The sequence below is a fragment of the Medicago truncatula genome, chromosome 3, assembly GCF_003473485.1.
Source record: "Medicago truncatula cultivar Jemalong A17 chromosome 3, MtrunA17r5.0-ANR, whole genome shotgun sequence".
In the NCBI taxonomy this organism is placed as follows: Eukaryota; Viridiplantae; Streptophyta; class Magnoliopsida; order Fabales; family Fabaceae; genus Medicago; species Medicago truncatula.
The window spans coordinates 23,785,627-23,846,574 of record NC_053044.1 but is presented as its reverse complement, the minus strand read 5'-3'; the positions used below and the strand labels follow the sequence as shown (position 1 = coordinate 23,846,574).

The 60,948-nt window shown below is 35.7% G+C and overlaps 3 protein-coding genes and 3 long non-coding RNA genes across 6 annotated transcripts; 3 read left to right on the top strand and 3 right to left on the bottom strand.

The window, feature by feature from the left end:
• Positions 1 to 5,747: 5,747 nt before the first annotated feature.
• LOC112420159 (uncharacterized mitochondrial protein AtMg00810-like) lies at positions 5,748 to 6,128 on the bottom strand. Its single transcript, XM_024778822.1, has one exon. The coding sequence runs from the start codon at positions 6,126 to 6,128 to the stop codon at positions 5,748 to 5,750; it is 381 nt and encodes a 126-aa protein (XP_024634590.1).
• Positions 6,129 to 7,228: 1,100 nt separating this feature from the next.
• On the top strand, positions 7,229 to 11,263 carry LOC11445305 ((3S,6E)-nerolidol synthase 1). The gene is made up of 7 exons (XM_003600056.4): positions 7,229 to 7,370; positions 7,464 to 7,734; positions 8,866 to 9,241; positions 9,344 to 9,562; positions 9,733 to 9,871; positions 10,022 to 10,279; positions 10,816 to 11,263. Exons 1-7 carry the CDS (start codon positions 7,368 to 7,370, stop codon positions 11,095 to 11,097), a joined length of 1,548 nt encoding a protein of 515 aa, XP_003600104.2. The 5' UTR covers positions 7,229 to 7,367; the 3' UTR covers positions 11,098 to 11,263.
• A 6,403-nt stretch (positions 11,264 to 17,666) lies between these two features.
• On the bottom strand, positions 17,667 to 18,261 carry LOC11421723 (uncharacterized). Its single transcript, XR_003009814.2, has 2 exons — positions 18,118 to 18,261; positions 17,667 to 17,984 (listed from the first exon to the last, which is right to left on the bottom strand). It is a non-coding gene; the product is annotated as an uncharacterized lncRNA (long non-coding RNA).
• Positions 18,262 to 19,499: 1,238 nt separating this feature from the next.
• LOC112420350 (uncharacterized) lies at positions 19,500 to 20,172 on the top strand. The gene is made up of 2 exons (XR_003010358.2): positions 19,500 to 19,883; positions 19,955 to 20,172. It is a non-coding gene; the product is annotated as an uncharacterized lncRNA (long non-coding RNA).
• A 7,888-nt stretch (positions 20,173 to 28,060) lies between these two features.
• On the bottom strand, positions 28,061 to 30,825 carry LOC112420507 (uncharacterized). The gene is made up of 3 exons (XM_039831222.1): positions 29,114 to 30,825; positions 28,631 to 29,034; positions 28,061 to 28,505 (listed from the first exon to the last, which is right to left on the bottom strand). The coding sequence occupies exons 1-3, from the start codon at positions 30,011 to 30,013 to the stop codon at positions 28,481 to 28,483; spliced, it is 1,329 nt and encodes a 442-aa protein (XP_039687156.1). The 5' UTR covers positions 30,014 to 30,825; the 3' UTR covers positions 28,061 to 28,480.
• Positions 30,826 to 34,404: 3,579 nt separating this feature from the next.
• LOC11421722 (uncharacterized) lies at positions 34,405 to 34,806 on the top strand. Its single transcript, XR_003010129.2, has 2 exons — positions 34,405 to 34,478; positions 34,578 to 34,806. It is a non-coding gene; the product is annotated as an uncharacterized lncRNA (long non-coding RNA).
• Positions 34,807 to 60,948: the final 26,142 nt, after the last annotated feature.

Here is a 60,948-nt window from a genome sequence, read left to right as displayed (position 1 = left end):
ATCAACCATGATTTATTATCATTTTATTTTTCCTATAGAAATCATGAAATGGACCCGAAATGCATAAGAGCATCATCTCAGAGGATTCAAACTACTACCATACTGCTCATTTAGCACGTTTTTTTAAATAAGTTTCTTCTTAGGATCGAAATAAAAAATATATATAAACATTCGCATTTTCAGAATTGATAACATTAATTAAACATCTATAAACTAAAAATATAATAATTTATAATTGATAACCTTAATTAAACATTTGTTAAAAAAACATTAATTAAACATTTATAGACTAAAAATATAATAAAAAATGTTCATTTATTCTGTAAAAAAATGTTCATTAATTTTAAGAAATTGATCTAGAAGTTCTAGCTTAACTGTCGAAATTGTTAGGTCGGATGCCATGATCAGGGTTCGAATCTCGGTACCTCTATATGTGTGAGTTTACAATGACTTTGTCATTTCGTCTATCTAATTTTTTTTAAAAATTGAATGGATATCAAACACTTCCGCAGTTGTGGGGTCGTTATGCATGCATTGTACCACTCACTGGCCCTCTCGTGTGGACCATCCGGCCATGGTATAATCCATAATAGTACTATGTTCCTTTGAAGGACAATAATAGTTTTGCTTTGATAATGTATACTCTAATAATACCACTTGAAAATAAATTCACACATTCATTTTTCACGTTGTAAATGAACTTCTAAAAAATGGTTTAAATGGGCACCTCCGGTAAGAAATTTATTTATAGATAAAATGACTAAACCTTCTGATCACTGTAATAAACAAAAAAATATGTTTTAGGTTCATTCAATTATAAACCACATACATCATTTAATAAATGAATTTAAAATGTTGATTTTTGTTTATAATAGTGACCGAAGATGTAAGTAACAATTACTACATTGACAAACCTCGATCATGAAAATTACCTTTGTTGAACTATTTTCAACAAAAATACGTTTAAAAACGACATACACTTCAACTTTTAGTTTCACTGGATTATAATTTTACAAAAAAGATAATGGTCCATATTAATGACAATTATTTTTACCAGATTAATATGAACAAATAGTGTGTTGTTAGCAGACGCACATTCAACTTCTATTATATGTTGAATCTTCCTACTTTTTGATAATTTCATTGTTGGCGATGATCATACATTCTATCATAATGACGATATTATGATAGAATATGTGATCATCGACAAATATGCATTAATTCAACTATTTGTCATCATTGACCTAAATCTGCATTAAACATATTTTCAAATTTACCATAACAAATACCACTAAGTTTTGTTCATTTAAATAATGACCAAAATTTGTATGGATTGTGGACTTGACACATCTAAAGTGCCATGTCTTAGAATGATGTGTCTCTTACTACGTATCTCACATGCCACAAGTTTGATCAAAGGTCGCATGTTTTGAAATATGCGTCGGAATAGGGTGATGAATACCTACACATTCAAAATTTTAGGACTACCCAATCATCATTAGTGCCTTTTCAAATGCAACTTTATAAAAGACTTTTCTTTAACCCTAATTTTATTTACAGTTTCACTGCATGTCAAACTCTTTGCATTATCCATACAAAATTCTTGAGTTTTTCTTTGTAATCTTCACCAATGTCTTCACACAAAGCTTCAACTTCTTCCTCAACAATGATTTCCTACAACAACGAGATGCCGATCGACATTGGCTTTTGGAAACATGTACTTACTCTCATCCCTTTTGATCATAATTATTTACTCTTACTTTCCTTGGTCCTAATTTTGTTCTGAGAGATTTTTTTTTTTTTTTTTTGTGGTGGTCAGGATTTGAACTTCGGACCTTACATATATTATATGCATTGTTCCTACCAACTGAGATAAATTCACGATGATAGTTCCTTTAACTACACATTTTATTTTCCTCGCCTTGTTGGTGAGGAAATCCTTATTTATGTGTTCTATCATAGTTCCTTTTTTCACTTCAAAGTTGAGTGTAGTGAGAATGCCTCGTTATACCGTTAAAGATGACTACAAGCATCGGAGCATAAGAGTCGAAAGTGCCAAAGGTCCTTCAACAAATACTAAGGTATTCATGACTTCATCCAACTGTTTCGTTACCCCATCAAAGCCAACATGCTCATAGTGGCAGCGACTTTATATTTTTGGAGTTGTTATACTAACAACCTACATCTCCCACATGATAGTGATACCGTTGATGAGTCATAGTGGTGGAGTAAAAAAAATGCCAAAAGTCCCGTGAGCATAACTCAGTTTGTAGGACAATGCATTATTATATGTAGGGATCAGGGTTCGAACTCAGGACACCCCACTTATTCACCTTATAAGGTGAATTCTAGCCACTAAGCTGCCTGATAAAAAAAAACATGTCAAAATAAATTAGACTTTTTAAAAATTCAAAATATTTATTTTCACATTTTGAGTGACTTGAAATTGTGATAATAAAGCGTATTGAGATTGAGAAAAGAATGGCCGCAAATAATTTTATTTAAAAGTTAAGGATATTTTCATAATATTTCCTATAATTTTTTTGGTGGGGTACGCCATGACCCACCCCGAAATATTAAAGGGGCTCAGCCATTGATTTATTGGTCATTATTGACCTTCATATTGATCTTTCAATTTTTCATGATAGTGTAATTTTTATATGCATCTCATGTGTCTTTGTCTAAAGTTTCTTTGTTTCAACCTACAATAAGAAGAAGCACGGACAAAAAATTAGAAAAAATAGATAAGAGTGGCGAATTTTTTACGTATACTCACATTTTTAAGAATGAGTACAAGAAGAATTTATCTATGATTAAGGAGAGGATATACATTGTGAGTGTGTTAGCCAGTTTTTTTTATATGTTTATTTCGACAGAAAAGACTTATGTCGAAGATGAGTTTTTCACTTGGTGACATTTCTTTTGAAGAGGCAAGATCAAAAGGTCAAAGACACGTGAGAAGTTTATCAAGAAATCTGAAAGCATATCATGTGATAAGATTTTTAGTTTGATCCTACAAACAATTAATTTAAAACTAATGTTTGTTTACCAAAAACAATGGTAAACAGAGTGTAAATTAGTTTTTCATTGACACTCAACAAGAATGGAATATTTGGTAGTTATTTCTTAAAGAAAATTACAAAATAGACTTATATGTATGAAAAGATGATAAGTTCTTATTAGACAAGGGTGTAATTTTTCACCTTCAATTCATAGTCATTCGCCTCATGATTAAATACTTATATATAAATCTCCATGAGTTTAACTCAGTTGGTAAGTACAATATATATTATATGTAGAATTCGAGGTTCGAACCCCGGACATCCCATTTCTCCCATGTAAAATGTGTGAGCTCCAACCGCTAAGCTTTTTTTTAAAAAAAAATACTTATTGTTTTAAACTGTTAGAAGACTAATCACACGTTAACATGTGGCATAACTTACACCGCTTTAAGGCTCCGCGCCTGAGGTAGCACGCCAACTCAAGTGCATCCTGCTACGCATAAGTGCGCCCCTGCGTGAGGATCACCCTACACGTGTCCTTTATCGCTTCTAATCACACGTCACATAACCCAAAGACGGTTATGCCCAACACATGCATATATAAGGGTGAACTTGCTTCACCCTCAAGGTATGATTCACTTTTCACACCACTTTATCTACACACTATTTCTCTATCTCATTACTGACTTGAGCGTCAAAGTGTTAACATGCCTGCAGGAACCTTTCGTTTCACTGCGAAGACTCAACGCGGCCGTACCGGAAATCGTTGCCGTCACACCGAAACATTATCTACCACCGTTGTCACTCATCCGTTCCCACTTGACACATCACTTATATATAATAATAATTAATTTTAAACCTTAGTGCACAAGCACTATCTTCTTCACCAAGCTAGACTTGGGTCAATATGTCATCTGCTTATATTTATTGAACTCGATAATAGGTCACATTCGTGGCAATTTGTTTTTTACGAGACTGATGCTAAATAGTTTAAATAAAGATAAAAGTGAAAGAAAAATTCAGCCAAGATATTCCCTTTATACATTGTTAGAATGTATAGTCTTATAGATTTAGAACTTTTGAAGTAATTAAATTCGTATTTTCTTGATAGAGTTTATTCTTAGTTTTTTATAGACAGTGATGAGTTTAATCTAATTTTTTTTGGTACAAGAATTTAATCTACTCGATTGTGGGTCATTTGTTTTTAGCAAAATTTTCTTTTGTCTGTGTGACTACCAAGACGAGAGAATGAAAAAAACGTTATACACACAAAAGGAATGCTATGAACCCAACTAGGTAGTTGATAAAAATAGACACTACAGGAAAAGTTAAGAAATTGGTTGTTGAGAAAAAATAATTCATGACAAATCAATCTCTATTTGAAACACTATTAAAAAACTTACTACCTCCGTCCCTAATTATAAGACTCTTTTGAAAAAAAAAATTGTCCCTTTTTATAAGACCCCTTTGCTATTTCCAACTACATTAATTATTTCTTTACATACATGCCCCTATTTATTATACATCTTTTTCTTCAATCAACAATAAATAACATGTTGAAAACATAAACCAACTCTCTCTTAAAGGATAAAATTGTAAAAACAATAGTAATTACAAACATATTTAATACAAATATCCACTATCTTAATTCCCGTTATTTTTTCAAAAGGGTCCTATAATTAGGGACGGAGGTAGTATTTTTTATGATTTATATTATTTTAAAAGAGACTAATAGATCTCTAAACGTAATTAAACATTGACAATTGAGTCATTGACAATAATTAAAAAGAGACAAATTGATTCTTACAACATTATCTAATTGTCCTATTTTAATTATGAAAGTCTAAATAATCTCTTTTTAAATATTAGTATATCTAATTATCTTATTATCTATCCTCGAAGTTGTAGTCGTCGGTTCTAAAATTTTTAGTACCCTAAATGAACTAATAAAATAGTGTCCTTGTAATACTCAAATGTATGTTCTACTTCAATCAATGTTCTTTAAAAAATCATTTTCTATAGCAATCAAAACGATACTATTTGATATATTTTGTGACATACACTCTCCGATAGGGGTGTTCAAGTCCCTTAACCAAATCGAATCGAATCAGATCTTATGGTTCGGTTCGGTTCAGAGAACTGCTTTCATAAAAAACTATTTTTAATCTATAAAACTGGTACAACCCAGTTCAAAACCGGTTACTTCATTTTGAATCGATTTTCACTAAAAAGATGCTTTCTTTTCTTCCAAATCTGAATCGTATTTGTGTAAAAAAAATATGAAAAAAGGTCAGAATCAAATGTGAAGATGATTACAAAAAGAACCAACATAATTACTAACATAATTACATAAAGTCAAACATTCTATCATACCTCCGAAGTCGAAGCGGGAGGTTCACGAACGCTTAAACTGGTTCGAAAATTATCAAAAAGAACTCGAGGTTGGCCTTTGGTGAAGATGTCAGCAATCTGATGACGAGAAGGAACATGAAGGACGCGTGCCTTGTCACCCACGGCCTTTTCTCAAACAAATAGAATGTCCATCTCAATATGTTTAGTACGTTGATGTTTCATTGGATTAGCAGAAAGCTAGATGGAAGTAACATTATCGCAGTACTCCAAAGGAGCCTGGGAAAGTGGGTAGTGAAACTCTAAGAGAAGATTGCGAAGCCAACACGACTCAGAAACCACATTGTATTTAGCTTCTGCATTGGAGCAAGAAAGCGTGGGTTGTCGTTTGAAAGATCATGAAATGAGGTTGTCACCAAGAAACACACAATAGCCAGAGGTCGAACAACGAGTGTCAGGACATCCACCCCAATCAGCATCAGTGTAGGAGATAAGTTTCTCAATAGGGGATGGATAGAGATGCAAACCATAGTGTAGGGTGCCCAGAACATAACACATGATGCGTTTGAGGGCAAGCATGTGGTCGGTGCAAGGGGCATGCATGTGAAGACACATCTGTTGGCCAACATAAGAGATGTCAGGTCGGGTGAAAGTAAGATACTTCAAGGATCCTGCAAGACTTCGATATAAAGTGGGATCGTTATATGAAGTGTTGACGGTGGTACTGAGCTTCTGTTTGGTGTCAACTGTAGTAGCAAAAGGTTCACACGAGGCCATAAAATCGATTTGTGAGGGATTGACTCCTCTTTATAAACTCTTCTCAATACACCTCCCTCACGCCCAACACTTTTTGAGCTTGATGCGTGAATAGGTTTAGGCGGTCCTTGAATTTGACGAGCTCTGATACCATAAAGGAAATCAATTTCGTGCATTTCATTGGTAATGATTAATAGTTACAATATGTTGAGTCAAACCTAGGTGAGTAATTACACAATAATGGAGAGTAATTAAAAAATAATAACCAACGTAAATACTAACATAATTACATAAAGTCAAACATTCTATCATTTAGGATACGATACGACTAAAATACATTAACAATTTTTTTTTACTGAAACTTATGTGCAAATAAAATACTTGAAGAAAAGCAGCGTTGATTACTCTTCATTACAAAAGTAATAATTTTATAAAAATAATGCATGTGATCAAAATAAAATAAAAATGTAAAGTTTTCTTCATAAATCCTATTATATTTCACTCATATGTTGAGATATCAACATAATTATCATTAAAAGAACTCAATATCACTAAAAAAAATATCTCAATACAAATTTTGTCTATTAGTGGTTAATTGAATCTCTCTCTCTCTCTCTCTCTTCATCCACAAGAAATATAATTTTAAGTGGTTGATCGAAAAATAATTATACTTATGCATATCTAAAATTGAATCATATACATTTCCACTGAATTTTCACAACATTGTTTGACTTTTTTACCCTATATATTTTCTAGAATACATATATTTGAAGTATCTTATAAATATCCTTGTGTATCTATGGAGTATCCTATACATATTCGATAAGCTATTTTTTTTTTAAAATTAAAACAATTAACTTCATTACTTCGCGGGTGCGTATCCGTGGAGTATCAATATGATATGTATCCGGTATAGGCACGTCTCCGTTTTGAAGTATTCGAGCTTCATAAATAAATAAAGACCATATATATCATTAATTGAATGAATGCAAAATGTAAATTTTTGTTTATAATAATTATCGAAGGATGCAGTAGAACAATTTGAGTTTAGAAAAACTTCTTTCAGCGTCATCATTGTTGGATTGACGCAAATTCTCTGTAGACATTTTAGTAGCATTTCTCTTTTATTAAATATGAACCACGTGCATTATTTAAGATATAAATAGCCTCACATATCATCACTTCCAGTACAAGATACTCATCAACTTCCTTGAGTAAAGTCAGTTTTTCTGATCAAAGAATTAATTTCAGTTTTCAAGCATGGTAATTAAGTGTGTTGATTGAAAAGTACAAATAATAATATATATGTATTTTTTTATTTCAATGTTATGATCAATATCTGTTCTACATTTTCAGGATGCTATTTATGTCAAGCAAGCTTTGATGTGTAAGCAAGTTCACAAGAAACTTGTTACTAGTGAAGATCCAACTGAGAATTTTCATTTGATTGACATCATCCAAAGGCTTGGTATTGAACACTACTTTGTTGAGGAAATCAAAGTGGCTCTTGAGAAACAATTTTTGATATTGAGCAGCAATCCAATTGATTTTGTTAGTAGCCATGAACTCTATGAAGTTGCACTTGCATTCCGTTTGCTCAGACAAGGAGGCTATTATGTCAATGCAGGTTGGTTATGTTCTCTTTGGTCAGTCTCTGTGAGCATAGTTAAGTTGGCAGATATGTTGCCGTATGTAGAGTGTGGAGTTCAAAGTCAGGATTTTCCACTTATTCATTTTAAGGGGTGAATTTCTTGACAAAAAAAAAAATAAAAAAAAATCTCTTTGGGTCTCAAATCTAAACTCAAAAAATATTTGACATCATTTTAAAAATCAGTACATTTAACTTATTTTATTTTTTTGATGCAATTGAAAGATGATTGCATTCTCTAAACTACACTCCATATGCACTTATTTCATAATTCTGAAAACAAAATTATTGGAAAATGAAACTTAAATATATTACCTTGTATTATATCAATTACATCTTTAAATACAGTAGAATCAGTTAAAATTCTCTTATTTTTGTACCACTAAACTTCTAATTTTTGTTGGTTATATTCAAGACCACACAAAGTAAACGTATACTAAAATCAAGAATTAGAACTTATCTGCATAATACATATATATATATATATATGATTGAACTACTAGAACACGACAAGTTAGTGACTGAAATTAGTCGCAAAAAAACTAACAAAACACAATAAGATATATATATATATATATATATATATATATATATATATATATATGAAAATTAAAGACCAAAATATCACTACCAAAAAAACGTGATTTAGTGAAGGAAATTAGCGAGGAAACTATCCCTCACTAGTTGCGACGAAATTACAGAGAAAAGTTATGTCGTAAAACTGAAATAGTTGAACATTAGCGATGAACTATGTGATGATACATCTAGCACAAATTTTTTGTCAGAAACCTAATCAGTGTGAATTTAATGAGGAATTGTGCGACCGAATTTATCCCACTCTAACGGTCCCGTCTCAATTTTCGTCACTAATACATAGGATGCTAGCGGTGATATATTTTAAGATGGAATTTAATTCAGTCTCAAAAAACTTTTAAAAAATTATTAAATTATAAATAGTTTAAAGCTTATTCTTTTTTGAAATTATTTAATTAAAATAGTCTAGATAATTATCTAATTAAATTTTAGTGACTAATATAATTAGATGATTTAGCAACCAAAAAATCACTCAATAAAAAATAAAATGTATTTTGTTTACAATTGGTTATGCAGAGTTATTTGACTGCTTGAAGTGTAGCAAAAAATCATTGAGAGTAAAATATGGTGAGGATGTGAAAGGTCTCATTGCCTTGTATGAAGCATCCCAACTAAGTATTGAAGGAGAAGATGGTCTCAATGATTTAGGGTACCTCAGTTGTGAGCTTCTTCAAGCATGGCTTCCAAGACATCAAGACCATATCCAAGCTATATATGTTTCAAACACTCTTCAATACCCTATTCACTATGGTTTGTCAAGATTTATGGATAAAAGCATATTCATCAATGATTTGAAGGCTAAGAACAAATGGATCTGTTTAGATGAACTTGCTAAAATGAACTCCAGCATAGTTAAGTTCATGAACAAAAACGAGAGCGTTGAAGTTTTCAAGTACGACATCCATTTTTTCTTACACCTGCGATACCTATTTAATCGCGTTTGAAAAATATGGTTAATTCAATTTACTAACGTATTTATTTCCTATATTGATAGATGGTGGGAAGACCTTGGACTGGCCAAGGAGATGAAGTTTGCAGGTTATAACCCTCTGAAATGGTACATGTGGCCCATGGCATGTTTTACAGATCCATGTTTTTCGAACGAAAGGGTTGAGCTCACCAAACCAATCTCTCTAGTTTATATTATTGATGATATTTTCGATGTTCACGGAACATTGGATCAACTTACTCTATTTACAGAAGCTGTTAACAGGTATTAAACTTTTGATAAATATAGACATTTTATTTGCTAATACATGTATATAATTATAGTCCTGCATCAAGATAAGTGAGATTTTATTTCATTTTTTTGCTAAAAAACTTTTATAGCATTTGATATAACTTTTGTAGCATTGTATTAAAATGATGTTTAACTAAATTCAGATGGGAGATGGATGGTGCAGAGAATCTTCCCAACTTCATGAAAGTTTCTCTGAGTTCTCTATACAAAGTTACCAATAATTTTGCTGAAATGGTCTACAAAAAGCATGGATTCAACCCTATAGATACACTTAAAATATCGGTAAACTAATTAATAAACTGTTGTTTTACTTCATAGTATCTTTTTTAGCTTAACTAAAGTTCTGGATTCGAATCCAGTCTTGGACATGCAGCAGCGTTGAAACTCTCGAGGAAACTAACGAGTATATCTAACAAACTTTGTATGAAACAGTGGGTGCGCTTATTAAATGCTTTCTTGAAAGAGGCTCATTGGTTGAATTCTGGTATTTTACCAACAACAGAGGAATACTTGAACAATGGAATTGTGAGCACAGGAGTTCATGTTGTACTTATCCATGCTTTCTTCCTCATGGATCATGCTAAGGGTATAACAAAGGAAACTCTTTCTATCTTAGATGAAGAATTTCCAAATATCATTTATTCAGTGGCAAAAATTCTTCGTCTCTCTGATGATTTAGAAGGAGTTAAGGTAAGAAAAAATTCCACCATTTGAATACTGCATAGAAATTTTGGGAGTAGTATTAAGTAGTATCACAACTTAATACTACTTACAACTTCCATGATTTAAACACTGCATAAAAAATTTTGGAGTCTTTTTTAATACATATAATAATAAGATAAATCGGCAGAAATATATGAATATATTATTAATTATATTTATAAATTGTAAATACAATCAAGTAAATTTCTTTCAAAAAAAAAAAATACAATCAAGTAAATTATAATTTGTCATTAAATAAATTTAAATAGTTGAAATACATTTTTCTCCATTTAAATGAATCTGAAATACATTGTTAAATGTTGTGTTCCACTACTAAAGAAACAAAAATTAGTGAGGGAAATTTAGAGAAGGAAAACGTGAAATTCCTCTCTAATTCTGTCATTAAATTTTACGACCAAAAAATTTGTGAGATATTTTATTTTTTCCGTCTCTAATTTTCCTCCTTAATTTTCTTTTCTAATAGTGTTCTAATGATATCCAATTTTACTCATGCACGAATACAGAGTGGAGATCAAAATGGTCTTGATGGATCATATCTTAATTGCTACATGAGTGAGCACCAAGATATTTCATGTGAAGATGTGCAAAGACATGTTGCTGAGATGATTTTAAATGAATGGAAATGTCTAAATCAAGAAATTTTGAACCCATATGTATTTCCATCATCATTTACCAATTTTTGCCTTAATGCTGCTAGAATGGTTCCTCTCATGTACCATTATAAGAGCAACCCAAGCCTCTCTAGTCTAAAGGAACATGTCAAGTCATTGATTAAATCATGTTAGTGTTTGTTTGAATTTAGTACATTCTCAAATTATGTAATTTGTGTAAAACTAAGTTGTTTCAAGTTTCTTATTATAAATTAAGAAAAATGCTATTTCAAGCGAAATACGACACATGTGGCATGTATTTCACCCATCCACTAGTTTATGATTTCCATCTTTTTCTCCCCACCTCCCATGATTTCCGCTCACATCTGCTTTTTATTGACTTGTTTTTATTCTTGATAGATTCGGGATAATACTTCTCGTTGTCTATAGCAATGCTGATAAATTATACTCCCAAAGTGCTTTCGGTTATTTTATTTGTCGTTTATGTTTTTTTCTTCCTCAAGTATGTCATTTAACTTTCATAACTTTTTATTTTTTTGCTAGAATTTAACTTTCATAACTTGTACATTGTTCCCTTCAAAATATTTTGTACAACTCCTATTATTGGGCGGATACATTGTTGATATTTTGTACAACTCCTATTACAAAATATCCAACATGACTGTTAAGTGTTTAATAATTAATTTTATTGAAAACAAAAAGAAAATCAAATTGATTAAAGTTCACATATGTAAACACAAATTACAATAAATAAACTACTTAGTGGAGTAGCTTAAAAGGTGTTTCAAGAATACTCTAAGATCTAAAACGAAAATACATTGTTCAAGTTAGAATTATAATTCATAAAAATGTTTCCTAAGCGTCTGCTTTTATAGTCTTCATTTGTTGATCTGATGAGTCTCTCTTTGGCGATCACTTAAGCCCATTAAAATATGATTATGAGCCTCTCATTTGTAGTCTAGTATCAGAACAGTTGTGTGTCAACTTGGTTACAAATTGTCTGTATAGGGCGCGTGAAGTCGAGGCACACTAGTGTCAAATACGTTGGTCATTTGTACAAGACACGTGAAGTCATAGCGCACACATATTGCATCACTGCATTGTGTAGCAAGTCATGAAGCACTTGGAAGGGACCACAACATGATGACTTGCACAACACGAGCTTGGCATCTTGAAAAGGTAAACTAGTGATGTGGTATGGCCTAGCTAGACATGGTGAGGTAACATAACTTTAACAATCAAAAAGTGTTAATGTAAGACATGGCTGAATAAGTTGATATGGACTAAATTGAATAGTAAAAAAAGTGTTGAGGTAGTACCTCGCTGGATGAGGTGAGTTGGCATGACTTGAACAATCACACAAGTGTTAAGATAGGAACTAGATAGACGAGGTGAGCTAGCATGACTTGAACAATCAAACTAGTTTAGTTATGAGTGGGGTCTAGCCAGTCAATTGAAATATTAAGAGCCATGTGATATGATCGTCTATTTCAGTCCACAATCTACGAAGCATCAAATTTGTTGAGGTATAAACTTTCTTTCTTACTCACGTCAGCCCATACCAGTCCACATCTTACCATACATCAAGCATGCTAAGGGATCAACATTTCTTCTTCATCAGATCACTCTATACCAATTCACAATTCACCAAGCGTCAATTATGTTAAGATATAGATGTTTATTCTTCATCAGATCAGATCATACTCGTCAACAATCCCATAAGCATTAAGCCTGTTAAGGTGTAAACATTTGTTTTTCTTCAGGTTGATCTATACCGATCCATAATTTTCAGTTGACTTTTTTAAATGCGATAGTGTTTTGACTCAGTAAAAAGTTATAAATGATAGTTGGATTCCACTTTTTCAAACTTCCACTCTCATCATCTTTGAACTTTTGAAGGGATTGAATTGTTGATCTTGTCCCATCAATTGTACCTACATCATTTTTCTCCATGCTCATTATTTTCAAGTGGACCTCCTCTTATGTTGTCTTTTAATCTTTTCTTTTGTCCAAAGTATCCTCCTCAAAAATAGATACTTACGATTTAACACAATTATTTATAGGTGGATAATGAAGTGAAGCATATATATATATATATATATATATATATATATATATATATATATATATATATATATATATCATTCACGTGCAAGTCCTATCTTGTTGCAATAAGTGTGACACACTTTGTTCTGTTCAAAGGACAATAACACAATCTTGTCTTGCTATAACAGAATGTAGAGAGAGAACCAACTCACATTTAACCCGTTCCCTCATCACTTCAAGTCATTATTTTAAGGCTAAAATATGGTTTTAGTCCCTGCAAATATGCCTCGTTTTGGTTTTAGTCCCTGGTAAAAAAAATTTGTTTTTGGTCCTTGCAAATTTTTTTGTTTTTGGAAATAGCCCCTGACCCCACTTTTGTGATGATTTGCATACGTGACACATTATAACTGAACAAATTTTGTAGTTTATAATCCCTGCAAAATATTTTGTTTTTGAAAAAGATCCCTGCAAAATTTTTTATTTTTGAAAATAGTCCCTTGAATCATACATGACCAAATTAATTTTTTTTTCTCATAATTTTTTTCAATCAAAAGTTGCGCTCCTTCAGCATCTTGGTCCTCATCATTCATCAATATAAATAACTTCTTTAAATATTTTATTTTCTTAAACTTTTTTTGATCGTATTTATTTTCTTAAACTATGAATTTATTATTTAATTTATATAAAAATAAATAAATGCCAATCAACAAACTTTTTTAATGCATTATTATGTTTCTATAGTGTTGTATTTTTTGGTAATTTTATTTTATATTTCTAAATAGCATCCTTAAATAGACATTACAAGTGTACTCGTGAGCTTAGCTCATTTGACTTGAACAATGCATAATATATGCAAGGTTTGGGGTTCAAACCCCGGCCACTACCAAAAAAAAAAATTAGACATTACAAGTTTTCTTGTTGGATTCATACATAAATTTTTTGTGAGAATGTATTTATTAAAAGAGTAAATTACACTCCCCTCCCCTCTAAGATGCTTGAATTACACTTCCCTTCCCTCTTATGTTAAAATATACAATCCCCTCCCCTCTTATGTTAAAATATATAATCCCCTCCCCTCTTATTCAAAACATATTAGAAAACAAGCACTGTAAACACAGTATCCACCATCGCCCATCGTCACTACTCACCCACAAAGAACACCCTCAGAATAAAACTCCTAGACCCAACACCCAAGCTGAGTCACATTTCGAAGAGCACCTAACCGAAGGATCATTCAGCTATCACAAACCTCGCGACCTCCGATCCACCGAAAGAGCACAACGCAAAGCCCAAAAACCAACTTAAGTCAAAGAACTGACTCCCGATCTCGAATCAAAAATGATCGGCCCAACAAACTATAGTACGAAATTAGCAGGGCACCCCTCGCCCCCGGTACACCAGAGAAAAACCAAATCAAGTCAAACAAAGATTGCAGCTAGACCCCGACTCCTGATCTCGAAACCAAATGAACCGACCCACCGAAAACCAGCACACAATATGTAAGACGAAAAACATAGCATGCGAAGTTTGAACAATAAACAAATCAAAAGGAAAAGGCTCAACACAACGTGACACGCACCCTCCAAACTTCGTAAACACCTAAACTACCCAAAAAGCACAAACAAGAGCTAGTAACGACAAACATGGACCCGTGTAACAGAGGTTGCTTCTAAAGGAAATCACCCATAACAACCACCTACATCCTCACCTAAGCAACGCCAACCACCACCACACATCATCACCACCACCACAACAACTGAATAACCTCCACCAGCACTGCATCACCACCGCGTATCACCACCACTGCATCACTATGCCGCCAAACATCCTCACCAAGAAACAGGCATCAACACAAATATAGATCTAGATGAAGAGGAAATCCAACAACAAAACACGAGCAGCGACGTCGGTTTGAAGTGAAAGCACAACCAAAATCATAGAAAGGCGGCCGCCGATGACAAGGAGAGGCGTTCGTCGGCGGAGTAAAAGAGAACCAATGGTGGAGCGAAACGGCGGACCAAAAAAAATTCAAAAACAAAAAATTTTGCAGGGACCAAAAACAATTTTTTTTTTACCAGAGACTAAAACCAAAACGAAGCATATTTGCAGGGACTAAAACCATATTTTAGCCTTATTTTAATGCATCCCTCACATCACTTTTTTTTAATGCAAAGAAAAAAGTTTATTATTCCCTCCAATTCTTTTTATGAGACTTTTAAGTTATCAAAAATAAATATATATGGTTCAAAATTTAGACCAAATATACCTTATGAAAATTTTAATTGGATGAAATCTTTTGAAATTCTTAACCTAAAAAAAGTAATCTTGCTTAAAAAAATCGATTGTATAAATCAATTTAAGATGCCTCATCATCTTTAGGAAGTCTAAAAGGGCCACATGATGAACATGTTTAAAGTTAACTGTATGTCGAGCGTTTAAGCAGAACTTGGTACCATTTTATGTTGACTTGAATGTCTATTATAAATAAGATCGAAGGAAGTATAAAAGAACTTGTATAAGATGTGCGAATACAACAAATAAAAGTAACAACATAAAGAGCTATCTCCAAGAAATAGAGAAACAACTTCTAGACCAACCAAGAACCGAAGAAAGATTATCCAACTCCAACCAACACTACCAATTTCAGAATTCATCCAACAACATGCTACCTAGCAGACAAGACATAGTGCCCCAGTTAACAATAAGAGAAAAAGCAAGCATTCACACCTAACATGAAAACACCACCGACAAATAAAGAACTAGCTTTCAAAACCAATAGACTATATACTAACTTGAGCTTGATTGGACAGAACCATTGTCCTATGCATTGCAGACCTGCTCCAATAACTCTGCATGTACAATAACTGAGACCGATAATTGCATCGCTACTACAGCCACTCTACAAAATGACAAAAAATGCCACCGCTAAGAGAGACCGGACCTCGTACAAACAGTGGCAGAGCCAAATAATTAATAGAGCCTGGGCAAAAATTAGAGTCAGGAATTTTTGTGCGCACATATGAAAATATTGAGTTTGCCCAATTTTTATTTATTTTTAAGTGGGTTAATGGGCTATTGGGCTGAACAAAATATAAAGAAAGTATCGATTAAGCTCGGGCGAGTGCCCGGGGTCGTCGGGTGGTGGCTCCGCCCGTGCCTAAAGAGAAGAAAATTCACTATGAGCAATAAAAATGAGGAAAACACAAGAAAGAGGGAGTTTGAATTGTATTTGACGTTTTGTCGATATTTTGTCAAAGATACAAATAATAACAGAAAGTAAAGAGATAAGGAAAAGAGCTAACCCGGGTGTGTTTGGTTTGCAAAACAGTAAGTACTGGACAGAACAGTACAACACAAGGCAGAACAGCACAGGACAAATTTTTTATGACATTGAGTAATTTTTTGTTATATACGATTTTTGAGGGACAAAATGCTATTTTGGTATTTTAGACAACTTGTACGTGGGACAAAAAGTTGTGCTGTGGTTTGGTGAGGGACAAAAATATGAGTTTTTGTCCTGTCCCTTGCCACCAGTTTGTCCTGTACCTGAAACAGTTTTACAAATCAAACATTGGACAACTAGAGTTGTTCTGTCCTGTCCTTCATTATCCTGGTTCACCCTACAACCCGAGATTACTTCCGACTCCCTTACACTTTTAAGGGATTTTACACTATAATCAAATCGTGATTACAACAAAACCACTAAGACAATATTGTCCCAAATTTCCTTGTCTCAACTTAGAGAACTTCCTAATCTCAAACTAAAATAGGGATCATTTACTTAATTAACCTTTTATTTTTTTATTGTGAAGACTAAAAACTGGTTGATTATCAAGTTTGAATAATCTTCGAAACATCTACCATCGAGGAAAATTTTACTAATTATTTACATTGGTTTTAATATTACCTTAATTGTGGATTATTTTGGAAATGATGTTATATTCACTTGATATGCTTTTACGTCATAACCTCAATCTAAGCTTTCTTTCTCCTTCATTCGTCGAGGAGGGGTGATTTTAAGTTATTTTTTGACCTAAAATCAACCCTCTACATCTTTTTTTTTTTTTTCTCTTTTCTTTCAATCTAAATAAGTGGTTTTAACATATATCAAGTTTTTCCTTTTGTGATTTCGTCGTCTAATTGCGGCGTTGTGTTGTTAGTCGTCTTGTGCGGCATTTGATTTTGCGTCTTGTCGCGGTGTTTGTTTAGTTCCTATTGAAATATCAACATTAGTCATTTACAAGTTCAATCAATGATTTGAGCATCAAAGTTGCAGATCCGGAAGCATGAGAATTTCGGTGATTTAGATTTTATTATATTACTTGCAGACATTTTTCCGTTGTATGCTATTAAGGTGTTGTGAGTTTGTTTGCAGATTCATCCTTTACGTTTCTAGCGAATTTTGTATCTGATGTAATGTACTCTCTCAATTTGATTGAATGAATATCGTTTTGTTTTTGTCAAAAAAATGCTTTTACTTCATTATGATTTTAATATTATATACTTTTTTCATTTGTTGTATCTTAAAAGTGAAGGTCGTCACACACATACCCTTAAGTGTGTTTTTGTCAAGTTTCTTTTGAATCATTTGTATTTAGCTAGGTTCAAAGACTGATAAACACATACATATTAATATTTATAAAGTATATATGACTCAACAATTTTATGGTTAATTCAGAAAGAGAATAAATAATTAGTGAACATAATCAAACATTGACTTTATTTATTAAATGAGCTATATAATTCTACAGTGAGTATATATAATAGTACTTTTATTGTATAATAAAGATACTTTTGAGCTTGTCAACAAAAGGGAAATGTCAAAGAAACATAAATATAATTTTGAAAGAAATTATAAAAGTACTACCAATACGGTTTGAAGTAACATAAATTTGTTTTTACTCATAATTGTTACTCTTTTCCGCAATCACATTTAAAATTAAGGCAAGATGGTTTGAACGGACGTCGACATTCTTTGTATATACAATGAATATCAATATGGCAGTTAAGTGGATCTGCATGTCAAAAATAAAATAAAGGATTGTTATCATTAAAAGATGATCAAATAATCTCTCAAAAATAATATGATCAAATAATTTATGTATGATATAAAAGTAAATTTGAAAATGGTTTGTAGAAATTACTTACCAATTAATGGTCTTGGAATACGAACCGCTCCAACAATAAATAAAGAAAGAAATATTGTCAAAGCATAAATCAATTTGTGAAGTTGAGCCATATTTTCTTCCTATGCATGTAATAATTGAAAATTATTTGATGAATTTATAAGGAACAAATTTAGACTGGTGCTAATAAAAAAAAAACAAAACAAGTTACACCCAAATTTATTTAAAATTTTACAATAATATCAAAATTGTCCTCTTCATGTAAATTTTTAAAAACCCATCTTTTATGATCATTCTGAACCCTTACCCCCTTTCATCCACAAATCACCATAGATGTGCAACCAATATCTAAATCAACATCTTTGTTATTGATATGTACTATATTCATAAAGGTTAGTGAATTTCATTTTCGATGAGTTTCTATTTGTTTATTGTTTGTTTTGGTATGAGATATGCCTGTCAATTTGATTTTAAGTGAGAGGTTAGTGTAAATTAAGTTTACGTGTATGTATATAAAAGGGGTTAGTGTAGTTTACGTATGTAGGTTAATGTAAATTCAAGTTTACGTATGTTCAATTTAGGTTAGTGTAAATTCAGTTTACTTACATTCAATCTAGATTAATGTAAATTAAGTTTACTTATGTTCAATTTAGGTTAATGTAAATTTAGTTTACGTATGTATATAAGAGGTCAGTGTAAATTCAGTTTACTTACGTTCAATCTAGGTTAATGTAAATTAAGTTTACTTACGTTCAATCTAGGTTAATGTAAATTAAGTTTACTTATGTTCAATCTAGGTTAATGTAAATTCAGTTTACTTACGTTCAATCTAGGTTAATGTAAATTAAGTTTGTAAATTCAGTTTACTTACGTTTAATCTAGGTTAATGTAAATTAAGTTTACTTATGTTCAATTTACGTTAATGTAAATTTAGTTGATTTGAAATTTTTATTTTAGTTAAAGGGTATATTAGTCATTCTCGGGTGTAACTTATTTTTTTTTTTGGTGTGACTAGCACCAGTCAAAAATTTATTGTTTGTTAATTATAATTAAATAGACCGTAGCACTTTAGAGTTGCAATAAGCCATTAATAAAGTTATATTTTTTTGTTAAATGCCTCTAAGATATATCAAATTTGTTTATTTCTCAAATGCATTGATTTGATCACATAATTAAACCATATCTAACATATCACATAAAAGTCTTGGTGATAATCAACCATCATTATTTATTTTATCATAACTTCATTTTATTTTATTTTTATTTCTCTTTAGCCTTTCACAAAATACAAGGGAAAAAACGAATAATAACCATTATTTTTTTATCATAACTTAATTTTATTTTATATTTATTTCTCTTTTAGCTTTTCATTAAAGACAAGAACACAATTCTTTAAAAAAGATAAACTTTTATAACTTTTACATTGTTGACATTATTTGTATACGATCCTGTTTCGAACCATGCACCCAATTGTGGAAGTTAAAACTCCAAACTTTTTTACAATTAAAGAAATGAAGACCAGACTATGCTTTGGAAATTTCTATCCGGGAGTACAAAATCGATACTTGGAAGCTGATACTGATAGAAGAAAAAATTCATGTCGACATGCGTCAAGGGCATAGCCTCATGCATGAGGCGCATCATGATCACCAGTTCGTGGAAGCCCAAGAACTTGGAGGTGGTAGAAGGAAAACCCGTGTTACCATGCATGAGGTGCATAGCCTCATGCACCAGGCCCATCGTGATCAACAATATTTTATTAAGGCGAAGGAGTCTATCAATTAAGAAGTAAATTATATTCTTCATAGTTGCAATCAAACACGAGCATAATTCCTAAATAGTTGATAAATTCTTTACAGATTTTTGGTGAGTCAAAGATTGAAACCGCCATGGAAATCACCATGGATAAAGCTTGAAGCTCTAGAAAAAGAAGAGAAAGAATGTATTGATTAATTGATGAAAACGGTTACAAGAGTAGCTTATATAGAAGCTGAGATCTGTAACTAACTACATGCAATACAAATGAAATGTAAATGTAAGTGAAATTACAAATGCACTAAGATAACTTGCGCGCTAAGTAACTTCTTTATTTTCCTGATTATGTACATGCCTATCTTTTTCTTCAATGCTTTCGTCTGATACCCCCCCCCCCCCCCCCCCCCCACAAGATGGAGGTTGATATATATCAAGCATGCCTAGCTTGTTGATACACTCATAGAATTGACGAGGTCCTAAAGCTTTGGTAAAACATCTGCAGTTTGATTGTGGGAGGAAATGGGAAGTAATCTCATAACACCAGCTTGCAGTTTCTCATGAACAAGATGACAATCAATATCTAGATGTTTGGTACGCTCATGAAACACAGGATTAGCTGAAATATGCAAAGCACTTTAATTGTCACAATAAAGCATAGGAAAACGAGATGGTGACTGCTGCAAGTCATGAAGAAGAAAGCACATCCATTGCAATTCACGAGTTGGTGAGGCCAAAGCTCTATATTCTGCTTCTGCAGAGGAACATGATACAATGTTTTGCTTCTTTGATTTCCAAGATACTAAAGATTTACCAATGAAGAAGCAATATCCATAAATGGATTTCCTGGTATCTATGCACCCTTCTCAATCAGCATCACTGAATCCTAACAACTGTAAATCAGATGATTGGGGAAAGAACAAACTACGGCCTGGTGATCTCTTGAGGTATCTAAGAGCTCTAAGAGCAACTTGATAATGAATTACAGTGAGTGAAGCCATAAACTGACTTAATTGTTGAGTGGCATAAGCAATATCTGGTCTGGTAGTTGTGAGATATAGTAATCTTCCCACCATCCTTCTATACGCAGAAACATCATGATGAAGAAAACCTCCATCTTGATGTAAACGAGTAGCAGGATCAAGAGGAGTGCTGATAGGTTTGCAATTGGTGAGTTTAGCATCCTCCAAAAGTTCCAGGCATACTTTCTCTGGAACAGAGTAATACCTTTGGAAGAACGTGCCACTTCAAGACCAAGAAAGAATTGAAGCTGTCCAATATTTTTGATTTTAAAGCTGTGATGTAGAGAAAGCTTCAATTCATCAAAAACAATAAGAGAGGTACCAACAAGGATGATGTCATCTACATACACTAAAAGTGCAGTAAAAGAGGAAGCAGTAGATTTTGTGAACAAAGTGTGATTAGAAGTAGCCTGAACAAAACCTTGTGCATAGAGAAATTGAGTGAGGTTCTCAAACCATTGTCTTCTTGCTTGCTTTAGGCCATATAATGATTTAAGAAGCTTACAGACTTGGCCTGATTTAGGAGGAGAAACTCCTTGAGGCACTCTCATGTACACATCTTCATTCAAGTCTCCATGAAGATGCCAACCATGAATAGATGCAAGAGCGAAAAGTACTCTAATAGTTGATAACTTGGAAACAGGTGAAAAAGTCTCAAAGTAATCCAAACCTTCAGTTTGAGTGTAACCATGTGCCACTAGTCTTGCTTTGAACCTTTCAACACTCCCATCATCATGTCTTTTAATTTTATAGACCCATTTACTTTCAATGGCTACAACATTGGGAGGTAAATCCACAAATTTCCAAGTATGGTTAGCATTGAGTGCTTCAATCTTAGTCTGCATAGCAGCTAACCATCTAGAGTCTTGACTAGCTTGATGATAAGTAGTGGGTTCAATATCATGTGAGATATAAAGAGCATAAATTTGATGATGTGGTGCAAACTGAGAGTAACATACATAGTTTGTCATAGGGTAAGCAGTGGAGTGACAAACATAATCTTGTAAGTGTGATGGAGTTTTGCTGACTCTCTGAGACTATCTAACAAGTAAAGGTTGAACATCTTCAACATCATTATTCAGATGTTTAACATCATCATGAACAACATTATCATCATAGACATCCTCAGTGTCTGAAGTGTCTTCAACAGATTCTTTTGTAGCAGCAGGTAGGGATAGGAATAGGCCAAGCCGGTGTCATACCCCAAATTTTGACCCAAGATCCCACTGACACGTGTCACTTGACCCTGATCGGACTTAAACGTTTCAGTGAAAAATTCGGCAGGGAGGTATTTTAAAATACCTCATAAAGTTCCGAATCGGGCCCTCTTCTCTCAGTCTTTAATTATTTATTTCCATCTTTTAAATTTTTTAGTTTAGAATTCTAAATTTTAATTTTAGTCCAAAATTAGATTAAATTTCTTTTATTTTTATTTAAAACCAAAAATGTAGACATTATCCTTTTATTATTAATTTTTCTTTTTTTTTAAGTCCCAAAAAGTCCAAAAAATCCAAAAGGTCCAGGTGCAGAATAACAGCATCACGCGTATGCTGTTCTAATCCAAATCCGGATTCACGCTTCCTCTGAAACAAATCCAGTAAAAAACAGACGCATTTCCCTTTTTCTCCTCCACAAGCTACTGATTTTTTGCTCATCAGTAACAAACCCTAGCCTCAAACTCACTCTATAAATAGAGACCTGCACAACAAAGAAAAACACACAAAAAAACGGAGAACAACAGAGCACAGCAGAACACACGAAAAACGCAGAAGCAAGAGCAACAGAACACGGCATCGCACAAACACCCACACACGGCATCACAACACGGCACGGCAACATAACAAACACACGCACAGGCGCGCAACACAAGCACACACGCGCACAACTCAACGTGCATACAGACGGTAACGCACGCACAAAAGGAAATCACAAACCGGCACCATAACAAAACCGGATCCACAAAAAAACAAAAAAGGTATAAATTTCTTTCTTTTTTTTTAGATCTAGGCGTTTGGGTAAAGGTTTTGGGAATTTGAAGGCTAAAGGTGAACAGAGGGAGGGAAGTAGAAGAGAAAGAGCGAAAAAAAACAAAAAAAGGGAGCTTTTTTAGCTCCGGCGCGGCGGCGCAGCCGCGATGGCTCGCCGGCCACCGCGCCGGAATTCCCCCGGCCACCCCATCTCCAACCGGAGAAGAAGAGAGAGAACAGAGAGTTTAGAGAGAGAAGGGGACGGAAGAGAGAGAAGGAGGGGAAGGAAATGAAGAAATTTAGGGTTTACAACCCTTATATACTCTTCAAACCGGGTCGCCCATGACCCATGACCCGCGACCCGGTTCGTTTACTTAAAGCCCATTTCTTTTTTTTTTTTTTTTGCTTTCTGCACACCCCTGCTTACTACTGCACCCCACCTTGTGTTTGGACCTTTTTTTTTTTATTCTCTTTCATATTTATTTATTTTTCTTAGCCTTTTAATTTTATTGCAGACCTTAGAATGTAAATAGGCTTTTTATGTAATAGTCATAGATTTTATATTTCTAAATTAGCCGCGCTTTTATTCTTTATGCTCCGTTAGTTTATATATTTATTCAAAAATCACAAAAAACATGCAAATAACCAAAAAATCACAAAAAACATTTTTCATAATAAACCTTGATCCTAAATCAAGTGATCGTCCTTTTTTTTCATTTTATTTTCTTAATCAAATATCAATCAATTTAATCATACTTCGAGTTATCCTTTTTTTTTAAATAAAAAACACAAACAAATTCTTATTTGCCACTTGGCTTTTATCTTTAAAACCTTTTTCAAAAACTAATAAAAAACACAAAACCAATCAAACGTCGTTTTCTACCCCGAACTACGAGGTTTTGATCCTTCACGGGTACGTAGGCAGAGGACCATGTCCTTCCAAACAATAAAAAATATAGATAAATTAGGCCTCACTTTATTTTCTTTTTCATCACACTAATTCCTTCTTTTCAAAAGCAAGCAAGTTATAGCACATTGAATTAAATAAAACCAAGAGGTTCCCGTAGAGTACTGCGGACATAAAGGGTGCTAACACCTTCCCTTTATGTAACTAACCCCCGAACCCTAAATCTTTTCAAATAGGGGTAGTTTGAACTTTTTTTTCCCCTTTTCTTAATAAAATTAAATGTTCAGTCGTGAAATAATTAGTGAGTCAAAAGCTAATCAAATAGCCTTGATCTCCAAAAAATGACGCGACAGCCGGCATACAGGGGCCTATGGCCTAGCCTACGATAGGCCAGACTTTTTTCTTAAACAGAGAAGGCCTAGGCTTTTTTAGAAGCCTATTTAGCTTAAAAGGTCAGGCCATAGGCCATTCAAAAAGACTCTTAAGCCTATTAGGTCGGCCTATTTAAGTAAATATGAATAATATTATTTATTATTATATTTTTTACTTTGAATTAAAATAAAAATTTGTTAACTTTTTCAGTAATTAATTAAGTTTATTAGTATACATTAATTTTTTGGTATATTTAAATGTATTATTATAAACTATAATTGAAATATGATACAATATATAGTCAAATTCCCTAAAAACTCATGTTGATTATCAAAAGGGAGTTTAATCTAATTGATATATTAGTTCGTTAGTCTATTTAAACTTATAACGCATTACTTATTTAATTGCTTATTTAAAGATGTTCATATGAAATAGGCATTTAAATAGGCTAGCAGGCCTTAGCAGGCTTTCAGAAGGCAAGACTCAGACCTAAAAAGTAAGTCTATGACAGACCGCAGGCCAGGCTTAGGCCTTCAAAAAATTTGGCAGGCCAGGCTCAGGCCTTGCAAAGCCTAGCTCGGCCTAGCCTACTCCCACCCCTAGCAGCAGGTAACTTAGCAGACAAGTCATAACTGTTGTCTATATAAATGTGATTATTTAGGAGAGGATTCAGTGATAGAGAAGAAAAAAGAAATTCTAAATCAAAGAACTTCACATTTCTAGAAACTAAAATTTCAGAATTATGGACATCAACCAAAATAAAACCTTTCATTCCTGATTTGTAACCTAGAAAAGCACACTTTTTTGCTCTGGGGTCAAACTTGTGTCTATTAACAGGCAAAGTTCAGGCATAATTCAGACAACCAAACACTTTAAGATGACTCAAATCAGGAGTATGTCCATATAAAAGTTCATAAGATGACCTATTTTGTAGTAATTTGGTTGGTATTCTATTCAAGAGATACACAACATGTAGCACAGCATAAGACCAAAACTTCTTTGGTAATTTTGACTGAAACATCAAAGCCCTGCTGATGTTTAATAGATGTTGATGTCTTCTTTCAACTCTTCCATTGTGGTGTATAAACAAAACTTCTTTCATGTAAAATGTCTCTCTCAACATAAAAGTCTTGCAGTAAGAATTCAGATCCATTATCACTCCTAATGGATTTAACTTTCTTTTCAAACTGATTCTCTATCATGTAAACAAAACTTTTAACTCTTGCTGAAGCTTCTGATTCAGATTTCATAACAACCCAAACATGTCTACTATAATCATCCAAAATGGCTAAGAAATATCTAAAACCATGTATACAATCAGTAGAGAAGGGACCCCAAATATCAACATGCACAAGATCAAACATAGCATGTGCATTATTTTGACTGAGAGTAAAAGGTAATTTCTTCTGTCTAGACAGTTAACAGACATCACAAGCAACATGTGGACTAACGGAAATGTATTTGTACAATTTATTCATGCATTGCATTCTATCATGAGATAGATGCCCAAGTCTAAGATGCCATAAAATTCCAGAAGGCACTAAACTACTATATTTATTATGTAAAGCAGAAATACTTGAAATTTTGGCTATTTTATGTGTTTCCTTCTTAGCCTTCAAGTAATAAAGTCCATCCACTTCTTTAGCCAAACCAATCCTCCTCATATTCTTCTTGTCCTGTATAATACACTGATTAGCCTCAAAATTCAGAAGGCAATCTTGTTCTTTGCATAATTTTGAGACAGATATGAGATTCACAGCAAATTGTGGCAAGTATAACACATTGTGAATGTGTAAAGAATCAGATAGTTTCACATTTCATTTGTAACATGCCTCCACAATACTCTTATTAGGTAAAGTTACACTCATAGGTTTAATTTCATAGTAAATAATGAACCAACTCAAATCATGACAAGTGTGATGTGTAGCACCTGTGTCAACTATCCAGCTAGTGTCATCAAATTTGCAACTAGCATTACTGGTAAAGAATTTACCTCCAATATTTGCAGTTGAGCTACTGGCCTTCATCACATTTGCAGAGCCTTTAGCTTCAATGTTGCTTTTCTCCAACAATGCAATCAAATTCTGATACTGATCTTTGGTTAGCATTATTCCATTTTCATCATTTTTCCCAGTGGAAGCATTTCCCTTGAGCTCAGTTTCTTCACTTTCCACAAAATTAGCATTAGCAAAAGAATTTCCTCCTCCTCTTCCCCAATTAGGAGGGTAACCATGTTTCTTATAACAAGTTTTCACAGTGTGATTAGTTCTATTACAGAAACTACACACTCTGAGATTCCCTCTTCCTCTTCCTTGAAAACCATTTCCTCTACCTATACCAAATTGTCTCTGACCATCCATGGCATTCACAAAACCAGAAGCTATATCATCTATAGTAGTAACAGGTGATGATAATACATTGTAGGCTAAATTAACCATTTGGTCCCTTAACTAATTCTTTGTTTTCGTTTTGGTCCCATAACTCCTAAAATCACCAAATTGGTCAGTTAACTCCTATAACTTATGTCAAATACGTCTGTCCGTGAAAACACTAACTGTGCCGTTAGAATCTGATTACGTGGCGCAGCCAGATTGGCAGCCAACGTGGCACGTATATAAAGGCATAAAAACTTCAAAAACCCAAAATTAGGGTTCTTCTCCTTCTCAGATTTACTTCTCTTCTCCTTTGAAAATTGTCATCCTCTTCTTATCCTTCTATCTGTTCGAAATCATCTTCTTTATCAGATCTTCTGTTCAAAATTAGGGTTCTTGAAATCTGTTTCCAAACTTTCCATCTCCTTCGACGTCGCCGTCGCCCTTTGCATTTGAATCTGGAAAATGTCGAAGCAAATGAGTCAGTCTGCTGGTTCCGTCGGTTCGAATCTGAGAAAGAGAGCAATTTTTGAATGCAGGTGTGGTGAAGATATTGTTGTTCGAACTGTTACTGATAGTCAGAATCCAAATTGTGGAAAAAAGTTATGGGGTTGTAGAAACTACAAAAATCAGTACGACAAAGGCTGTAGTTTTTTCAAGTTAGTTGATGAAGAGTTCATTGATGAAAGGGATATTAAGATTGCGAAATTGGAGAAAAAAATTCAGAAGTTGAAGACTGTGCTTGAGAAGACAAGATTTTGGTTGAAAATTTCTCTGATTTTTGGATTATGCTGTTTTGGTGTTTGCCTAGTATTAGGAACAATTCTTAGGTGCAATGTTAGTAGCAGTTGGAGCAATATTTACTTGAAATAGGTTGAATATTAGATTGTAGCATTTTGGCTTTCAAAGTCTTGTTGTATCAATGAATTATGTCTTTGTATTGTTAATTATGAATGAATGAATCAAGGCTCAATTATGAAATGAATGTCTCTGTATTTTGAATCAATTTTCAATTATGCCTAGTCTTGAATGAATGTCTGTGTAATTTGAAATGGTATGGTCCATAAATTCGACCAAAATGAAGATTATACCAAATCAAGTATGACTATAATGATTGAATCCCTAATGATATGCACATAGATAATTTCATAAAGTAATGATTCATTCCAACATTGTCATTACATCAAAATAAGGTACTTGGTCATTAGCATCAAAATATACTTAAGGACCAAAATTGTCACTGACAATAATGAAGTAGTACTTGGTCATTAGCATCAAAATATACTTAAGGACCTAAATTGTCACTGACCATAAACAAGTTCTTGGTCATTAGCATCAAAATATTAATCCAGCACCTAAATTGTCACATAGCATTACATGAAAATATATGCACATAGGCATTACATCAAAATAGGGGCACTTAGAAATAACTGCAAAACATATTGGCCCTAGCAGAATCTTATGAACTTCTAATGTTGACTTGAAGTTGAACCCTTAACCCTAGCAGACACTTTCTTCTTCTTCATGTTTGGTTGTGTTGATGAAACCTTCTCCTTGCCCTTCCTTTTTCTGGTTGCACCTACTGCATTTTATACCCCATCTTGCCCTTTTCATCTGAGTGTTGTCCAACAATTCATTGGCATCCTTGTTTCTTCTCTTTTTTGGTCTACCAGGTTGTTTTTTTTTATGGGTGGTGGCTGAAGATCAGTGTACTCAGTCCTTTGCCATAAACTTTGACCATTAGCTGGATAAATGGAACTACTGTAACATGCTACATATTTGTCCTTCATGAAGATATCTGGAACAAAGTCAAATATGTTCATGTCGAACTTCTTCATACATGAAATAGCATGACAGCAGGGCAATCCTGTTAGTAGCCATTTCCTGCAGTCACAAGACCATCTTTGCAGGTTGACATGAAACTTGTCACCACTTAAAGAAACATGCCTAACTTCATAATCAAACTCATTTGCACGCCTACAAATATAACATTTCATAAAATTAATATCACTACTAATCTATAAACATTGGTAAACATAACATTAATAAATACAATCATTCATACCTGACCAACCAATTGTTAGTAAATGAAGACTCTCTGTCTAACTTTTTCTTAATGTTGGGTAACACACCATCCTCCAACATTGCAGCTTTCTGCCTGTTTGCTTCCCATCTCTCCATCAGGTACACTCTGATGTCCTCACACATGGTCACCACTGGCTTACCTCTAGCTATGATAATAGTTGAGTTAAATGTCTCTGACATGTTATTCACCAGAGTGTCACATTTTTGATCACCAGTGAATTTGTGTTTGCTCCAATGCTTGGCATGAATGTTTTTGAGATACTCATATGCTCCTTCCCTTATATCCTTGATCTCTTTCATGGCATCAATGAATGCATTTTCATAAGTTGCTTTTGCTGCCCTCCACATCAACTCCTTTAACTTTTTCCCAGGATGTTTTTTCCTAAAGTTATTGTACAGATGCCTGACACAAAACCTTTGATCAACATCAGGTAGTAACTCATCCATAGTCGGCAAAAGACCCTGCAATGTAATTGTGATTGTTAAATAAACAGGAAAAAAAAGTCTAACAAGTAAAAAGACAATAATGAAGTAAAACTACCTTTTGTTGGTCACTAATAAAAGTGTAAGTCTTACATAGTCTTGGTCCACCTAAATCAGCAATTAGTAGCTCCAAGAACCAATTCCAAGATTCCTTGGTCTCTCCTTCCACCACAGCATAAGCTATTGGAAGCATCTGATCATTAGGATCCCTTCCAATAGCAGCGAGCAACATCCCACCATAGTAACCCTTCAGGAAACAACCATCAAGCCCAATAACACTCCTACAGTTAAAAAAACTATCCTTGCACCCTTTGAAACAAATATATAGTCTTTCAAAATGTGGACAGAAAACTGCTCCAAGTGCCTCAAGGTCTGCTTCATTGCCTTGGAATGGTTTATTGGTAACACAAACAGTTGACTCTTTGTTTGATCTTAATAACTCATGGGCATAATCATATATTCTGGTGTACTGCTCCCTAAAGGATCCATCCACCAAATCAATAGCCTTACCTCTAGCTCTGTAAGCCTTACTCCAACACACCCCCATGTTCCATTTTTCATGAACTCTAGTCACAATAGTCTTTAACTGCAAGTTTGAATTCTTTTTCACCCTTGAATGCAGCTTATCACCCAACCAATCTGAGTTCATTATCCTTAGCTTGTACTCCCTACTGCAAGTGTGTTTACCCTTTATCCTCCTCAATTGCCATGTTTCCTCACCTGGTATTTTTACACAGTGCATCTGACTCTCACATGAACCCTTCTTCCCACGACAAATTACCTTCACCCTCCTTTTATCATTCTTATCAAACTTTAAATTCCTGCCAGAATGTACAGCAAATGTTCTTACAGCATCTTGAAATTCCTTCTTTGACACAAAATAAGTCCCTACCTCCCACTCAGTCACGCATGTTTTCAGGTTTCTTAAATGTGGCAAACTTAAGCTTACTCCCACCATTTTCCTCTTCCTCTTCACTTTCAGGTCCACTCTCTAACATATCACTGTTATACTCCTCTTCCTCAACTCTGACTATGCTAGATTGACCAATAGTTTGGTTTGTGTTAATTTGCTCATCCACTACCTCATCATCAAACACAGGTTCAATCACAGTATGTTCTACTCTTTTTCCTCTTGGTCTTCCCCTCTTTTTCTTTGGCTTACTACCACTAGCCACTGCAGTCACACTAGGTTCTGTCTGAGTTTCTTCAGATGCAACTTCCTGAGTCACATTCTGATCTGCTTCAACATCTCCCTGTATTGCTTCTTCATTAACAACATTCCCAATATTCCCCTCACCTTCAAAAATGTCACTAACTACCTCTGATTCATAACCTCCTACCACACCATCCCAATCTTCAACCTCTAACTCTTCCTCTGAATCATCAAAGTTATGTTGCAGAGCACTATCTTCACCTTTATCTTCTCCTCCTTCCTCACCTACCCAATATGCACCAATAAAATCTTCCACAGCAGTTTCTACCCCCTCATTAGTTTGTCTTCCCAAACCACTAGATCCAAAATCATTTACAACCACAGATTCCCCCTCTACATTTATTTCATTATTTAACACTCCATCCAACATAGTGGGTCCCTCATCATTTGTTTCTTTCAATTTAGTGGGCCCCACCATCCATTACAATATTCTCTTCATTAACCACACTGTTGTCCCCACCATCCAACTCACATTCCACATCACCATGATTCTCCACATCAAAAGCATTTCCCTCATTTTCAAACACTACATCATTTCCCTCATTTTGGTCTGCCTCTCCCATGCCAATAACATTTCCCTCATTTTGGTCTTCCTCTCCCATGCTAACAACATTGCCTACTGGGTACTCAAGCATGGGAAGGTTCATAACTGGCCCTCCCACATTTCCTGCATCATCTACTATTTCCTCTATCACAACTCTAGGATTTGGTATAGGGAAGGCATTGGCTTCATCTAAAGGGTCCAGATTAGCAAAGGGTTCATCTGCAGAGTGTATTACATACATATGAACCCTATTATTCTCTTCTGCTATGTGTTGCATCCTTCTACAACCTCTGTCACTTCTCAACCTAACTAAATTATCCAGTAGACTAGGGTCATGGTACCAAATGCTTGAAATCATGGGATACCCTAATCTCTTAATAGTTGCTAACAGAGAAAAATAACTCCAGTAATCAGGGTCACATTCTAACACAGTGTGTTTGCCATCATATGCATTGTGGTTCCACTCAACAAAATCCCCCCCATGGTGAAGTACAAGCAGAAAAGTACCCTCTGCCTGTAAAAAATAGCGAATAATCAACTTAAACCCAGAAAATATACACTTACACCCATTTACACCGTAAATCTGTTAAAAATTTGTTTGCAACTTTGTTTTTAAGTGAAACCCTAATCCTAAACCAACATGAATACCAGAAACCACCAAAACAAATACCAGAAACCACATTCAAGACCCACAAACAAAAACCCTAAACCGGGAATACCAACAAACCCTAAAAGAGAGAGAAACATGTACCTGGTGCATCGCAACTTCCCCTTCATCGTCTGATGAATCCATGGTGATGATGATGAATCGTTCCTTGCAAAATCCGGTTTGAATTTCTTCTTCTTCTTGTTGATGATTCGTATTCTCCCTTCTCTCTCTAAAAGTCTCTTGTTTCTAAAACCATATGAATAACTTCTCTCTCTAAACCCAAAGACAAACCCTTTATATACGTGCCACATTGGCTGCCAATCTGGCTGCGCCACGTAATCAGATTCTAACGGCACAGTTAGTGTTTTCACGGACAGACGAATTTGACATAAGTTATAGGAGTTAACTGACCAATTTGGTGATTTTAGGAGTTATGGGACCAAAACGAAAACGAAGAATTAGTTAAGGGACCAAATGGTTAATTTAGCCTACATTGTATTGCATCTTCCTTTCTTGCTGCATTACCATAGAGAAAACTCTATTTATTTGAGGCAAAGGATCCATTAACAAGACTTGTGATGTTACACCTTGATAATCTTCATTTAAACCCATCAAAAATTTGATGATTCTATCTTCTGCTATAAAGCTTTTGTTATTTCTCACAGCCAAACAAGTACATTGAATTGGACATGTGCATTGAGGCATTGGCCTGTACTGATCCAATTCCTCCCATAAACCTCTCAAATTAGTGAAAAATTCAGTAACTTTCTTACTTCCCTGTTTCAAATTAGCTATTTCTTCTTGCAACTCAGCTACACGAATTCTATCTCCTCTCATGAATCTATCTTTAAGATCATTTCACATATCAACAACATTTTCTATGAACACTACACTTTGAGCAATTGAAGGCGAAATAGAATTGATTATCCAAGTATAAACAAGATTATTGCACCTTTCCTAAGCTGCATACAGTAGATCATCTTCTACTGGTATAGGTATGGATCCATCAAAAAACTTGAATTTGTTCTTCATAGCAAGAGCTCTTCGCATCTTCATGGACCACGCATGATAATTCTCACCGGTTAGTTGAGGCGTAACCGTAACTGTTGAAGAATTCTCTGAAGGATTAACATAGTAAGGATCAAGACTTTGATCTTGATTGTTATTGTTGTTTCTCACCATTGTGTAACCAAAAATTCAATCGAAAAATGAAGGAAAAGATCACATTGTTGAAGAAGAACAAGAGAGAAAATCTCTAAAAAAAACAGAGTAAACAAAACGCAATGAAACACGAATTGATAAAATCATAGAAGAGGAAGACGAACAAAACAACGTTCTATCTTCATTGTGCGGAAGCAGAGCAAGATTCACTTGCTCTTATACCATCTAAGATTGACATCACCATGGAAATCACCATGGATAAAGCTTGAAGCTCTAGAAAAAGAAGAGAGAGAATGTATTGATTAATTGATGAAAACAGTTACAAGAGTAGCTTATATAGAAGCTCTGATCTCTAACTAACTACATGCAATCACTAGTACAAAAAACACTTATTAAATCTAGGATTTTAAATGGCTTGCTATCCACATGACTTAAAAAGCTGGGTGTAAGGAAAGTTTTTAACTACTAATGATATTAAATTGTTTCACCCCATTTAAAAACTATTTATCAAAAAAAAATTCACATTTCATTATCCCCCCACTTTTCCCTTTTCCCTTTTCACTTTTCCCTTTTCCCTTTTCCCTTTCCCTTTTTACTTTCCCCCTTTCAATCGAACCACCAAACCACCACCGTAACTCAATCGAACCACCAACCCACCACCGTAACTCAATCAACTCCACCAATCCACCAAATTCTGCTTACCACTCACTTTCCCTTTTCCATTTCATTCGAACTCCACCAAACCACCACCGTGAAAACCCAATCGAACCCAATCGTTCTCCCTTTTCCTCCATTCTCAATCGAAACCCAATCCCCAAACCACCACTGTGAAACCCAAGCTCAGACCCCAAACCACCGTGAAACACCATCGTGAAACACTGCACCATTTCTGTCTCTCTCAATCTCTCTCTCTCTGCACCATCTCTGTCTCTCTCAAATTCCAGCTCAAAAAGGTAACATAACTCAAATCCTTCTTCAACTAACTTCAATCTATGTATTTTTGTTTTGATTTTCGTTTTGAAATTGTTTCTCAGCAGCTATCGCACATTCGCCGAGTCGCCGTGAAACCGTGTTCCGTCTTCGTCGCCGCGAAATCGTAATTTCTAGGTAAATCCTGTAATCTCTGTGTTTTTCAATTGTTTAATTATTTTTTATTTTCGTTTTTGATTTTGAATTGTTCTAGGTAAATTTTAATCGTAACTTTGTCTGACACCGACACCATATTGGCACATATGTTATAATGTTAGATGCTTATTCATTTATTTTGATATCCTTGAGTTCACTAAACTCAGTTACACACATTGTGCTAAACTTTGTACTGATCAAAGTTTTGTAACACACTCTTTCAATAAAAAACAAAAAACGAAAATGTAACACATACATTGATAAACATGTAAAAGAAGAAGCACATCTATAATGCAACTAAAATAGTTTTCATAAGCTTCTGAATCTTCCATGTATGAAAGCATCTCACGTGTCAAACGAAGCATGCGGATGCTTCTCTTCATCTTAAGTTCTATTATACGTTCAACCGTTGCGTCATGACTTACTTGATTTTCATAAGTATCTATGCTTTTATTAAAAATTGGAGACGCTAATATGAATTTGCTTTTATTAATATTTCAATATACAATATCAATTTTAATATATGCAATGATTGTTTCTAAATCATCCACTACACACTAATGTAAGGAAAATGCAAGTGAGACATCAAAAAATGAATATAAATAATTATACAGGGCATGATCACCTCTCATAAAATTAAGTCTGCCTAAAAAAATTATGAGTGTGGCTACTTTATAATGATATATATGTTGAACATTATATCAGCTGGCATTACCGACTCATGGAATATGGTGTGTAACTAAATATTACAACCATTTGTGTTTCTTATTTTTTTTTTAAAGTTAATTTCATATTCTAATATGTTATCTTAACTTCTTCTTTTTTTCCAGATTTTTGGAGACGAAACTCCGTTTACTGATGATGAAATGACAAAAGTTCAAGAACGCTGTGCAAGTTTGATTTTGGAAAGAGTTGATGTAATTTAATTATGTCAATAACTATGTTTTGAAACAATGTTTAGCTTTTGTTTAATTTTATGATATTGTAACTTTGGATTTGTTTGATATTGTAACATTGACAGGTCTGATATGAAATTTGCTCATATGATATTTCATATTAGTTGCTAAGTTTATGAAATTTTTGGTTATTATATTAAATTCTGCACCATAATCGTGTTTAAAAAAAAAAATAGAGAGATTTTAAATGGGTTGAACAGATTTAAAATCTAAATTTTTTATGCCTTGTTAACCCTTTTTTAAGTGGGTTTATCCGATTTAAATTAAAAGGTTTTAGATCGGTTCAACCGATTTAAATTAAACGATTTTAAATCGGGTAAAGGGGGCAGACTTAAAAACAAGACAATTTTTTAAATCGGCTACCTATAAATCGGATGATCACCCGATTTAAAAAGTCAAATTCACCTGATTTAAAAGGTGTTTTCTGCACTAGTGAATACAAATGAAATGTAAATGTAAGTGAAATTACAAAGGCACTAAGATAACTTGCGCGCTAAGTAACTTCATCAATGAATTTCCCAGAGTTGATATCACAACCGTGGGATTATATTTTTTTTCAACAAGAGTTAAAACATTGTCAATATGTTAAAAGCTTTATAACTATCCTTATGAGCCAAAGCACAACTTAGAGGTGACAAATCCATTGCTTTCTCATAAAATTTACTATTTAGCTCTTAAAATTGTTTATCAATGGTAGTAAATAATATTTCATCTAAAGTAGTGTTATATTATTACCTGATTCTCTTCAAGACAAGATCGTCTAAATCTTGTTGATGAATGGAATTCATCAAGATGGGGAATCTCTTATCGTGGTTCACCCTAATGGGCTATTTTAGTCCCTACAACTATGGTATTTTTCAATAATGGTACTTTAGGTACCCTCTAACAAACTACACTCTTTTCTCTTCTTTTATTGATCTACCTGACCTTTCAAGTGTTGGACAACCTCTTCTAACTTTAGCAACCAACCACACAATCCACCTAAACTTTTAAATAGGATTAGTAATGCTTTTAACTGATTACATAATTATTTATGATCTCGATCTAACAATTATCAATTTGATCGCAAAATGATCTTTTCTCTCTAAGTTTAATATGTGGTTGATATAGTTTAGGCATGAGTGTATTTGTGATTGCTATCTAATGTTTGAGAATGAATCTCAAGTTTGAAGTTATGATATTTTTAAGCAATATTGGTTTTCTACTTCTGATCTTTTGGATTTGATTCTGATGGAGATTTGAGGGTTGTTGTGTGAGAGAGATTATCTTCTCATTTGAACGATGTTATGACTTTATATACACTTTTTTGTCCTTTATTGTTTTGCCTTCATTATCAAGTAACTCTTGAAATTAGCTTTTATTCCTTGTGCTTTGCCACTCATCATGTGATCTTTGATTATCATATTCTTGTGCACTTTTGGCCTTGTTACATTATCATTCCTTTTGGTATTTTTTAAATTTCTCTTTCTGAGGTCCTTTTGATCTTGCTTCTATTTTGTTCTTAAAAAACGTTGACCTTGACATTTGAGACGAGAATAAGTGTTAAACACCCATTTTGAACTTTTTAGTTTAGTCATTCTAAAGTGTTTCTTATTTGCAATTCTAATCTTCTAATGTGCAATTTGAAGTGCTTTTGATGTCTAATTTGATTTTTTTTTAAGAATTTCGTTCATGAGATTAGCATAGATCTGCTTCTAATCTTGTATTTCCTCGGTCAATCTTGTTCTTCAATTTTGAAATATCCATGAGATGCTTCTGATCTCCTTTTTAAGTCCTTGTTAGCACTTGTTGTTTGTTAAGATTTGTGTTTGGATGTGGATTTGTAATATCTTGTTTTAAAGAACACTCAAAGAAACTTGTTAGAAAAAACATATATAAATCAATTTGATAACTATTTTCAATAGTTTTTTTCTTCCATTTGTATCACGTGGAATCCTATCGATTTGCAGACATGTATGACCTAATTTTATAAAATATACATGTTTTGAAGTATTTCTATGTACTAATTATTTGTGCATTTATTTTTTATTTTTTTGAAATGAAACCAATTTCATTAAAGTGGTTCAGGCAATAAATCAAAAGTCACATTCGTCGAAATACACGATGGAGTTACTTCGATCCAAAAAAAGTTTGAATTGGATGAAAGAGCAAATATTGCTAAATAATGCTCAGCTTGGTTAGCCACACACCTAACATGAGTAAAGCTAATAAAATTAAAAAATTAAAGCTAGGACTTAGTTTGATGCATTTATTTATTAAAAAAAATAACTATTTGTGCATTTATGTTTAATTTTTTTTTTCTTCATGCTTTTATTTGTTTATTAGCTTTTATAATCTTTCTTTCTTTGTTTCTTGCTATAAGCAATGGTGCCAACAAATATTCAATAAGTCATTTCTTCATACCATTTACAAATTTTCTTATACACATTATCTAATAAATTAGTAACTATCCTTTTATTTTTATTTGACATAAACAGAAGTGCCTTTTTTTTTAAATTGTGAATGCGTGGAACTATTCAATTAAGTTGAAGAATAATTCTATATTACTTCAAAGTGTATAATTTTATATGCACATCATGATGTACTTTTATAATTTCTCTCAAAATTTCATTTATGCTTCTATGATCTTTCAATTTGATCTCTCTGGCAACCTTAAAAGTGTTTTATTATATTAGTATTGTTACATTTGTTCCTTGATAGAAGATAGTGAAAACAAAATTGTCACTATAAAATTATATATCGACTTATAACACCCTATGTTTTTAAAAGAGATAGTGTAGTATTTGTTAAATCACAGCCGTCGGCATGGTGGTATTTGAAACTTTAGAGTGTGTTTTTTTTAAGATCTCAAGTTCAAATACTTCTGGTATCAATTTTCATGTGTTAGTCCATAAATAGCTTTGCTCTAACTTTAAATGGCTCTCCTACTAGTGGACAGTGAAATTGATCCTCTGAATAAATCGGTCTTTAAAAAGTTTCATTACCTCACAACTCCTCCTTAACAAATTAGGACATCTTTTGTTTTCAACAAGTATTTCAAGAACATCAAGGACTGGTATTTATAGTTTCAAAACTCAATCAAAACTCCATTTCCAAAAATTATAGATTCATAAATCTTCATACTTCAATGTAAAATCATAGAATTCTCAAAACTTCCCAAACATCTAGTACCAAATTTTATTTTCAAAAACTCAACCATTTGGTGTGAAACCAACTTCTATAAAAAAAAGTCTTAAGCTTTTCTCAAAATCAAATAATCAACCTTCATAGTTTCCTTTCAATTCAAAATATCATATCCTCATTTTCACAACATAAAAATGAAGTTTTTCCCTTCTTAGGCAAAATAACATTTTATAAAAAATAAAAAAATAATAATCCACCTTAACCTCACATGTTTTAATAATATTTCCAAAATCAACTATCGAATTATAACTTCAATAATATCCTAAATATTTCATTTCATTATTTTTCATCAGAAAATCGCTGCACCTCTAAAAGGTTGTCAAATAATTTGATTTTTCAAACTTTAAGGAGTTTATAAACTTTTTCTTCATATACACATCAAAGTCATAAAATAAATTCATATTAACAAATTTTACATGACACCAAGTGTTATTTCATTATAAAAATCAAGAATACTCTCTCATCACAAAAATATGAACAATAAAAAATTTCTCTACTTTGTTAAGGCTTCGGCCTCAAAAAAATAAGGAAGCAAAAAAACTTTGAATCTTAAAATCGCACATTTTTAACATTGACTCAAAGAGGTTATTAATGACAGAAAAAAAAAAAAAAATTAAAGCACAAGTCACAAACCTTTAAGGCCATTTTGGGCAACACACTTTTCAAAATGTGAAAGGTTTTCTTCGGGAACAAATATGAGTACACATAATCAAATCAAATCATACACACACACGCCCCAAAAGGTCTTTCTCTAACAAGCATAAAAATGAATTAGATAACCCCTCCTTATTAACATTTCCCTAAAATAGGCCACTTAAAGAGATAAATAAGGGAAATAAAATTGTTATCTCTCATATGTCAAAAAAAAAATTGTTATCTCTCTTGAGCATTCACCACTACAATCCAAGATCTAATCTCTCTTGAAGAATCAAGGGAGAGAGATACAGAGAGAGGCTAAGTAAAAGGATGCTAAATATTTGCTCGCACATATTTTTAGGCAAATTGTTTGATTCCAAACCACAAATTTCCCCATAAGATGTGTCTTAATTTTCAAACACAATCCTTATTAGTAGTATGTCTCTCTCTTGAACATAATAATTTCTAAGGATGTATGTGGTTCATTCTTAATCTTAACTATTTAAATTTCGTGAGATGTGTTGTAAAGTAACACAACGAAATTTTATCTTCTTGTCGAGATATTAGCTTCGCTAGCAACACCCACTTTTCGATTCTCTTTAATATTCATTCTTTTATTTGAAGGAATCGATGTATGTTCCACCACTTTATGTATGTTTAGTTTTTAAAGTATATATCAACAATAATTTAAACCAATAAAAGAGTGAGTATTTAAAAGAACGTGCTGCTAACATTACTCTAGTTTCCCATTATCGGTGAATTATGTAACCTTCAAGGCAAACAAGCCTTTCTCCAAAAAGCTCTAGCTGTGACATCCTAAATTTCAAAATAAGTACCTATTAAAGGTTTATATGTATTTTAGTTAAGACTATTAAATTTATGAGTTTCTCAAAAACATTTTGAGACAAGGTTAACACAACTAATAAATACATTTCATATTTGATTATAGGAGAGTAACATAATCGGTGAAGTTTAGCATGGGAAAGGCTAATTTTTCCCACCATGGGAAAGTTAGTTTTTAACCATTAGATCAAACCAAGAACACATCCTTACCATACTCCCTCATCACTAGATTTTGTAATTTTATTATTTTAAAACCATTTTTTAAAAACAAAAAATATATTTTGAAATTAAAATAAACATATAAAAATAAAAAATAATTTAAAAATATGGAAATTAATTTTCCAAAATTTTAAAAAATATAAATAAACTTTTTGAAATAAACTTGTTTTCAAAAAATTTAATTATGATTTTCGAAGATTTAATTAAGTTTTTTGAAAAAAACTTGCTCAAAAAAAAAATTTGGAAAATTAATTTCCAAAATTAAGTTTATTTTTTATTTTTAAATGTTTATTTTAATTTCGAAATATATTTTTTGTTTTTAAAAAATGGTTTTAAAATAATAAAATTACAAAATCTAGTGATGAGGGAGTATGGTAAGGATGTGTTCTTGATTTGATCTAATGGTTAAAAACTAACTTTCCCATGGTGGGAAAAATTAGCCTTTCCCATGCTAAACTTCACCGATTATGTTACTCTCCTATAATCAAATATGAAATGTATTTATTAGTTGTGTTAACCTTGTCTCAAAATGTTTTTGAGAAACTCATAAATTTAATAGTCTTAACTATAAATTAAAATATTAAAAAATAAATACATTACAAAAAAATGTGTGTGTTTTAAGGAATTCAAAAGTAGAAAAATTGTTTTGGAAATATAAACTGTTACTTTTGATTAACTAATTATTACACCACTTTTTAATAAAATCTTACCTCTTTTAGTTACTTAACGAATGCCCTAGGGGCACTGGTTAACATTCTCCTTAAAAATAACATGTCCTTTTATACTTATGAGCCACTTCAACAACTAATTTTACCAAATACATTATTTTTAGGCTAAAATATGTTTTTGATCCCTGCAAATATAGCGAGTTTGGATTTTGGTCCCTGACAAATAAAAATTTTGAATTCCAGCCCTGCAAATTTTTTTTTTTTGAAGAAGCTAAAATGAAATTTATTAAAATCACAATGAATCTTAACCAGCACAAGGAATGCTAGAATAAGATTCGTTACATAGCAAAATAGTACAAAGGACCCTGCAAATTTTTTTGTTTTTTAAAAAGGTCCCTGAACCCACTTTCTTGCTGATTTGACTCATTTTTGCTTATGTGGCATGTGCTGACTGTACAAACTTGTATACATGGCATCTAGATGGAAAATGTTATATTTTTTTACTATTTAAAAAATCATTTTAATAAATCAAAAAACTTATTTTTGAAATTAAAAAACATTTATTTTTAATTTAATAAAAAAAACTGTGTGAAATCAATTAATCATGTCATCTTTACGAACATGTTTGTTCATCAGCAAGAACAAGCATCCTAATCTTCCATTATGATCCTAAAAAATCCAAACCCCATGAACAACAACAACACAACAGTTGCTGAATTCTGTCTCCCCCAACAACACAACAACCGACACCTCCACCACTCCTCCTCCATCGTCACTCTCCTCCTCTTCACCATGGCTTCCGCCTCTTCTTCAACAACTCCACCCACATCCCATCCTTCCCTTCCAACCCTAACCGCAACAAATGTCGCCACAAATCCCACGCCTTATATGAATCTATCGCAATGGTAGTGACATTGAGTTTAAAAGCAAACAAATCCGATTTCCTTGGACTCGATTTGGGACTGTCGGCGAACCAATTTCAAGTTTCAATTGCAATTTCAAGCAAACAAATGAATAATTTTTATGTTGACAGAGATGAAGGCATTCCTTTCCCAATTCTTTCCCCATAGTAAAACTGCTCAATTAAGGAGTCAAATCACACAATTCACTCAAAAAGATGGTGAATCTCTTTACAAGAAAAGATGATTATTTGTGATGGATGGCTACTCTATTTATAGCATTTATTCGACTTAAAATCTAAGCTATTACATTTGGGCTAAAAATAGAGTAGCTTAAAATCTAAGCAAAAGCAGCAAAAGAGGCATTGGAAGGTGGCACGGCCGTGCCAAGCCTAGCACGGGCCGTGCCAAGGTTCTGACTTGGGGGAGACATATTTTGTCTTCCGAATCTTCGTATTTCTGCACCGAATCAGCTCCAATCCTCTTTCTTTTGCTCCAAGACTCAATCCATCCAATATTCATTCCTGAAATATAAAATATGCAATTGTAGTAATATAATTCAAAAAGAAAATATTATAAATATAAATATAACTAAAATCTAAATAAAATAATACTAAATATTATGGATAAAATAGATATAATAATGACTCATCAAACTCCCCCACACTTGAATCTTTGCTTGTCCTCAAGCAAAAGGCATAGACATGTGTTATACCCTGTTTTTGGACCTAAAGATACTGGGCCCAATTTCATTTCAAACTTTGTCAATTATCAAATTTCAACTGCACAGTTCAAATTGTCTCTGCCTCGCAGTATTTTCAATCACAATTTTACCTATGTTTTTCTTGCATAAAACCTTTTGAAATGTCTTTACTTGTCTTGTAAGTCATCCAAAAGTGTCTCTGGATCATTACATTGCTTTTACCACAGTTTATTTCAAATTTGCAAAAAAGTCATACAGAAGGGTATTTTGGTCATTTCCTGCAGTGGGACCCATTTTCATCCTTGTGACTGTCTCTGAGTCTTTTCAGATTGTTTTTTTTAACATTTCATCAGTAAACCCTGTTAAATTCATTTCAAACTTGCGTCTGAGTCAGTGTTAAGTCAATTTCAATCTGTTTAGGTCATTTTTAGCCCTAGGGGCATTTTGGTCATTTCACACAAAATTTTGGCATAGAGAGGTTACTTTGAAGTACCTCATTTAAGCCGTTGGTTCGTTTTAGTCCGTTTTGTCAGTTTTATTTTTGTCTCACTTTACGTTTGTCAAAATTACTTTTTTTAGTTCAATTTTATTTTTAAATCACAATTTAGTCCAATACTTTTTAAAATTGCATTTTTAAGTCCTTTTTGTTAATTGCAGTTTAGTCCTTTATTTTTTCTTTTTTGCAGCAAAGTCCAATTCCAGGTGGCAGTGTCCCATTGGGTCTCGAATACAAGTGGCAGCCTATAAAAGGCGCATTCAATGCACAGTCACAAAAAAAAAAAGTCAGAAATTCATCACAAACAGATTTCTTTTCTCTCTCCATTCAGTTACAAATCAAAACAGAAAAATCATAGAAAATCACCAAGAACAAAAACCCTAGAAAATTTTCCAGAATTGAAATTCATCACAGTTCTCAGTGATTCATTGGAGAATCATCATCATCGAACCGAATCCTTCACAATTCTAGTGCGGATCCGTCACCAATAGCAACGAATCCAAGCACGATCGCGAAGGATCCGAAAGTTTGAGAAGAAGAGGGAAAGAACCGATTCGGACCAGCAAAGAGAAAGAGAGAAGAACCGATTTATTTTCGGATCCAAGCCAGAGAATCAACAAACCGCACCAACAATCAAGTTTTCCGAAGATCTTGTTCAAAATCTCCAGTCAAAAATCACAGGTAAACACGTGAAACTCATCTTTCTTTCTCAGAAACGGTAACAAACACGAATCAAACACAGATTTGCAACTTTCATTCAATAAAACACTAAAAAGAATCAAGAAAAATCTTTTCAAAACCGCGAACCAAAAGTGTAGATCTACAGAGATTTAGACCTCGTGTGAGAAAACCAGTGCCGGATTCGTGTTTGCGACCAAAAAGGATATCTAAAAATGTGAAAATTTTTGAAAACGGAGAAGTTTGTTCAACTCCGGCGGCGGCGCCGCCACCCTTGGGTGGCCGGCCACCGCGCCGGAAGAACAAGCTTCACCGGAGAAGATGAAGACTCATCTTCCTCCTTGAGATTTCCGGCGAGAGAGGGAAGAGAGAAGTGGGAGCCTCTCTCACTAGGATGAGAGAAGAGAGAGAAGGAGAGGAAGAGAATGAGAAAAAAACCGGATTCCCCCCTTTATAAAGCCAGTGAACCGGACCGGTCCAGGACCGGTCCAACCTCCTTCATTCCTGGCCGTTGGATCTAGGGTTTCTTACCCTGGATCAATCCAACGTCTCCTGTGCAATCTGAGTTTTGTGAGTTGGGCCTTTGGTTTGGGTTTTGTTCATTTACGTTTTTGTTTATTTTCCTGCTATTTGCACCCTATTTCTTTGCTGTTTGAACCCCTGCATGCTTAAAATTTTCTCTAAAAATCTCCAAAAATTATCACATGTTTCTTGATGTATTTTCATGACTTTTTTTGTATTTCTCAATGGCTTTAAAATGATAAAAAAAAGCGTGTGATATTTTTTGGTTAATAAGTGTGTTTAGACATAAACTTATGCATTTTTTAGTAGCATATCATTCATGATTTGTTGACATGTGATTTGAACTTTTGGAATGCAATTTTATGATAAATTTGTTGCTGATCCTATGTGTGGCTTGCTGCTTGTGAATATGAATCTTATTTTTCCTTCTTACCTTGCAATTAGTATGTGTTTTAATAATTAAATAAGGTGCAAAATGTCTTAAAAATGTGCCATGAGTTTTAGCTTGAATATGTCCTATTAATTCTCACCTTATGGCACAAAGCAAGACTTCTAAAATTTTGCCATAATGAAGGGATCATAGGTCATACACATGCTAGAGTTTTATGGCCACTTTCATGTACATTTTGTCACTTTATTAGTCTCTTTTATGTCTTTCCTCTTAATACTTTTTTTGTGCACTTCTTTTATTCTATGCTTTATTTTACTAATCATCTCACTTCTTTTGTTCCATTCATTTCATGAGCATTTCTCCATGTCACCACTATCTCCTTCACTTCCTTTAGTTTAGTATTCATTTTTTGCAAGTTTTAATCCATTTAGTGATGTAATTGGTTATCATTGGTTTGTAGCTTGGCAAAGGGGCCATAGAATGTATTTAGGCGATTTTTGTAATATGGACTATGGACACTATGACGCACCGACACGCACACACTCACCCTAGATGTATGCTTAGGATTGTATGCCTAGATGTATGGCTAGGATTGCATGATTAGATGAACGTTTAGTTTCGAACACTTAGAGAAAATCCAATTTTTTCCAAAAAATATGCAAATAAATTCACTTCAAATATTTTCATAAAAAATGGAGTCAAAACTCCAATAACTTTTCCCTTTTATTTTTCTTAAGTAAAACCTTTAATGAACTTTAACCATACTTAGACTTCATTTAGCAAAATGACTAATTCCACCTCACACTTTCCAAATCTTATGCCCTTGAGGCCTCTCATCTCTATTCTTCAAAATCTTTTTTCAAACTTAAAATCAACCAACAAAGACAAAACCTTTTTGAGAATGAACTACGAACGGTTTTGATCCCTTAAAAGGGTACGTAGGCAATGAGTCAAAACTCATCCAAGCCGAAGTAAAAATCAAATTCTACTTCTTCTCACCCCCATTCTTGACTAATCACACCTCCCTTTTTTTACAAATAAGCAATAAAATTAAAGCGTAGAAATAAACTTAGGAGAGCGGTTCTTATGGAATACCATAATCGCTCCGGGTGCCTAACACCTTCCCGTAGCGAAAACGACCCCCGAATCTAGAACTTTTTAAGGGTTTTTCTCCTTTTACCCTTCCCAAGAAAAAGGGAGATATCAACGGTCGAAAGGTTCAAGTCCAATTAATGGCTTGGCACCCAAAAACCATGATAACAGAAATGGCGACTTCACTGGGGAAACTTTTTAGCGGGTCGCGCCTAGTTTTCCTTAGTTTATATTTACGCTTTGTTTTATTGCTTACATATGTGAATACTTGTTTACTTTCATTTGACGTGTGGGGTGAGAATATCAAAAGTCCTAACCCGGGCTGAGTGAACTTATGTTTAGGTAGAGATATAATCGACAATTCGATCCGGGGGTTGCCTCGTGTATTGGATTATGCGATCAATCTCACATAGCTGAGGCATTTTGAAGGTGATATTGTCGGCGTGTGTTGTCATGCTTAGGCACTTCACTTTCAATTGTTCGACGAAGCTATGAACCGTAGTTACCAAACCCATCCTAGCCTTTTCAGGACGTAGTGCGGTGGCTAAATTGAGTGTCGTCTCAAACTTTAGTCGTCACGCGATACTACACTCAAACTAGACCTTCTCACAAATAATCATGGAACGGGTGTCGTCCTGTACTACCATGATATATGTGAGAGAGGTTGCAGTTTGGGAACTGTGTTAGAACCTTGGTTACTACTATCCAAAGCCTTAGTTCACCGGACGCCGTGTCCATCCGTGGCCCCGTTACTTTGAAACTCAACCCACTTTGTTCTTTAACAACACAATCATGCATACATGCATTCATGCATAAACATTTTTCATGCATTCATCGAAGGGTTTAAACAAATGGAAATTTTTGTAAATAATCACAGGTATGAAGAAGACTAAGTGCTACAAGTTCAAGGAGGTGGATTTGGTTAGTTTGAGAGAGTTGGCACTCAAGGTCAAGAGTCAAACAGGGTTCCGACTCCGATATGGGGGATTGCTTACTTTGCTCCGAACCGATGTGGACGAGAAGCTAGTGCACACTCTAGTGCAATTTTATGATCCGAGCTTCCGTTGCTTCACTTTCCCGGACTTCCAGTTGGTTCCTACCCTCGAGGCTTACTCCGATCTAGTGGGTTTACCTATAGCCGAGAAGACACCTTTCGCCGGTCCCGGGACTTCTCTTACTCCTCTGGTTATTGCTAAGGATCTCTACCTCAAGACTTCCGACGTCTCCAACCATCTTATTACCAAGTCTCACATCCGGGGGTTCACTTCGAAGTATCTTCTTGAGCAGGCTAATCTCAGTACTACTCGTCAGGATACACTCGAGGCTATCCTTGCTTTGCTTATCTACGGGCTCGTTCTCTTTCCGAACCTCGACAACTTCGTGGACATGAATGCTATCGAGGTCTTCCATTCCAAGAACCCGGTTCCTACTTTGCTAGCAGATACCTACCACGCCATTCATGACAGGACTCTCAAGGGCCGTGGGTATATTCTTTGCTGCATATCTCTTTTGTATAGGTGGTTTATTTCGCACCTTCCGAGTTCCTTCCATGACAACTCGGAGAACTGGTCCTACTCTCAGCGGATTATGGCTCTCACTCCTAATGAGGTGGTCTGGATCACTCCCGCCGCTCAAGCCAAGGAAATTATCATGGGTTGTGGAGACTTTCTCAATGTACCTCTTCTTGGTACCCGTGGAGGAATCAACTACAACCCCGAGCTTGCTATGAGACAGTTTGGTTTCCCTATGAAGTCGAAGCCTATCAATCTCGCCACATCTCCAGAGTTCTTCTTCTACACGAATGCCCCTACAGGACAAAGGAAAGCTTTCATGGATGCTTGGTCCAAGGTTCGAAGGAAGAGTGTGAAGCATCTAGGTGTGAGATCTGGTGTTGCTCATGAGGCTTATACTCAGTGGGTGATAGACCGAGCTGAGGAGATTGGTATGCCTTATCCAGCTATGAGATACGTGTCTTCATCCACTCCATCTATGCCTCTACCTCTACTCCCCACGACTCAGGATATGTATCAGGAGCATCTAGCTATGGAAAGTCGTGAGAAGCAAGTGTGGAAAGCTCGGTACAATCAAGCCGAGAATCTAATCATGACTTTGGATGGTAGAGATGAGCAGAAGACTCATGAGAACCTGATGTTGAAGAAAGAACTAGCTAAGGCCCGGAGGGAATTGGAAGAGAAAGACGAGCTGCTTATGAGGGATTCCAAGAGAGCCAGAGGACGGCGAGACTTCTTCGCCAGATACTGTGATTCAGATTCCGAGTCCGATGATCCTCCGACTACTTCCTATGCTTGAGGGCTTCATTTGTTTATCTTGTTGAAATTTCAAAGTCTTCCTTTTGAAAATGCTATGTAGTTTTGATTATCTGCAAGATTTCTAATTTGTTTAAAAATCCTTCGATGAAAAAATCAGTCTTTCGCATTTGCATTTGCATATCATGCATCATATGCATCATGCATTGGTCACAAAGGCTTCCAAGTGCTCACTATCTCCTGGTTTCTCTGCCTCAGTGTGAAAAGTGGCTCGTGCTCAGAGGATTTACGAACCTGATAGAACTGATCGAACCAGAGAATATAGAAGAAAGAAAAGGGCTATGGAAGAAGAGAACGCGCAACTCCGTACCGAATTGGCATCTTTAAAGGAGGAATTGGCCAAAGCTCATGATGCTATGACTGCTCTGTTGGCTGCTCAGGAACAACCAGTTCCCGTAGTTTCTACAGCTGCAAATGTGACTCCTACAGTAACAACTGATCCCCGCTTTATCATGCCATCCGGGTATCCTTACGGACTTCCGCTGTACTATACTGCTAATACGGGGGCAGGGACCTCTGGTACTACCAACAGTGGCCCAATCTCAGGGGCAAACTTGACTCCTGTTAGTACCGCCTTGACTCAAGCTGCAACAACTGTTACCGAGCCCATTGTGAATACGGTGCCTCTATTTGTCCATGCTAATGCGCACCACGGGAGTATTGCCACAACCGGAACTATGGAAGAGAGAATGGCAGAACTTGCCGAAGAGCTCCGACGGGAAATTAAGGCCAACAGGGGAAATGGAGACTCCATTAAAACCCAGGATCTCTGCTTAGTATCGAAAGTGGATGTTCCTAAAAAGTTCAAAGTCCCGGAGTTCGACAAGTATAACGGGCTGACTTGTCCTCAAAATCATATTGTCAAATATGTCCGGAAGATGGGCAACTACAAGGACAATGATTCCCTTATGATCCATTACTTCCAAGACAGTCTGATGGAAGACGCTGCGGAGTGGTATACTAGTCTGAGCAAAGACGATGTCCATACTTTTGATGAGCTAGCCACTGCTTTCAAGAGCCACTACGGGTTTAACACTCGATTGAAGCCGAATAGGGAGTTTCTCAGGTCCCTATCTCAGAAAAAGGAGGAAAGTTTCCGGGAATATGCGCAAAGGTGGAGAGGGGCAGCTGCCCGTATCACTCCTGCTTTAGATGAAGAAGAAATGACCCAGACATTCTTAAAAACCTTGAAGAAAGATTATGTTGAGAGGATGATCATCGCTGCCCCGAACAACTTTTCGGAGATGGTCACTATGGGAACCCGTCTTGAGGAAGCCGTCAGGGATGGAATCATTGTGTTTGAGAAAGCTGAATCCTCTGTGAATGCGTCGAAGAGATATGGTAATGGACACCACAAGAAGAAAGAAACGGAAGTGGGGATGGTGTCAGCTGGAGCCGGTCAATCAATGGCTACTGTTGCTCCTATCAATGCAACTCAAATGCCTCCGTCATACCCATACATGCCGTATTCTCAGCATCCTTTCTTCCCACCGTTTTACCATCAGTACCCCCTGCCACCGGGTCAACCTCAAGTGCCCGTCAATGCAATTGCCCAACAGATGAAACAACAGTTGCCGGTTCAACAACAACAACAACAACAACAACAGCAGCATCAATATACCAGACCAACTTTTCCTCCTATACCGATGTTATATGCTGAGTTGCTTCCAACTTTACTCCAGAGAGGACACTGCACGACTAGGCAGGGCAAGCCTCCACCGGACCCTTTACCTCCAAGGTTCCGCTCTGATCTTAAATGTGATTTTCATCAAGGTGCCTTAGGTCATGATGTCGAGGGGTGTTATGCTTTGAAGTATATCGTGAAGAAGCTCATTGATCAGGGAAAGCTGACTTTTGAGAATAATGTCCCACACGTCCTCGACAATCCTCTTCCAAATCATGCCGCTGTGAATATGATCGAAGTGTGTGAGGAAGCTCCTAGACTTGATGTCCGCAACGTCGCAACTCCTCTGGTGCCTCTACACATCAAGCTGTGCAAAGCTTCTCTGTTCAGCCATGATCATGCCAAGTGTCTAGGATGCCTCCGTGATCCTTTGGGTTGCCATGCTGTTCAAGACGACATCCAAAGCTTGATGAATGATAATCTTCTGACTGTCAGTGATGTTTGCGTGATTGTGCCAGTTTTTCACGATCCGCCTGTCAAGAGTGTACCTTTGAAGAAGAATGCTGAGCCTTTGGTGATAAGGTTGCCAGGACCAATTCCTTATGTTTCGGACAAGGCAGTTCCATACAAATACAATGCTACTATGATAGAAAATGGAGTAGAGGTGCCTCTAGTCTCCTTTGCCACAGTAAGCAATATTGCTGAAGGGACTTCTGCAGCGCTAAGAAGCGGGAAAGTCCGTCCGCCGTTATTTCAGAAGAAGGTAGCTACGCCAATCACTCCACCAGTTGAAGAAGCAACTCCAACCGTTGTTTCGCCCATTGCTACAGATGTGAACCAGTCCGGCAAATCTATAGAGGATTCGAACTTAGATGAGATTCTGAGGATAATAAAGAGAAGCGACTACAAGATCGTTGATCAGTTGCTGCAGACTCCTTCGAAGATATCTGTCTTGTCATTACTCTTGAGTTCCGAGGCTCACAGGAATACCTTGTTGAAAGTGCTGGAGCAGGCTTATGTTGACCACGAAGTTACGGTAGATCGTTTCGGTGGCATAGTGGGAAATATTACGGCTTGTAACAACCTCTGGTTCAGTGAAGAAGAGTTGCCGGAAGCAGGAAAGAGTCACAATCTGGCTTTGCACATCTCGGTGAATTGTAAATCAGACTTGATATCAAATGTGTTGGTGGATACCGGTTCCTCTCTCAATGTAATGCCCAAGACAACTCTAGATCAGTTGAGCTACCGTGGGACCCCTTTGAGGAGAAGTACTTTCTTGGTCAAAGCTTTTGATGGATCTCGAAAGAATGTGCTGGGGGAGATAGACTTGCCAATAACCATTGGCCCTGAGAATTTCTTGATTACCTTCCAAGTGATGGACATTAATGCATCCTACAGTTGTCTGCTGGGAAGACCGTGGATACACGATGCGGGTGCGGTAACCTCCACCTTACATCAGAAGTTGAAGTTCATAAGGAATGGAAAGCTTGTTACCGTTCATGGAGAAGAAGCATATTTAGTCAGCCAGCTGACTTCTTTCTCTTGTATTGAAGCAGGGTCTGCTGAAGGGACTGCTTTCCAAGGTTTGACCATTGAAGGTGCGGAGCCTAAGAAAGCTGGGGCTGCTATGGCTTCATTGAAAGATGCTCAGAGGGTTATCCAGGAAGGTCAGACTGCCGGTTGGGGCAAGGTGATACAGCTCTGTGAGAACAAGCGTAAAGAAGGTCTCGGGTTCTCCCCGTCATCAAGGGTTTCCTCGGGAGTCTTCCACAGTGCTGGGTTTGTTAATGCTATCTCTGAAGAAGCCACTGGATCTGGTCTCAGGCCTGTATTTGTTACACCAGGAGGCATTGCGAGAGATTGGGATGCCATTGACATTCCTTCAATCATGCATGTTTCTGAGTAATGTGTCTTGTTGCTTTAATGCTTTGTTTTCAAAATAACGATCCTCTCGCTCTGCCCAAAGCGAGAGTGATATTTTCTGTAAGGGCATGTTTGTTTCGGCATTGCCGTTGATTAATAAAATTTCGTCGTTTCTTCCACGACTACTTTTTTTTTTAGTGCTTTTTCCCTTGGAAACAATGGTAATGCCAGAAAAAACCAAAACGTCTGTATTTTCTTATTAATTTCAAAAATCTGCATGAAAAAAAAAAACTCTTTCTAAAATCATCCAATCATTATATGCTGGTTGAACCATAATAAACCCGTTGAACACAGTAATCCTACGGTTCCTCCAAATTTTGAATTCCCTGTGTATGAAGCCGAAGATGAGGAAGGTGATGACATACCATATGAGATTACTCGGTTACTTGAGCAAGAAAAGAAAGCCATTCAGCCTCACCAAGAAGAGATTGAGCTTGTCAACATAGATACCGAGGAGAACAAGCGAGAAATCAAGATTGGTGCTACTCTAGAGGAAGGGGTTAAACGGAAGATCATCCAACTCCTCCGGGAATATCCGGATATTTTTGCATGGTCGTATGAAGATATGCCAGGTCTAGATCCTATGATTGTGGAGCATCGGATCCCCACCAAGCCTGAATGTCCTCCCGTCAGGCAGAAATTGAGAAGGACTCATCCTGATATGGCTCTCAAGATTAAGAGCGAGGTTCAAAAACAGATTGATGCGGGTTTCCTAATGACAGTTGAGTATCCTGAATGGGTTGCCAATATTGTGCCTGTGCCAAAGAAGGATGGTAAAGTCCGGATGTGTGTTGACTTCAGAGACCTGAATAAAGCCAGTCCAAAAGACAACTTTCCATTACCTCATATTGATGTGCTTGTTGATAATACTGCTCAGTCTAAGGTGTTCTCCTTCATGGACGGTTTCTCCGGTTATAATCAGATCAAAATGTCTCCTGAAGATAGAGAAAAGACATCTTTTATCACTCCATGGGGTACTTTCTGCTACAAAGTGATGCCATTCGGTCTAATTAATGCTGGTGCTACCTACCAAAGGGGAATGACTACTCTGTTTCATGACATGATTCACAAAGAAGTCGAGGTATATGTGGATGATATGATTGTGAAGTCAACAGACGAGGAGCAACATGTTGAATATTTGACGAAGATGTTTGAAAGATTGAGAAAATACAAGCTTCGATTGAATCCCAACAAATGTACATTCGGCGTCAGATCCGGGAAGTTATTAGGCTTCATTGTCAGCCAAAAGGGCATTGAAGTCGATCCTGATAAAGTCCGGGCCATCCGAGAAATGCCAGCTCCACGGACAGAGAAGCAAGTCAGAGGTTTCCTCGGGCGTTTGAATTACATCTCCCGATTCATATCTCATATGACCGCAACCTGCGGACCGATTTTCAAGCTGCTTAGAAAGAACCAGCCTATTGTATGGAATGAGGAATGCCAAGAAGCTTTTGATAGCATCAAGAATTACCTGCTGGAACCACCTATCCTTGTCCCACCCGTGGAAGGAAGGCCTTTGATCATGTATTTGGCAGTATTTGATGAATCCATGGGATGCGTGCTTGGTCAACAAGATGAAACTGGAAAGAAAGAGCATGCTATCTACTATCTAAGCAAGAAGTTCACCGACTGTGAAACTCGGTATACAATGCTTGAGAAGACTTGTTGTGCCCTAGCTTGGGCTGCTAAACGCCTGCGTCATTACTTGGTGAATCATACAACTTGGCTGATATCCAGAATGGATCCGATAAAGTATATCTTTGAGAAAGCGGCCGTTACTGGAAAGATTGCACGATGGCAGATGCTTTTGTCTGAATATGATATTGTGTTCAAAACTCAAAAGGCAATCAAAGGTAGCATTCTTGCAGATCATCTTGCTTATCAACCTCTTGATGATTACCAACCAATTGAATTCGATTTCCCTGATGAAGAGATCTTGTATTTGAAATCCAAAGACTGCGAAGAACCGTTGATTAATGAAGGCCCAGATCCCAATAGCAGGTGGGGTTTAGTCTTTGATGGTGCCGTCAATGCTTATGGTAAAGGAATTGGGGCAGTCATTGTATCCCCGCAGGGGCATCACATTCCTTTCACCGCTCGAATTCTGTTCGAATGTACCAACAACATGGCTGAGTATGAAGCATGCATCTTCGGGATCGAAGAAGCAATTGACATGAGAATCAAACACCTCGACATCTATGGAGATTCTGCGCTCGTCATCAATCAGATAAAGGGTGAATGGGAGACACACCATGCTAAGTTGATTCCTTATCGTGATTATGCGAGACGTCTTCTGACATATTTTACAAAGGTTGAGCTGCACCATATCCCTCGTGATGAGAACCAAATGGCTGATGCTCTTGCTACTCTATCCTCCATGTTTCGAGTAAACCATTGGAACGATGTGCCAGTAATCAAAGTGCAGCGCCTTGAAAGACATTCACATGTATTTGCTATTGGGGATGTGGTCGATCAGGCTGGTGAAAATGTGGTTGACTATAGACCCTGGTACTACGACATCAAACAGTTCTTGCTGAGCCGTGAGTATCCGCCGGGTGCTTCCAAACAAGATAAGAAGACCCTGAGAAGATTGGCCGGTAGATTCCTGTTAGATGGAGATATTCTGTACAAGAGAAACTATGACATGGTATTGTTAAGATGTGTTGATGAACATGAAGCGGAACAGTTAATGCATGATGTACATGACGGTACCTTCGGGACCCATGCTACAGGGCATACTATGTCAAGGAAGTTGTTACGAGCAGGTTACTACTGGATGGCCATGGAGCATGATTGCTACCAGTACGCCAGAAAATGCCACAAATGTCAAATCTATGCTGATAAGATTCATGTGCCTCCGCACGCTCTCAATGTTATGTCATCCCCATGGCCGTTCTCAATGTGGGGCATCGACATGATTGGAAGAATTGAACCGAAAGCTTCAAATGGTCATCGTTTCATCTTAGTGGCAATTGACTACTTTACCAAGTGGGTTGAAGCAGCATCTTATACCAATGTGACCAAGCAAGTGGTAGCTAAGTTCATCAAGAACAACATCATTTGTCGATATGGTGTTCCCAGCAAGATTATTACCGACAATGGTACCAACCTGAATAACAATGTGGTGCAAGCTCTTTGTGAAGAATTCAAAATTGAGCATCATAACTCTTCTCCCTATAGACCTCAGATGAATGGTGCAGTTGAGGCCGCCAACAAGAATATCAAGAGAATTGTCCAAAAGATGGTAACCACTTACAAGGACTGGCATGAGATGTTACCCTATGCTCTGCATGGCTACCGTACTACTGTGCACAGTTCAACCGGGGCAACCCCTTTCTCTCTTGTATATGGTATGGAAGCAGTTCTTCCTTTGGAAGTGGAGATCTCATCTCTCCGTGTGATCATGGAAGCAAAGTTATCAGAGGCTGAATGGTGCCAAAGCCGGTATGATCAGTTGAATTTGATTGAGGAAAAACGTATGGATGCCATGGCTCGTGGACAGTCATATCAAGTAAGAATGAAGACTGCTTTTGATAAGAAAGTCCATCCCCGAGAATTCAAGGTAGGGGAACTTGTATTGAAAAGGAGGATAAGCCAGCAACCCAACCCAAGGGGCAAGTGGACGCCTAACTATGAAGGTCCTTATGTTGTCAAGAAGGCCTTCTCCGGTGGTGCTTTAATCCTTACACACATGGATGGTGTAGAACTTCCAAATCCAGTGAATGCCGATATAGTCAAGAAATACTTTGCCTAGAAATATGAAAAGAACAGCGTGGTAGGTCGAAAACCCGAAAGGGCGGCCTAGGCAAAAATGCGCTTCCCGGTGGATCGAAAACCCGAAAGGGCGGTCCAGGCAAAAATAAGGGACAAAAAAACAAATATGAAAAGCTCGCTGAGATTGTAAACAACTCAGGCAAGAATGAGCGTCTCGATGAGCCGAAAACCCGGAAGGGCGGTTCACGCAAAAATGAGATTGAAACAAAAGGCAAGTAACTATATCTGGCCGACCACCGTCCCCCTTGGGGCATCTGCAGCTGTTAATGCCTATCTTCATCAAAAGCTTCTGTACTTGTGAATTCAAAGTTTCTAAGAACTGTAGTGGTTACCGTGTTCAATGTACCACCAACCAATAAAATTACCATTTTCCAAGCTTTGTGAATCCGTGGAGTCATGCCTTTGGCTGACCACCACTCTTATACATCAAGTTGAGCCGTTGCTTTTGTTTGAAAACTCTATTTTCTTCTATTTTCAAAGCTATATACAAAACATTTTCCTTCCATTTTGATAATGACAATGCTTGAAATAAACATTTTTGAAAATTGAAAACTTTTTGTTTATTTTGAAAAGCAAACCTGAGCAACAGGGTACAATCAAATGAAACATGCATGAGCAAGTGTATGTTGGTGTCTATTTCAATATATGTTACAAACAGGTTCTCCTCCAGGATAGTCTGTGGTCAATGGCAAGAATGAAAAAACAGAACAAAAATGCATGAAAACAAAATGAGCTCGCTAAGTTGAAAACCCGAAAGGGCGACTTAGGCAAAAATGAGCACCCCGCTGGATTGACAACCTGAAAAGGCAGTTCAGGCAAAAATGGGGCAATAAAAATTTATCTCCCCGGTGGATCGAAAACCCGAAAGGGCGATCCAGGCAAAAATGGGATGCAAAAAATGAAAATGAGAATATGACATGCAAAAAGCATTGACCACAGATGCAATGTCTACAACATACCCAGTACTGAAATGCCCAGCACAACGGCGTTTTCCCCAGTGGAGTCTCTCAAGATTCTATCCCCAGCAAGTTACATACCTACCGGTCCTCGGCCATGGTTCCGATACGTCTCCCAACGACGTCATCTCCATAGAGGATTTCCAAGAATGTGTAATATAGCACGAGCCACTACGTGCCCAATACTCTAATGTCTTGTCTCCCCCGTGAAGTCGTGCCTACAAACTGCCAACAGTCATGCATTACAAGCATTCATACATGCATAATCATGCATATTACGTGCCCATGCATTTAACGAAACTGTTATATCATCCATGCATATCGCATTTCCAATGACAACATCAGTCTCAATTCAATACTCATGTCAGGTTCTCTGTCAAAACCTTGTGAGCCAATAATATCGGTCAATTTCTGCCTTTCAATTCAAATCGACGTTAAGTCAATCTCAATCTATATTTTGTCAAACAAACCAATCCCCAGTGAATATGTTTCTGTTTGGTCAAGTGGCTAGTTCAAGGCCAAGAACAGCTTGTACCTATCAATTTGCTTATATTATCGGTCGAGTGCCCAGCTCAATCCAAGAACAGCTTGTACCCGTCAATATGTTTCCGTTTGGTCAAGTGACTAGCTCAATCCAAGAGCAGCTTGTACCTGTCTATCTGTTTCTGTCCGGTGGAGTAACCAGTTCGCATCCAAGAACAAGCTCGCACCTGTCTATTTGCCTTGTTTTCAGTCGAGTCACCAGTTCGAATCCATAAGAACAACTCGTACTTGTCAATTTTCTCTTTTTCCAGTCGAGTCACCAGTTCGAATCCATAAGAACAACTCGTACCTGCCAATTTTACATGTTTTCAGTCGAGTCACCAGTTCGAATCCATAAGAACAACTCGCACTTTCCAATATCCCCAAGTGAGTTACCAGTTCGAATCCATAAGAACAACTCATGTTTGTCCAGTAACCTCTATCCCCTGTGACGTGACCAGTTCGAATCCATAAGAACAACTCACATTTGTCTGTTTGTTTCATTCCCGGTCAAGTGGCTAGTTTGAATCCAAGAACAGCTTGTACCTGTCCAACTTGTTTCTAGTTTCCCGTTACTCTGCTATTCACTATCTTTGTCAATGTTTACCAATCCCGCAATGGATACGACATATTTTGTTAATTCCAATCCCCATGAGGTCTTGCATTCATAATCCAAATGATGCATGGCATGCATATTATTTGAAAATGGGTAGGCGTATTTTTACGTCCAAACACAGTGCAAATGCTAATATTTAAGTATCTTCGTCCTGTCAAGCCAAAGACTCCGTCTCTTGACTCTCCAGACAAAGAAACTTAAATAGGGGCAGCTGTTATACCCTGTTTTTGGACCTAAAGATACTGGGCCCAATTTCATTTCAAACTTTGTCAATTATCAAATTTCAACTGCACAGTTCAAATTGTCTCTGCCTCGCAGTATTTTCAATCACAATTTTACCTATGTTTTTCTTGCATAAAACCTTTTGAAATGTCTTTACTTGTCTTGTAAGTCATCCAAAAGTGTCTCTGGATCATTACATTGCTTTTACCACAGTTTATTTCAAATTTGCAAAAAAGTCATACAGAAGGGTATTTTGGTCATTTCCTGCAGTGGGACCCATTTTCATCCTTGTGACTGTCTCTGAGTCTTTTCAGATTGTTTTTTTTAACATTTCATCAGTAAACCCTGTTAAATTCATTTCAAACTTGCGTCTGAGTCAGTGTTAAGTCAATTTCAATCTGTTTAGGTCATTTTTAGCCCTAGGGGCATTTTGGTCATTTCACACAAAATTTTGGCATAGAGAGGTTACTTTGAAGTACCTCATTTAAGCCGTTGGTTCGTTTTAGTCCGTTTTGTCAGTTTTATTTTTGTCTCACTTTACGTTTGTCAAAATTACTTTTTTTAGTTCAATTTTATTTTTAAATCACAATTTAGTCCAATACTTTTTAAAATTGCATTTTTAAGTCCTTTTTGTTAATTGCAGTTTAGTCCTTTATTTTTTCTTTTTTGCAGCAAAGTCCAATTCCAGGTGGCAGTGTCCCATTGGGTCTCGAATACAAGTGGCAGCCTATAAAAGGCGCATTCAATGCACAGTCACAAAAAAAAAAAGTCAGAAATTCATCACAAACAGATTTCTTTTCTCTCTCCATTCAGTTACAAATCAAAACAGAAAAATCATAGAAAATCACCAAGAACAAAAACCCTAGAAAATTTTCCAGAATTGAAATTCATCACAGTTCTCAGTGATTCATTGGAGAATCATCATCATCGAACCGAATCCTTCACAATTCTAGTGCGGATCCGTCACCAATAGCAACGAATCCAAGCACGATCGCGAAGGATCCGAAAGTTTGAGAAGAAGAGGGAAAGAACCGATTCGGACCAGCAAAGAGAAAGAGAGAAGAACCGATTTATTTTCGGATCCAAGCCAGAGAATCAACAAACCGCACCAACAATCAAGTTTTCCGAAGATCTTGTTCAAAATCTCCAGTCAAAAATCACAGGTAAACACGTGAAACTCATCTTTCTTTCTCAGAAACGGTAACAAACACGAATCAAACACAGATTTGCAACTTTCATTCAATAAAACACTAAAAAGAATCAAGAAAAATCTTTTCAAAACCGCGAACCAAAAGTGTAGATCTACAGAGATTTAGACCTCGTGTGAGAAAACCAGTGCCGGATTCGTGTTTGCGACCAAAAAGGATATCTAAAAATGTGAAAATTTTTGAAAACGGAGAAGTTTGTTCAACTCCGGCGGCGGCGCCGCCACCCTTGGGTGGCCGGCCACCGCGCCGGAAGAACAAGCTTCACCGGAGAAGATGAAGACTCATCTTCCTCCTTGAGATTTCCGGCGAGAGAGGGAAGAGAGAAGTGGGAGCCTCTCTCACTAGGATGAGAGAAGAGAGAGAAGGAGAGGAAGAGAATGAGAAAAAAACCGGATTCCCCCCTTTATAAAGCCAGTGAACCGGACCGGTCCAGGACCGGTCCAACCTCCTTCATTCCTGGCCGTTGGATCTAGGGTTTCTTACCCTGGATCAATCCAACGTCTCCTGTGCAATCTGAGTTTTGTGAGTTGGGCCTTTGGTTTGGGTTTTGTTCATTTACGTTTTTGTTTATTTTCCTGCTATTTGCACCCTATTTCTTTGCTGTTTGAACCCCTGCATGCTTAAAATTTTCTCTAAAAATCTCCAAAAATTATCACATGTTTCTTGATGTATTTTCATGACTTTTTTTGTATTTCTCAATGGCTTTAAAATGATAAAAAAAAGCGTGTGATATTTTTTGGTTAATAAGTGTGTTTAGACATAAACTTATGCATTTTTTAGTAGCATATCATTCATGATTTGTTGACATGTGATTTGAACTTTTGGAATGCAATTTTATGATAAATTTGTTGCTGATCCTATGTGTGGCTTGCTGCTTGTGAATATGAATCTTATTTTTCCTTCTTACCTTGCAATTAGTATGTGTTTTAATAATTAAATAAGGTGCAAAATGTCTTAAAAATGTGCCATGAGTTTTAGCTTGAATATGTCCTATTAATTCTCACCTTATGGCACAAAGCAAGACTTCTAAAATTTTGCCATAATGAAGGGATCATAGGTCATACACATGCTAGAGTTTTATGGCCACTTTCATGTACATTTTGTCACTTTATTAGTCTCTTTTATGTCTTTCCTCTTAATACTTTTTTTGTGCACTTCTTTTATTCTATGCTTTATTTTACTAATCATCTCACTTCTTTTGTTCCATTCATTTCATGAGCATTTCTCCATGTCACCACTATCTCCTTCACTTCCTTTAGTTTAGTATTCATTTTTTGCAAGTTTTAATCCATTTAGTGATGTAATTGGTTATCATTGGTTTGTAGCTTGGCAAAGGGGCCATAGAATGTATTTAGGCGATTTTTGTAATATGGACTATGGACACTATGACCCACCGACACGCACACACTCACCCTAGATGTATGCTTAGGATTGTATGCCTAGATGTATGGCTAGGATTGCATGATTAGATGAACGTTTAGTTTCGAACACTTAGAGAAAATCCAATTTTTTCCAAAAAATATGCAAATAAATTCACTTCAAATATTTTCATAAAAAATGGAGTCAAAACTCCAATAACTTTTCCCTTTTATTTTTCTTAAGTAAAACCTTTAATGAACTTTAACCATACTTAGACTTCATTTAGCAAAATGACTAATTCCACCTCACACTTTCCAAATCTTATGCCCTTGAGGCCTCTCATCTCTATTCTTCAAAATCTTTTTTCAAACTTAAAATCAACCAACAAAGACAAAACCTTTTTGAGAATGAACTACGAACGGTTTTGATCCCTTAAAAGGGTACGTAGGCAATGAGTCAAAACTCATCCAAGCCGAAGTAAAAATCAAATTCTACTTCTTCTCACCCCCATTCTTGACTAATCACACCTCCCTTTTTTTACAAATAAGCAATAAAATTAAAGCGTAGAAATAAACTTAGGAGAGCGGTTCTTATGGAATACCATAATCGCTCCGGGTGCCTAACACCTTCCCGTAGCGAAAACGACCCCCGAATCTAGAACTTTTTAAGGGTTTTTCTCCTTTTACCCTTCCCAAGAAAAAGGGAGATATCAACGGTCGAAAGGTTCAAGTCCAATTAATGGCTTGGCACCCAAAAACCATGATAACAACATGGCAGCAACAAAAAGGATTAATATATGACACTTTAAATAAAAGCTTATGTCTCCCTTGAGGTTTCCTTTCAATGTACACTAATCACAACTTCAAGTATTCTTTGTAAACTTATTCAACCCAACAACAAATCTTAAGTGAGTGTATGTGTGTGTAGTCCAACCCTTTTCTTGCTCCTGTATAAGATAGATATTATGAGGAACAGGTTCTAACCTTAACACTAAAATGACCGAGAAAAATCTTTTCTTCATTTCATATAAGAGAAGTGGGAGAGTTAAGATAGACTTGATGAATTTATACATTTGGGGGCTTGTAGATGCCTAGGGGCTATCATTTCACATTGGAAGTCCGTGAGGGGGTATCCTTTCCTCCAAGTTTCTATGATCACCCTAAGTAGTGCTACAACTTGTTTACTTCACTTAGGAAGTTCCTCTTTTTAGAGGGTTTAATTCAAGCACAATTTGTTTGAGAAGTCATCACCACATTTAGGAAGTCAGTGAGAGGGTATCCTTTCTTCCACGTGAGGTGATATCCTTCCGCCCCATTTCGGTTTACACATTTCATCACATTAGAATTATTCCCACACAAACTTATACTACTTTTACTCTGAAGAT

Excerpts from the sequence above, each read along its gene's own strand:
- LOC11445305 (XM_003600056.4), top strand. Across the intron at positions 9,242-9,343 it reads GAGAGCGTTGAAGTTTTCAA|ATGGTGGGAAGACCTTGGAC; the intron begins GTACGACATCCA and ends CTATATTGATAG. Across the intron at positions 10,280-10,815 it reads ATGATTTAGAAGGAGTTAAG|AGTGGAGATCAAAATGGTCT; the intron begins GTAAGAAAAAAT and ends GCACGAATACAG.
- LOC112420507 (XM_039831222.1), bottom strand. The coding sequence starts at position 30,013 with ATGGTGGGAGTAAGCTTAAGTTTGCCACATTTAAGAAACCTGAAAACA. Across the intron at positions 29,035-29,113 it reads TTATTAGTGACCAACAAAAG|GGTCTTTTGCCGACTATGGA; the intron begins GTAGTTTTACTT and ends ATTACATTGCAG. Across the intron at positions 28,506-28,630 it reads AACAGGCAGAAAGCTGCAAT|ATTAGTAGTGATATTAATTT; the intron begins GTTGGAGGATGG and ends CAATGTTTATAG.
- LOC112420159 (XM_024778822.1), bottom strand. The coding sequence starts at position 6,128 with ATGGCCTCGTGTGAACCTTTTGCTACTACAGTTGACACCAAACAGAAG.